Source organism: Miscanthus floridulus, chromosome 14 (assembly GCF_019320115.1).
Source record: "Miscanthus floridulus cultivar M001 chromosome 14, ASM1932011v1, whole genome shotgun sequence".
Classification (NCBI taxonomy): Eukaryota; Viridiplantae; Streptophyta; class Magnoliopsida; order Poales; family Poaceae; genus Miscanthus; species Miscanthus floridulus.
In genome coordinates this window covers 95,209,368-95,281,216 of record NC_089593.1, presented here as the reverse complement: position 1 = coordinate 95,281,216, position 71,849 = coordinate 95,209,368, and the positions used below count along the sequence as shown (strand labels likewise).

Here is a 71,849-nt window from a genome sequence, read left to right as displayed (position 1 = left end):
AGAATATGACCCTCCGGAAGCAGCTCACCAATAACTACCAACATACCATCGAAGGAGGCTCAACTCATGTTGTACTAGGACTTTAACCCCATTAGGCGTCCAATGGCATCTAGTTGAGAAACCGTTGCCTGCTCGTGTAGGAGCTTCTATGCCGAAGACAACATTTGGTAGAACGCCTTTTCGGTTGGCTCTGGCTCCTCCTCCTCATCCTCCTTCTCCTCCTCCTCCGTAGGTCTTTCAGCGAATGTTGCTTCATGAAAGTCACCTAACCATCCTGCTACCCCGCCATCAGCATCAAACGCCTCCAAGCGTGGTCTCACCACCTCCTCTCTAGTATGATGGGCTTCACCATGGAACACCCACCGGGTATAGTTTGGCGTAAATCCATACTTGCAAAGTGGTTCCCCCATGATCTTCCTTGTTTTTCTTTTCTTGTTTCTGCATTCGCTACAGGGACAGAATGTGTCTCTCGCTCCATTAGCTACCTTGCCAAATGCTTGGTTCAAGAAACCCTCAGTCTTGTCCATCCATTCAGGGGTGATTTCAGCCTGACTTGGGTGGCCCGTGTACATCCACTCACGGTTATCCATCCTCTAGCATATACATGAGCGAGTAATATAACCACCAATTGTATTTGAACGGCGTGCCTACTGTCTAATGGGTGAGGATAGGTCCTAATCCCACCCGCAGATGCATAGATGAGGTTAGTTTACATGCTCTACTCTGATCCGAGATAGAATTTCGGCAGCACCTCCCCGCTGTTCTCCCGATACACGTCCTAGAAGGGAGAGTGTGTATCCAGAGAACAATAAGAAGGTGGTGTCGAAACTCTGTCTCAGATCGAAGCAGAACATGGAAACTACCCCATCTACGCATCTGTAGGCTATCCAAAAAAGTGGACAATCTGAAATAGATACGGTCTTAGATATGCGAAGATCCGCATACCTCCAACCGTATCTGTTTCAAACGGGAGACGCCTAACTGGGTTACACCGATCTACGACAACGATAAGGAAGAGAGGTTATTTACACCTAGGGTGGCGGTGGAGTCAGGCTAGCGGGGCAGTGGCGAGGCGACGCTATGTAGGCAGGAACGCAGCGCCGACAAAGACGATCGGGGTCACCTACATACTCCGGGTCCCCTCCGACGGGTCCTGCTCTGCAAAAGAAGAATTATAATACTATAAGTTAAAAATTTCGATAGAACCTCCCCTGTACGGGGAGGTTTCCAAAACCTGCAAGAAAAAAGCTGGCACGATGGCCTACAACATATATACGGCATGAAGGCCCACACATCCATGTACGGCACAAAGGCCCACACATCCACATACGGCACGAAGGCTGTCAATGACATACAAGGCACGAAGGCCGACAACCAGGGGGGCTTTATAGCTTGGGTGGCAGTGGAGTCGGGCGACGTAGTGCCGGGGTCACCTTCGTCTCCAGCGAGGGGCGAGGACGACGGTGGGGACGAACGGCGAGGGACGTGGCCGGCGGCCGAGGCTCCTCCCTTCTCCTTCTCCTCCCTTCTCCTTCTTCCTTCTCCCTTCTCCTCTCCTTCACCTCCCTTCTCTCCTCTACTCCCCTGCTCCTCCTCTCCTCCACTCCAGCGGTTCAGGGGCGGGGGGCAGCCGAGGCAGGGCACCACCGGCAGGTCCGCGTCCAGTGGCGGAGCAGGGTCAGGGCAGGGCCGGCTGTGACGGAGGTTGGGCAGCGGCAGGGCGAGGCCAGGGCGGCGCACCACCGGCCGGGGAGGGCAGACCCGGGCGCGGGCCGGCCACGGTGGAGGTCCGGTGGCGCCGGTGGTCCACGGCGGCGGGGCGGGGCCAGGGCGCGTGGCTATGAGAGGGAGAGTGGGAGCGGGCTAGCCGGCCCGCTAGGGTTTAGTGGGGCGGCCCTTTGCCGAGTGCCGAGATGCGGGCACTCGGCAAAGAAATTCACGGGGGGTTTCTTTTAATCCGAAAGATGAAAAAAAATTCTAAATATTCTTTGCCGAGTGCTGCAAGCCTGGCACTCGGCAAAGAGGTTCCTTTGCCGAGTGCCAATTCCGACACTCGGCAAAGTATTTTGAAAATAAAAAAATTTGCCGAGTGTTAGGCTTGCAGCACTCGGCAAAGACAGCACGTTTGCTGAGTGCTAACGGCCAGCACTCGGCAAAGGATGACGGAGGGGCCACCGGCGTCGCCTGAGGTATTTTGCCGAGGGTTATTCTTTGTCGAGTGCCTGACACTCGGCAAAGAGGGTGTTTGCCGAGTGTCCCTCTTTGCTGAGTGTTTGGCACTCGGCAAAGACGGCCTTTGCCGAGTGTCGGCTTTGCCGAGTGCAGCACTCGGCAAACTGCCTCTTTGCCGAGTGCCCGTGTTTCGACACTCGGCAAAGCGCCGAGCACTCGGCAAAGAGCGCGTCTCCCGTAGTGAATGGAGTTAGTATGCTGATAGCACACTGAGATGTGAGATTCTATTGGAACTGTGTGCTGTACCCTATATATTACTGCTAGAAGCATCATGCTTGTGAATCATCCGTAAAGAATTTCGGCAATGTCACTATCTGAAATGTGTTCACATGTTGTTGTGTGTGCTTCATATCCAACCAGCTTCCTGTATATAATTACACAAGGCATCCCAGTTGTACCCAACTATTGCTTACTGCATAGTACCTTCTGTGCACTTGTTATGGGATAGCTCTCTCTCAACAAAATCTCAGTTTTATGTGTAACATAGTTTTTTGCTTTCCAAACAAAATATGTTCACTTATTGATTCACCATATGCCCTTATCAATGCCATCTTCATCATTTTTTGGTTTGCATTTATCCTATCTGCAATACCTTTGCTTTAATCTACTCTATAACAGGGCTCTGGATGATGGAGAGTTGTCACCTGCTTGCATGTCTGATGCTTTCAGATGTTTGGGTAAGGCAGCCCGTGCTGCTCTCTGTGCAATAGCATGGAACCGCCGCCGCTAGGAGCCCCCTTCGCTTACGTTCAGAGTAATGCACTTGCCCTTTCTTTTTAGTTTATTTTGTTTCTGTAATGCCTTCTTGTTCACATTTCTTTTTTTCTACCAGCTAATCGTTCTTCTTTGATTTCCAGTGCTTTCAGCCATTTGCTTGATGACAACCCATTGCCTCTTGATGAGGTTTTAGCTTCAGTATTGATGGTGTCATTTTCTCATGGACACCCCCAAAGCAGCCAGCCAGGCACCTATGGTGGGCCTCAGGTCATCAATGGCTAAAGTTGATAGAGGTTTTGTTACACTGGTTGCTTCTGACCATCCAGGAATTGAGGTGTGAAGTTGCTCATCATGTAACTCTTTTGTAATCTTTATCCCGAATGGCACAAATAACAAATTTTGTGATATATATGTGATGTTTGTGATATGTATGTGACGTTGGTGATATATATGTGGTGTTGGTGATATATATGTGTTGTTGATGATATATATGTGATGTTGGTGATGTTTGTTATATATATATCTTCTGTTTGTTTGGATGGGATGTAAAAAACAAATAAAAAGACTGTTTTCAGTCACTTCGCCGAGTGCAATGGCCATGACACTCGGCAAAGTGACTACCTAGAACATGCTTTGCCGAGTGCAAAGGCCATTGCACTCGGCAAACATCACAGATTTGCCGAGTGCCTCGAGCCAGGCACTCGGCAAAGGTCGCATGTTTGCCGAGTGTCTTGACAGGACACTCGGCAAATAGGCTACATTTGCCGAGTTTCTTGCTGGTGGCACTCGACACAATGGCCACCTTTGCCGAGTGTCTGAGCCAACGACGCTCAGCAAAGCAGTGACCTTTGCCGAGTGCTTGACCTTGACACTCGGCAAAGCCGTCGTCACGGTGGCGCTCGCCGTCACGGTGACTTTTCTTTGCCGAGTGTCAGATTAGCACTCGGCAAAGGCTTTGTTGAGTGCCCGATAAAGTGCACTCGGCAAAGAGGTCTTTGCCGATAAACTGTTTACCAAGCGCCCTTTGCCGAGTGTAACACTCGGCAAAGGCTTTGCCGAGTGTATATCGGCCTTTGCCGAGTGCCTAAGGCACTCGGCAAAGAAGCTGAATCCAGTAGTGCCCACCGCTCATGGGTGCTGCACCAGGCCCGGCCCACCACAGCGCAAAGCTAGTTTTTTTCTGGGATCCTCTGGTCGAGCCTGTTCGATTGTTGGTTTCAGTCAGGGCTTATCAGCCATGATACATTATTTTCTCTCAAAATAAACAAACATCAGCCGAGCTTATCAGCCTAGAAACCAACCAGTAAACAGACTAGATGACCAAGGACCCACCCCTTCTGTGCGACCATGACACTTTTGTCATCACGTCAACGTGTCCTCCTCTCCTACGACTATGCCCACATATGGATATAGAGGTCATTCCCATAACGGGCCGGGCAAGCTAGGAACACGCCACGCCATGGATTGATTTCTTCTTCAGTTGAAGACGCGTAGCAGCTACCCCTAGTGCCAGTGTTCTCACCATTCAACAGCCACCGTACCATGGATGCATGACTCAACTAAGATCCATTGTTGCAGAGAGTAGAGACATTAGGGTTTAAAGGACAAGCAAATTTACTAGAAAACATATTTCCTAGCAAAGATAGGATAGAATTGTTTCATGCTCCCTCCATCCCAAAATAAGAAGTATATTTCTAGGATGCACCTTTTTTCTAAGGGAAGGGCAAAAGCTTTGCCGCAATTTTATTAGACAAAGAAAAGGAAAACAAGTGTTGGACCCGTTTTTTATTAAGTGGAGACCTAGCCCAAAAAACCACAGACAACTGAGGAGAGTGCATCACTCGTGCCCTACAACTTGGCACACCGATCGAAACGATAACAACTTCACACCACTGCATGCTCTGATGAACTACATCGAGCCAACTTAGTCAAAGCAATCTAACCAGCACCTCAACTTGGTCAAAAAGACCCAACTAGCACCTCGACACAGTTAGAACAACCCAACTACACCAACAACCGACTAACAACTTAAGCTTCAAGGACAGCACTCGATAAGCTGTCGAGCACCACCAAAAGACTGGCTTGTAGCACACACATCACCATGGTCGAGCAAGAGCGAGAAGATAGAGCTAGAGAAGCCTAGTAAAGCCTTCAGGAAGGAGACAACACCAAAGGTGCCGATGACTCTAGCTCAACATGGGAAGGTTTTCATCCACAAACACCAGCAACGCAGGAGAAAAGGCACGAAGAGGACACCTCCAAGGACTTGAACAACCTGCCCACCACGGATCGCTAGGGCTCCCCGCAAAGGATGTCAGTCTCGTATGGTGGCACTGGCGAGGAGCGGGTGTCCCCGTCGATAACAGACGCCACCACGCGCACTGCAGGTGTCCCCGCCGAACGGCGCAACCATAGTAAAACATCCTGAACGCTAGGGAGCAACAACTCTCGACACATCTTGGGGAGCTGCAACCCGACCGCCACCCTAGGCAAAGCCCCAACGCCACCATGAGCACGGACGCTGCAACTCACGCCTACCTAGCGGGCAACCACAGCTCCCTCAACCTTCCATTAGCTCAGCGAGATCGGATCAACATCGCCTCGCCCGACAATGGCCGCCACACGCAGCCCACCCCTACTCCCCCTTCCCCTTCCTCCTATAGTTCTCTCTTTTCTTTTCTACGACCCCATCCTCTTCCCTTGGTCCAGCGCATGCTCTGCTTGGTAGATGACCAGATTCGTTAGTTGATGGACAAATCTAGTTGTGGTCGGCATCGGTGGGCTTCCTACGACGATGGTCCTGTTGACACTAGAATTTGGGATCGGCTGAGTTTCATGAGATCGTCGTTTCAAGAATGAGTTGCGCCAATGGAAGATGTCAGTGGTCAGGAGCAGGAAAGCATGGTGGACTCCATAGAAGGGAAAGATTAGAGTCCAAGTTATTTTAATTTAGAATGTTTGTCTTGCTTTATGAATTTTGTAATCGGTCTTGTTCGACCAGGACTCATAGTCAAGCCTTGAGTATAAATATTGGACCCCGGCTATTGTAATAGACATCTCTTATCGATCAATCAAACCAGTACCTTTACTTTTCGGCTTATGCCACCTTTAGGAGTAGGAGTAGAGTAGATCTTGTCGAGTTCTTTGGGCAAATAGGGCTGCATCGGTTCGGCCGACCTCCGGTTTGTATGTGAGTACCGTCATGACTTATACTTTGTTTATAAGGTTGCTTCGATCCGGCCGACCTCTTGTAAGCTTTGTATAAGTTAGTTATCAACTTTTTAACAGTGATTGTAAGGCTGGATCGGTCAAGCCGACCTCGTACAATCCCTGATTCAAGTCACTTATCGATTCTTATTAAAATTTGTAAGGCCGCATAGGTCCGACCAACCTCGTATAAATTTTAATATGGATTAGTTATCGATCTTGTTATAATTGGTATCTTTACTATTTGTAACAACATCACCCCTTACCCGATTAAGATTGAAACAGATCGACTTTATATCTCATCAGACCATCGTCTCGTTGCTCTATCTTCTTTAGATCTTACTTTGACGATGGTTTCAGCTAAATTAGTCGTTTGGGACCAATCTTGATCGAAGATAGCATGTAGTCAAGGCGTGTTTGATCTTAAGTAAGCTTGTTAGTTGATGAAATCTGGTCTAGAACTGCTATTATGACTGTCATCGATCCGGTCGACCCCCACTGTTAGCACTATAGATCAGAAATTATCAATTGACAAGTTCTACTTATGGTCAAACATTGCCTCTGACTGCATGCTATGTTTGAATGTGCTATTTAGTCGATCACCCCCGCTTTCACAATCATAACATATTTTCATGATTTTATCAAGTATGAATAGACTCATATTCTTTGAAGGTTTAATCTGTTATCTCTATCATGGCTGCCATCGATCCGGTTAAACTCTACTGTTAAAGATAATAGGTTGGATTTAATAGTTTTTATGGATCTATCTGTGCTTAATGGTTGATTGCTTGCATGTTATGAGCTTACTTTTATATACTTCGGTTGTCTAACCGATAGTCTCAGCTTTCACGTGTATGATATGCTTTCATGAATTCTTTTTGTTTAAGTAGACCTATGGATTTGCTAGTCTCTGATCTAGGGTCCTACCGTCAATGCTGCATCAGCTGACTCGACCTATTGGCGGTACAATAGATTGAGTTTAGTCGGTTTGTAGATTTGCTTATACCCGAAGGATGAATGTTGGCATGTTGTACAACTTTATCACTGGAATCGGCTATTTTAGCCAATAGCTCGCTTTATTGAGAACATATTGGTCTTTCATATGATTGTACTTGTTTTTATCCTGGTCAAAAGCCAGTATGATTCTCAATCTGGCCTGTTCGCTTGGAGGAATTCTGGAGGAATTTGGATGGTTTGGAGGAATGCTGGAGGAATTTGTGAGAGAAAAACATTGTTCTGGATGAAAAAAGAAGCGGATCAAGCCGGATTTAAGGCCTCCCGTTCGCGTGCCTTTAAATTCGGCTTGATCCGCTTCTTTTTTCATCCAGAATAGTGTTTTCTCTCACAAATTCCTCCAGCATTCCTCCAAATCATCCAAATTTCTCCAGAATTCCTATGATTAATGCTTTCACATCTACTTGTTATACTTCTACATGCTATCATGATCATCGCTGTTAAGATCATTGAATACTTGATAATTGCCGACATGCTTATTTTATTCGCTTTGCATCATGAACGTGCAGGATATCGACTCTTTAGTCGATAACCTTATCTCATCAGATACTTAGCCGTGCATTTGGAACTGTCTAGAGCAACATCGGCATATTTCTCCTTATCAATTATAGGGTCAAATTGACTAGCACGTCTTAGGTCACGACCATCCGGTCTTGTGTTTCCCTAAGTCCTGGGAGAGCTTGAGATCTGCTCTACGCAATTTCTCTCGGCTTGCTTGGGTGTCCGGACGGCGAGGCGATCGACTGTTTTCGCCGTCTACAGGTCCTCCATGGCCGGGAGGTCTGGTGCTGTGTTGGGGGCTTTTCCGGCGTTGTTCTGGCCCGGATTGGGTCGGCGGTGGCAGATCCTCTGCCCCTTTGGGCTTGGATCTCGGCTGCTGCCGCCCCTGCCGCGGTTGCCCCCGTGTCGCCTCTCCGAGACAACGTCGGGGACAGGGATGCACGACAATAACTTGTCTTCTGCTTAATTGATGAGTTTTTCGGATGCTCCTGGACAAGTACTTACCCAGAAGCATACCATTCCGAGAAACAAACTTTTTTAGGACGTGTAGAATAGGTGTCTTATTTGATATAGTAACATGTCAAAAGGAAGCAAGACGAATTTCGACTTTGACATGCATATTCGACCGAAAGTGAAAATAAGCTATATATGCGTAGTAACTCGATATAAATATAGCGGAAGGGAGCCAAAATGGGTTTTCTTTGGCCACCACTGTGGCTCAGCAGCACCTTTTTTTCACACCCTGTGTCTCGGTGTTTAACGTAGTACTGGAGGCGAGCCCAGCATGCCATTGCCAGGCACGCTCAGGTTTTCCTGTTTCTGGCTGTGTCTGCTATGTGCAACGATGAAGGCCCATGCAGCATGCACCACTCTGCTGCGATGGGGGCCGCCGGGATGGTCCAGGTCAGGCCCAGTGCCCATTTGGCCACCACTGTGGCTCAGCAGCAGCACTTGGCCAGCCGCCAGCTGTGCATGTATAGTACTCCGTACTGACAAGCAGCAGCGCTGAGCACTGACTGCGCCTCATGATTGGACTTGCACACTTATGGCAACAGAGGCCATTCCTCGTTGGTTTCAGCCAGAGGACCCGTCAACAATATTTTTCTTGCACGACAAATCAATATTAATTAAACTTATTAATTCAGAAATCAATCAACGAACAGTCTCAACGGGCGATCGAGGGGCAACAGGGACATTGCCGCCTCTCGTGGATGCCCATGTCTGCTATCTCCGGTCTCCACCATGGCATGTCACTGCCTGATCTCATTTTCCACCCCTGGCTGGCGATGGCCCTGTTCGTTTCACGAAAAGCCCAACTGAAAAGTTTTGGTCGCTGTTTCGTTGGGAAAGAAAAACACTGTGATAAGTTCAAACGAACCGGAACTAAGACTGCCTCTTCGATTCGGCGACACACCGTTAATTAGGGGCTCGCGCTAGGTGACCGACCATATAGGAGAAGGGCGATGTGTTGATTATGCAAAACGTGATAAGTTAACTGCCTCTGCTATTTCATTTCAGTGTTTTCTTATTATATGCAGCTTGGGGCAACGCTTTGCACTCAGTCAGAGAAACCAAGGTTGCTGAAATGATTCAGGCAAGAAATGGAAGCCGGACTATGAAATGGAAATGTTGTGAAGAAGAAATTAGACACATCATCTTGCTTGAGTGCAGAGTACACAGCTGGAAAATGTTGACTTTGTGTGTCAGACGATTCATTTTCTACTTAGGCCCTGTTTAGATCCCACCTAAAATCTAAAATTTTTCAACATTTCCCGTCATATTAAATCTTGCGGTACATGCATGGAGCATTAAATGTAGGTAAAAAGAATAACTAATTGCACAGTTTGCCCGTAATTGACGAGACGAATCTTTTAAGCCTAAATAGTCCATAATTGGATAATTTTTGTCAAATACAAACGAAAATGCTACAGTAGCCAAAAGCCAAAAGATTTCGCATCTAAACATAGCCTTATTTGCTTTTGAGTTTCAAACTTTGCACTGTCATGCATGATTCTGATGCCTACTCCTATATATGAGCTTTCTTGTCAGTAGTGAATAACTAACTGAACTTTCTTGTCAGTGCTCATAGCAAATACTCAGCCTATTCGCTTGCTTGTAAACGATCATAAATTTTCAGCCAGCAACAGTGTTTTTCTCTCACACCAAATCAGCCAGCAGTAAATAATCCACGATCGTTTACGGCCTCCCGAACAAGCCGACTACTACTACGACCGGAGAGTAATTCGGCTTTTATTGCCTTAGGCCCAGTTTAGATACGAATTTTTTTGCAAAATGCAACTGTAGCGTTTTTCGTTGTTATTTGGCAATTAGTGTTCAATCATAGTCTAATTAGGCTTAAAAGATTCGTCTCGTGGATTTCGTCTAAATTGTGTAATTAGTTTTATTTTTTATTTATATTTAATGCTTTATGTATGCGTCCAAAGATTCGATATGAACGGAAATCTGAAACTGCAGTCCTGAAATTGCAAACTAGAAGTGGATGACAGCGCGAGGCCATCTTCCCAGCCTCCCAGTGAGGTGAAGACATGTCGGGAACACGGCTGCAATCTGCATCCACCGTGCGCTGTCCTACAATAACCTGCTTCTTCTACAATTGGCCCTAAAAGGCTTCGCGTTGCGCGCCCAACACTCGTGAATCCGGTTCTGAGTGGAATAAGTAGCCAGCCCATGGAATAAGAACCGCCGGAGGAGATTTTTTTTTTAATTTTAATATTTTTTAAAAACTAATTTTAAATCTAACACCGGCTATTTTTTATTTTCAAAACTAATATTTTTGGCCGCACCTATTATCATGACGCGACCAAATATTTATACCGCGTCATACATGGTGGCGCGGCAATGGACTGACATAGCGACGATCAGAATCGCTCACCGAGGGACAGAGCTTGCCGCGTGGCGCGGCATGATCCTTGGCGCGGCAGCGCCCTGGCCTGCCCGCGCGAGGCTCCATGCGCTGCTCCTCAGAAACCGCGGCGTGTCTCCATCGTCTGGTGGGTAGTGTGCAAGTCATGCTGACGCAGTGTATGCATGCTGCTAGTACTGTACCATCATTAGTACATATACATGCAGTGGTGTAACCCCGGAGAGAATTCATTCGTTGTCATAAAAAATTAGTATTTGCTTCGTTGCCATAAAAATTTCCAAAATTCTCTCGTTGTGATCGATGTCGTAGTAGTACTTGGAGACAGTTTCCCCAGGCTTTGCGTCTTGGCCACACTGACCGAACCGTCACCCTCCAGAGTTCATCGCAACCGGACAAGGGCTACGCAACGAACTGATGTATGAGCAGATGGTGAGAGAAAGACGGTTTCAGAAGGGCAGGACGACGCATGGGAGGCCATCAGTTTCCTTGCGGATGCCAAACTGCCACAGGCGTCCTTGTACCTATACTATGTGCCTGTTTAGTTTTCAAAATTTTGCAAAATTTTTTAAGATTTCCTATCACATCAAATCTTTAAACGCATGCATGAAACATTAAATATAAATAAAAAATAAAACTAATTACACAGTTTAGACAAAATTCACGAGACGAATCTTTTAAGCTTAATTAGACTATGATTGGATACTAATTGTCAAATAACAACGAAAGTGCTATAGTACTATTTCTCAAAAAAAATCGCCAACTAAACAAGGCCTATGTTTAATTTTGGTGTTTCATTCAATTCAGATCAACTGATTTGTTTTTGGAGTTATACTCCAGTCTTAGCAATTGAGTCTGAAACAGCTGATTTTCTCTTATATACTAATACTTTCCAGGGGCAGCTAATCTGGAGTTCTGGACACGGATGATGCCATGGTGGCAAACAGATGTGCCATAGTTGGTCAACTACACAATCCAGTTCTGAACTTTTGAATTGACAGATCATTGAGTGCTTGTTTAGTGTCCAACCAAATTTCCAAAAAGTGCTATAATAGCTATCACATCAAACCTTACGATACGTGCATAGAGCATTAAATGTAGACAAAAAAAAACTAATTGCACGGTTTGGTTGGAAATTACGAGACGAACGTTTTGAACCTAATTAGTTCATGATTGAACACTAATTGTCAAATAAAAACGAAAATACTACGGTAACCAAATTCCCAAAATTCTCGAACTAAGGGCGTGTTTAGATCAAAAAAATTTTTGGGTTAGGGTACTGTAGCAATTTCGTTTTATTTGGTAATTAGTGTCTAATTATAGACTAATTAAGTTTGAAAGTTTCGTCTCGCGATTTCTCCCCTATCTATGTAATTAGTTTTTTTTTCGTCTATATTTAGTACTCCATGCATGTGCCGCAAGATTCGATGTGACGGGTACTGCGCAAAATTTTTTGATTTTTTGGATGCAACTAAGGGCCTGTTTAGAATCCAAAAATTTTTGCACAGTAACCGTCACATCGAATCTTGCGGCACATGCATGGAATATTAAATGTAGACGAAAAAAAACTAATTACACAGTTGGTCGAGAAATCGCGAGACGAAACTTTTAAACCTAATTAGTCCATAATTAGACACTAATTACCAAATACAAACGAAATGCTACATTGAGCTAAAATCCAAAATTTTTTGGATCTAAACGGGGCCTAAACGCGGCCTAAACACAGCATGAGCAGCAAATCTCTGTCATCTGTTGCTGTCATGTGGAATGGCATATTGGCGTGGCTGCCCTTGCCCTAGTGAGGAGTACAGTACAATAGTGGCCCTCCACCTCCGGTGAGATGGTACGGCCTGGACATGCACAGCCAAGCATGCCCTAGCACAGCGGAGGAAAGCAGCATCTACGACGTGCTCCCTGTTTAGTTCACGAAAACTTTTTAAAAAAAAATGCTACAGTAGCTATTGCATAAAATATTATGATACGTGCATAGAGTATTTAATGTAGACGAAAAAAACTAATTATACAGTTGAGTTAGAAATTACGAGATGAACATTTTAAACCTAATTAGTCCACAGTTGAACATTAATTATCAAATAAAAACAAATATACTACCGGACCTAAATTTTCAACTTTCGTCCAACTAAATACACAACAGTGTCGCAACGTGACCGAACCGACAGAGCCCATAGCCCTGTCACCTACTCATACATGACCGAACAGTGCCTGGACTGGACATGCACAGCACAAGCATGAAGCATGGATGGCTATCCTATCACCTACTCATACATGATGACTGATGAGCAAAGGAAGGAATGGCATGCAGAGAACACCAGTGAACTGAAATGCCCTTGCCATCTCAATCTCATACATGGCCCGAATGGTGCAGTACAGCCTTTCTTCATCAAGGCCTCTGCTCTCCTCCTCCTCCTCCTACTCCTCCTGCTGTGTTTAGTTTGAGAAATTTAGAAATTTAGTTACGGTAATACTTTCATTTTTATTTGGTAATTAGTGTTTAATCATAGACTAATTAGGCTCAAAACGTTCATCTCGTGATTTCTAACAAAACTGTGCAACTAGTTTTTTTCGTTTCCATTTAATGCTTCGTACACGTACCACAAGATTCGATGCGATGACTACTGTAGCATTTTTGGGAAAGTTTTTAGGATTCTCATTCATGGCTCATCAATGTGGTTCGGTGGCAGAGGGACGTGTGTGTGGGTGGGTGGGGGTGGGGGGGTGGGGCTCTGCTGCAGCCTTTTTTCGTCAGTGTGTCCTAGGACTAGGAGAGACCTGGGGTACTATACCTTCTTTGACCCTCCCCCGTCCTCTGCTGCTTCCTTTTTATCAAGGCCTCGGACACCACACACCAGATACAGAGTTCAGTATTCCGAAAAATGCAGCGCACCATAAATGAATTCTACAGGATTTTGAAATGAATTCTGCGGGATTTTGAAATGAACCTCCTTGTGTATTCTAACAAGTTGTGAGCTTTCTTGGTGTTTCTTTAGATGGCCATCAGACTCATCGCACTGTGAACCAGATACTGTTTCAGTGAACCTTTTAAGGGATGCATTAATTCTGAATTCTAGAACTGCAAGTTTACAGCAGCAGCTTCACCATGACAATTCGTAGAGAGAAAATCAGATTTTTTTTTTTGTGCATAAGGAATCAACAAGTTAGAGAAGCATATATATATATATATATATATATATATATATATATATATATATATATATATATATATATATATATATATATATATATATATATATATATAAACACTAACTGCAGGCTGCCGGCTGCAGGCTGCAGCGTTGCACACAGCTGAACTCACTCCCAGTATCTTCCTTCGTCGACCATGGCCTTGTTTAGATTGAGGTTAAGAATTAGTATTTGATACTGTAGCACTTTCGTTTGTATTTGATAATTATTGTCCAATCATGGCCTAACTAGACTCAAAAGATTCGTCTTGTAATTTACAATCAAACTGTGTAATTAGTTATTTTTTATCTACATTTAATACTCCATGCATATGTCCAAAGATTTGATGTGATGGAGAAGGAGTGAAAAAACTTGCAATCTTAGGCCCCGTTTAGATGCGAAATTTTTTGGCTTTTGGCTACTGTATCACTTTCGTTTGTATTTGGCAAAAATTATCCAATTATGGACTATTTAAGCTTAAAAGATTCGTCTCGCCAATTACGGGCAAACTGTGCAATTAGTTATTCTTTTTACCTATATTTAATGCTCCATGCATGTACCATAAAATTTGATGTGACGGAGAATCTTGAAAAATTTTGGATTTTGGGTGGCATCTAAACGGGGCCTAAGGGCGCGTTTAGATGCAAATTTTTTTGGGTTTTGACTACCGTAGCACTTTCGTTTGTATTTGATAATTAGTGTCTAATTATGGATTAATTAGGTTCGAAAGTTTCGTCTCGCGATTTCTCACCCAACTGTGCAATTAGTTTTTTTCATCTACATTTAGTACTCCATATATGTACCGTAAGATTCGATGTCATGGGTACTGCGTAAAATTTTTTTGGAACTAAACATGCCCTAAGTCGCGGACGCGTCTCTCGCCTATCTTTGGCGCTGCGGTTTCCGAGGAGCAGCGCATTGAACCTCGCGCGGGCAGGCCAGGGTCAGGTGATCACGACGCGTCGCTCCCGCGCCAAGAAGTAGGCCGCCGCGTCAAGATCGGTGGCGTGGCAAGCTCTACCACGTCACCGGTCAGCGATTTCGGTTGTCGTCACGTCAGCCCGTTGTCGCGCCACCATGTATGACGTGGCACAGGTATTTGGCCGCGCCATGGCAATAGGCGCGGCCAAAAGTGTTAGTTTTAAAAATAAAAAATAGTCAGTGTTAGATTTAGAATTATTTTTTAAAAAGTGTTAAAATTAAAAAAAAAAGTCCAGAGGAGAGCTTGAGCGAGGGTCAGACAGAGGATGTGACAGAAACTCTGACTCCGCGGCCCAGTTGGATCACCCTACTTCGACCCAGTAGGAACTTGGGCCGTCTCGCCCAAACACACCATGGTAACCTCTGGTCTCTGAACTCTCTGGACTTCATTTCATTTCTGGGCCAGACACACACACTGCATGGGCCAACATCAGCATTACTCGCCGGTCCGCTCCCGAGATGCATGCCGCCTTAGGCCAGGCCCAGCTCATGCGACTGTACCCCGCTGGCCCGGCTCCGGGGAAACGCGTCAGCCTGGCGTTTGGTTTAAACCGACGGTTCGGTTTCTTCGTTTTTTTTCAAAATTTCGGTTTCTAGAAAATGACCCTTCATCGGTTTGCTAAAATTAAAAAAACTGACCAATTTCGGTTTGGTTTTTTAATTCATTTTTTCGGTTAAAACCGAATAAACTGATGCAAGAAAACATCAGACAGGATTTAGAACTGACAGCACAGCACAGTACAAACTTGCACAACACAAACTTGCACAACACAGTATATTATTTGAAGACTCAAGACTATTACAAACTTAACAATTTAATGCTCAAATCAAATATTACAAATTTGCAGTTCATTCTTGATAATAAACCACGATACTCCATCAGTTTTGATAAACAATAGGAAAAAAATAGGTTCCAGCCAGCTGGCATCAACAACAGCAAGAGAACAATGCTCCATGGCGCCACCAGGATGTGTCCAGGCGTCCAGCTAACCAACTTACCATTATCAAGATGCAGTAGCAGTAGTGCTATCCTTAGAAATGGCCAGGGCACCAATTTCTACAATAAGTGATTATGTTTTAGTTAGTATTTAGTGTAGTCATGTTACTGCAATAAGCTATCAAGATAAACAATAGAAATGATAACAACTTAGACTTAGCATTAAAAATTATCTTCCTCAAGCTTGGCCAATGCTTCTGTGTCCTCTTCAACAGTGATGTAGTTGTTTCCACGAAGCCAATCATTTGTACAAACGAGCCGCTCAACCATTGTTGGTGTGAGTGATGTCCTAAAATCATAAAGTGTTCTTCCACCTGAACCGAAGGCTGACTCAGAGGCTACTGTTGAGATAGGAATTGCCAGAAGATCACGGGCCATACGAGACATTATGGGAAATCTAGTAGCATTGTTCTTCCACCATTTCATAATGTCAAAACTTTTACTAAGCTCCTCATTATCTTCTGAAAGGTACTTGTCTAGTTCAGACTTCACAGTGGTATTGGCACTCCCCTTATTGCTCATCTGTTGTGCAATTATGGAGCTCATCAATCCAGAACAAAATTCTGGTGTTTCTTGAGTTTCAGTAGGCACCTTGTCACTTGGAGATGGAGCATACAGTTCTCTGTACTCCTCAAACAAAGCACAAAAATAAGTGTTGACTGTTGCCCACAGTTTCTGACCTATTTCATCACCAAACATTACCATAGTTGCCATCTTGACATAGTTAGAAAGTTTGAACCGAGGATCAATACCAACACAGAAAAAATAACAATGTTAAGCAACTGATCCCCCTTGTCTTTCTCTCCTCTCTTCTCTCTATCCCCTGGCCTTTCTCCATACTTCACTCCCCAATATTTGTAATACTTCACTAACATTTTTTGGCCCATTTCCTTACATAATGTATCTTCAGTGTGATACCATTGTCTCAGCAGAACCAAAACATCAGCAATCTCATGAAAGTATATGTGAGATGTTGGGCGACTTGTGGCAGAGACACGAAGGGTCAGCTCATGGAGGACTCTTCTAGCAGATTTTCAAATGAGGAGGCCCACCATTATCTACTACAGGTTTGTGAGGATTCTTCTTGCAGATTTTCAAATGAGCCTTCATGGAGGACGTACCATTTAACTTTGTGTCACAGCGGAGTTGCTTGCCGCAGTACTTGCACTTGGCTCTCTGCCTCTCTCCTCCCCATTATCAAGTTTGATCTTGCTGAAGTGTTCCCAAACATCTGATCTTGGAACCATGGGCTTCCTTTTCTTGCTTTCCTCATCTCCCACTTCCTCTCCATCCTTGGACTGCTGCTGCTCATCCTACTTGTCATTCTCCCCATTTACAACTTCATTCTCATTCACTTGAACATTCAAATGCGCCACTGTTTCTTCAGTGTCCCTCATCTACAAGACATCAAAACAAAAACCAGCCATCTAGGTACTTAGTCAGGGTACAAACTAACTAACTAATCAACTCGCATTGTCACAAAGCAACCAACAGGCATCTAGATCTATTAGGCATTAAGCAAGAACAAAAAGAACTAAAGACTTACATTGGAGGACTGCTCTGTTCTTGCGGCCGTGGTTGAGGAGCTTGACGATGGTCGACGGTGGAGCCGCCGCCGCTGGCCGCCTAGCGCCCTGGCCTACTGGGTTCGCCGCCAGCCACCTGCCATGCTTTCAAAGGGTTAGGGTTAGGAGCGAGAGTGCGAGGCTCTGCGTGCGGACGTGCAGTGCGACTCGATTCGATGCGGGGAAGTGAAGTGGTGTGGGTGCGGGGTGCTGTGGTGGACTAGCGGTGGTGGGCTAGTGGGCAGTGGGCTGGTGCCTGGTGGGCTGGCGCTCAGCGCTCAGCGGCTCAGCGCTCATGGCCTTAGCTTGCCTTACGAGAGTTTCTCGGTTTCTCGGTACTTCGATTTGGTATGGCATAGAAACCAAAGCTGAAGCCAAACACCGAACTTCACAGAACTGGAAACCGAAACCGAACCGAAAAACCAAACTACTGACTATTCAGTTCAGTTTCGGTTCAGTTCGGTTCGGTGTTCGGTTTTCGAAGAAAAAGTGCCCAGGGTGAGAAACGCGAATGAGTTCGGTTTTCCGGTGGCATGGCCTTTGTGGCCGCATTAGGTGTTGTTTGATGCGTAGGTATTCATCTCAATTCACATATATTGAAGTGGATTAGAGTGGAATTAAACTAAATTCTGTTCTATTCCACTCCAACACATGTGGATTGAAGTGGATATACATGCATCCAAACAAACCCTTAGGCAGTACTGATGCATGGGTATACTGACCTTGAAAAGCATCCTAGAAATGCAGATTAGATTGTAACTAATTCCCTGGTGATGACACCTGAATGGTCAAAGTATAATATCATTAGTTTATCAATGCAGATTAGACAACTGGATCACATCTGAAAGGGCATCATTAGAACATGAGTACTTCATCAATGCATATTATAGACTATAGGCGCACAACAATTTGCTGAAAATTCAGTTCACTGTTTTCCCTAAAATAGAAATATAAGCTCTGGTATCCAGCTACATTTGGTGAAGGAAGCCGAGCTTGAAGTAACTTTTAAAAGAGCAGACCAGACATTATACAATCATGGGATGGAATTTGGCAAGCTGGTTATAGATACAAGGAGTGTGTGGTCAAAGTGCCACAAGCATCCACTCACAAAATGTAACACAGTTTCTTTTTGGAGCTTAAATTGACAAGAATCAAAGAATTTTGTTGTTGCTAGGTACCTTGGTGCAGATGCATTGCTTGACCATGAGTGCGCCATTCAACTCTACCATTTGTCGAACATCTTCAGGGCTTAAAAAAGGACGCTTTCCAACATCTTCAGGGAGTACAAATCCATGGCAGAACACAAAGCCTATTGGATTAGCAACCAGTATTGGATTATGAATCAGAAGGGGCTTAGGGAAGGGAGAGAGAAGAACCTATAGGTGGCGGAGCACAAAGATCTAGTGAGGTCATGAGGGCACCACCGCGCAGCACAGGGCGGGCCGGCGAGTGCGTCTCCAAGCAACTTGGCGAGGACCGCTGTCGCGCGGCCTGGGTCAGCGCTTCGAGCTCGACTCTGGGTAGCCTAGCGAGGGCTGCCGTCCTACGGCCTAGGGCAGGGTGTCGAGCGCAGCTCTGCATGGCATGGCGAGGGCCACCACCGTGCGTCCTAGAGCAGGCAGCAAGTTCTGCCGTCCTAGGGCCTAGCGAATCGTACGTCCCGTGAGTCCTGCGGCCCCGCGGTCCTGGCCCCCACATGCCTCTGTGTCTCCACGCGTCCTCGAGCGCCACCGTGGCCCCATCGCCTCCGCGCACGCCTACGTGACCTTGCACCTGTGCGGCCCGTTGAAAGGATCTAATAATGCCTAGAGGGGGGTGAATAGGCATATCTAAAAATTTACTGCAAATGCTAAGTTCAAATCTATCAGCCACTGTCGGAAGTCCTGACGTTTGGGTCGGAACTCCCGACGTTGTCAGAAGTTCCAACGCAAACGTCAGCAGTTTCGGCGCCTACGTGAACTACAAAAGCAGTGCCAAATTTAACTTTGCCGATAAATAATCTTACAACCTCACTTCCTAGTGGTTTGGTGAAGATGTTGGGTCACTCCCTTGACGCCGTAATGCCTCCAAACCGTAGATTGAGTCCAAACCCTAAAATGGAGATTTTGGAGACAAAGAGACAAACACATACAAGTAATCTCAAGCAATCACAATAACAACAAGCACGCGGGACACAAGGATTTATCCCGATGTTCGGCAACCCCATAAAGGAGCTCCTACGTCCTCGTTGTTGAGGTGACCACTAAGATCGGAGTCTTTTCCACCTCCTTGCATCTCTCAAAGCGACCACATAGGTCACTTGAGCTTTCCACTAAGAAATCGAAGGGTGATACAAACTTCCCAAGGCTCTTCCACAAGATAAAAGCTCTTGGGCAACACCTAGCCGGCTAGGGGCAAAACCCCAAGAGTAATAGACGCAAAGACAACCGGCTTGATGAAGAAATCAAGTGCTCAAGCTTTCCAAAGTGATGCTCTCACTTAATCCACTCTCCTTTCACTCAAAAACTAAGGGAATCGAAGATTAGAGCAAAGGAGGAAGGAGATGGGTGCTTTAGTTGCTTGGGAGTTGTTTAGCATGAAGTGAGTCAACTGTGAAATGAGTCCGTAACGGTTAGAAGTGAAGAGAGGAGTATTTATACTCCAAGTAAAAATCAACTGTTCAGATCTACGTCGGGAGTCCCGACGCAGATCTTGGGACTTCCGACAATAACAGAAAAAACTGTTCACAACGGGTCAGAAGTCCGCAGGTGAAAGTCAGTGTTGGAACTCCTGGCAAATGTCGGGACTTTCGATGGTCGGAACTCCCGACGTTCGTCGGGACTTCCGTCGTGCACAGTTGAACAAATAGTCAGCAGCACTGATGCTGGGACTCCCGACTTGGGTCAAGTCAGTGTCGGAACTCCCGACAAACGTCGGGACTTCCGACGGCCAGGACTTTCGACGATCGTCGAGACTCCCGACGAGCACAGACAGCCAGCCAGTCAGAAGCAAGGGTGCCAGGACTCCCGGCTTAGGTCGAGACTTCTGACCATCGGGAGTTCCGACATACGTCGGGACTTCTGACATCGCCAGGCATAGAAAAAATATTCTATGTGCTCGTGAAGTGCTAGAGTGTCCTAATTTTTATTTAATTATTATGCTTGAGCACTCTATCTTCCTCAGACCAAATCACTTTGAATCCCTCTTTATAGTATGGCGGATCCTAAACTCAAAATCAAAATTAAAACCTTTGGAGAGCGTTTGAGTTCATCCGCCTTTATAACTTCAAGAATTGAGGGATACCATTTCATCTTTATCAACTCTTTGATTCTTTCATGGGACTAATAGCTGTGACATATCTCATTTAGATCACATTAGTCCCTAATTTTGGATGTCATCAATACACCAAAACCCACATAGGGGGCAAATGCACTTTCAATCTCCCCCTTTTTGGTAATTGATGACAACCAACTTAAGCTTTTATAAGAATGAAAGAATTTAAAGCTTTTGAACCCCAAAATTTATGAAGAGCTCCCCCTTGATGTATGCATGAATTTGAATATCAACTAGAATCACTTATACATGATTTGCATACCTCAAGACAAAAGCTCCCCCTAAATTTTGTAATCCGTGGGGTGCAACAAGTGTGTGAACAAGTATATAGACATGAAAAGAGATGCAATATGACATGTTGTTTCACACAACAAGTAAGAGATAATATGATGGACAAGATTTCAAAGTAGAAACTTGAAGCAATACATGGCCATACAAAAAGCATTCATCATGACAAGTAGAGATAAGCACAAGCAAATAAGATAGATTAAAACATTACTTATCCTACAATCATCCATCACACACATATAAATAGATAGATGTCCATCATACGGTTGCCACCACACGACATAGTTCATACACGCTAAAGGTTTTAAAGTTCCGAAACATAAGACCAACTAACTTATTACAAGGGAAATCAAAGCCTAACACTCCCCCTTTGTCAACAAGTGCCAAAAGGGGTAGGCCGCGTGAATAAGCAGCTACTCATCATCGGAGTCATCATCCTCATCTTGGTCATCGTTGTCACCATCGCCATCGTCTTCATCATCATCCTCTCCTATGTATTCCTCATCTTCCTCAGTCGCCTTCCCTTTGCCATGCGGGTGAGAAGTCGCATCATCTTTGTACGCCGCACAAGCCTCATCATACAAAGCCAACAGATCATGGGGAGGCACAAACGGCGACGGAGGAGAAGATACAATGCCTGCTTACTGTTCCAACCGATATAGCCTCTCTTGCATATCGTGCTCACGTTGAGCACTAGCACAACACTGTCCAAACATGTATGTCATTAGGAACTTGAACTTGTTGGGCTTCTTTCTAGAGGAGGACAAGGAGAGGGGCTCAGCACTAGAAGAGCGAGCAGCAGCAGTGGAAGCACCACGACGAGAGCGAGAACCTGAGACACCTTTCCCTCTCGCTATGGCTACCTCGACCTTTTCCTTTAATTCTCTTGCAGCAAGGATGGAGGTTTTGTTGGATATCTTGAGGAGCTTTTGCTGAGTGTCATAGGGAAAATGGATGCCAGATACTTGCTCAATGACATGCATAATGTACGGTGCATAGGGAAGATGCTTTACCGGATCCTCAGTAGCATCATGTATCTTGTTCCAAATATAGCAGCTGATGGAAAACTTCTGAAATTCATCGCCAAAGCGCTGAAGCACCTTCTGTGAATCATCACGAAGGTAGGTGGAGTCACCGACCTTCGGATACAAGATCTGTCGCAAGATGTTGTTCAGAACATAATAGTAGGGCTTCAGAAACACTGTTTGTCCATCAGCCCTATGTCCATCAAGATACATGTGCTGGTACTCCTCCATATCAAGATCCTCATACTCAGTCAACTCAGTAGCAATGCGGTCACTGTGACTCAAACCAAGAAGGTGAGAGAAAGTGATGAAGTCCACTTTATAATGCTTGCCTTCAGTTGTCCAATGAATAATGTCAATAGCACCGGTGGGGTCTCTCTCATGATGATAAGAAGCATAAAACTGACAGATTAGCTCGTTGTTCCAATGCTTCCTAAACTCTAACAGGTAAGACAACCCCATTGATTTGATATCCTGAACTAGCTGCTCCAACTCAGGTTCTTTGTACTTGCCAAGAGAGTATGCATCAATGCACTTCATCTGCAGGACCGGTGGCTCCTTCTTCTTCAAGAACTTCCAATAAAGAATGGAATCATAAAAGTCATAATGGAAGGGATGCTAGAAATGATACTCAAGTCGTAGGTCCTTCTCATCCTCAGCATAAAGGTTCCTGTTCCGATGGTACCTGATGTCCTTAACCCAGTGACGATAATCCATTGGAAGAGGAGGAGTCTAGCCACCAGCAGGATTGGGAGCCATGGTGGGCTCCCACATGATCGGCGACACACCGGTGAATGGAACAAGCTGAGACACACCCGCTGGACCGTGAGTCGGTGTGCGAATCGGTGGAGTAGCAATGGTGCGTCCGGCACGATCAAGAGCTTCCTCTACTTCATCTACGATCGGCATATCCCCAACAAAGGCCAGAGTAGGAGGCAGAACGGCAGCAGATGACCCTTGGTCACCACGGCCACGGGCAGCACGGGAAACACCAGCACCACCATGCGAGTAAGACACCTTGGTGCAGCCAGGTGGCTTGGGAACATCGGCATGATCTTGAGTCTTCTTGGAACGCTTTTCCCAATGGCGCGAGGGACTGCTACCACCTTCCATGACTGCGAAGAACACCAAGTGGAACTGAGAAACAATACAAGGAAACATGAATGAGCATCGAGAAGTGAAGAAATAGGAATGGAGTGGTCACTCTAGGGTTAGGAGTCCTGACCAAGGTCAGGACTTTCGATAGCCGAAAGTCCCAGCCCGACGTCGGGAGTTCCGACGGTCATAACCTCCGACGGCCTCTAGGACCTCCGACGCCCAAATTGACGATCCCATTCATGGGGCTTCAAATCACGACACACATCCAAACAAGGGAGATAGAGGAGTAGAGAGGAAGAAAGAATAGAGGCAAAACATAAGGTACATTAGATTTAGGGTTAGAACACCATGGTAGTACCTTGAAACGAGAACGGAAGAGATGAAGAGAAACGAATCGCAGTCGATGATGAACAAATCCACGGGCACAATCTCCACCACCAATTGGTTCTCCACCACACCAATCACAAGGTCACCACGATCCAAAGAAGAATGAGGGCACGGGTGGTGGAAGGGGCGAGGAGGGCGGGAGTGCTAGCAATGCCTCCGGTGGCACAACAAAGAAGAATGGAGAGGCAACCGACGGCACGAGGAGGAGGGAGGGTAGCAAGGAGAGGCAATGGCGGCGGTGCGAGGAGGAGGAGGTAGGGCGGCGGCGCAAGGAGAAGTAGAAGGTGGCACGAGGGAAAGAATAAGGGCGACGGGCCGTAGAGAAGGGACCGGGCCTGTTAAAAGGAAAACGGGCAACCGACCCAGCGCAAACAAAAACCGTAGATTTACGTCGGAACTCCCGGCGAACGTCGGGACTTCTGGCGCAGGCCGGGACTTCCGGCCGTCAGGACTTCTGACGAACGTTGGGACTTCCGACGTAGGGAAACAGAAAAACACCTTAACCTGCACTCACTCTACCATGTGGGGCAAAAATATGATGGACCCTAACATTTTCACAGGTGACTAGATTTCATTCAACCAACACAAAACAATAGTCACTTATGAAAATTACAAAATAGAGTTTGAAAGTAGCACACAATGTTTTCGCAATGCTTTTCTCCTAACTAGATCAAACAAAATGTGTGTGCAAGGGATCAAGCCACGTTTCGAGAATCAATGATATTTAGTTCACTCCTCAAAGCACAAAATCTTGACTCATCTAGGGGCTTTGTGAAGATATCGGCTAATTGTTTTTCGGTGCTCACATGGTGAATGGCGATATCTCCTTTGGCTTCGTGGTCTCTCAAAAAATGATGCCGGATGTCTATGTGCTTTGTTCGAGAGTGGTTTATAGGGTTGTTTGCCAACTTAATGGCACTCTCGTTGTCACACAAAAGTGGAATCTTAGTTAACTCACATCCAAAGTCCTTTAGTGTTTGCTTCATCCAAAGTAGTTGGGCACAGCAGGTGCTGGCCACCACATACTCGGCTTTGGCGGTGGACAAATCAACGGAATTTTGCTTTTTAGAGCTCCAAGACACCAAGGAACGACCAATAAATTGGTAAGTTCCGGTAGTACTCTTTCGGGTTACTTTGCAACCAGCATAATCCGAATCAGAATAGCCAAGTAACTCAAAAGTGGAGCCCTTAGGATACCACAAGCCAAGATTAGGAGTGTGCACTAAATACCTAAAAATTCTCTTAACGGCCATCAAATGACATTCTTTTGGATTAGCTTGAAATCTTGCACACATGCACACGCTAAGCATAATATCGGGCCTAGATGCACAAAGGTAAAGGAGTGATCCAATCATGGAGCGATATACCTTTTGATCGACGTCCTTTCCTCCTTGATCAAGATCAAGATGTCCATTGGTTGGTATGGGTGTCTTGATGGGCTTGGCCTTGTCCAAGTTAAACTTGTTCAACATGTCATTGGTGTACTTGGTTTGACTTATGAACATGCCATCCTTGAGTTGCTTGATTTGAAATCCAAGAAAGAACTTCAACTCTCCCATCATGGACATCTCGAACCTATTTGTCATAATCCTACTAAATTCCTCATAAAAAGCCACATTAGTACTACCAAATATTATGTCATCGACATATATTTGGCAAACAAAGATATCATAATTGACTTTGCGAGTAAATAAAGTAGCATCGGCCTTTCCTATCTCAAAACCTTGTTTGAGTAGGAAATCCTTTAAACAATCATACCAAGCTCTAGGGGCTTGTTTGAGCCCATAGAGCACCTTGTCGAGCTTGTAGACGTGGTTTGGATACTTGGGGTCTTCAAAGCCCGGTGGTTTCTCTACATACACCAACTCGGATAGGGGGCCATTGAGAAATGCACTCTTCATGTCCATTTGATATAACTTGAAATCATGATGGGCGACATAGGCAAGTAGAATGCGAATTGATTCTAGCCTAGCCACCGGTGCATAGGTCTTCCCAAAATCTAAGCCTTCAATTTGAGTGAATCCTTGAGCTACCAACCTTGCCTTGTTCCTTGTTACCACGCCATGCTCATCTTGCTTGTTGTGGAAGACCCACTTGGTTCCAATCATATTTTGCTTGGGTCTTTCCACCAAGGACCAAACTTCATTCCAAGTGAAGTTATTCAACTCCTCTTGCATGGCTATCATCCAATCTGGATCATCAAGTGCCTCTTCCACCCTACGAGGTTCCAAAGGAGAAACAAACGAGTAATATTCACAAAAACTTGCTAAACGGGAACGTGTAGTTACCCCTCATCGAATACTCCCCAATATGTTATCAACGGGATGATCCCATTGAATGGATTGATGCACTCTAGGATGTGGCACTTGAGTTGATCTTTGGATAGGGCCATCATCATCATCATCATGGCCATGATCGATTGGAAGATCACAATCATGAGCTTATGGAGGGTTGACCTCACTACTTTCTTCATTGTTGAGTTGTGGTTGAGCTCGCTCATTGTTGACACCATCTTCATGAGAATGACCTTGTGCTTCTTTTGATCTCCCATCTTGACTATCTCTTGTTGTGGAAGCTTCACCATGTTCATTTGATGAAACATGATGAATGGTTGGATCAAGATCATCATGCACAACATGGTCTTTATCTTCGTCTTCAACGGGCTTTACTTCACCAATAGCAAGCTTCTTGATTGCTTCATGTGGGGCTTCCTCATTACCTACATTCTCAACATTGACTTGCTCTTTTTGAGAGCCGTCGGTTTCATCAAAAGTCACGTCTACCGCGATTTCAATCAAACTGGTGGTTTTATTGAAAACACGATATCCATGTTCGTTAGTACCATAACCAAGCATAAAACCTTCATCAACCTTTGGTGCAAACTTAGAACTTTTGGATTTCTTGTTAAGTATGAAACACTTGGATCCAAAAACTCTAAAGTAGTGCACCTTAGGCTTTTTACCGGTTAGAAGTTCGTAGGCGGTCTTTTCTCTTTTCTTGTGAAGATATAAGCGGTTGATGGCATGACATGCTGTGTTGATCGCTTCTGCCCAATAGTTGGTTGGAGTCTTGTACTCATCCAACATTGCTCTTGCGGCTTCTATGAGCATTCGGTTCTTCCTCTCCACAACACTATTTTGTTGTGGAGTGTATGGAATCGAAAACTCATGCTTGATTTCTTCTTCATCAAGAAACTCTTCAATGTTGGTGTTCTTGAACTCCGTCCTGTTGTCACTTCTAACTCTCTTGATTTTGACATCAAACTCATTTTGGGCTCTTTTTGCAAACTTTTTGAAGATTCTTTGGACTTCACTCTTTCCACGCAAAAAGAATACCCAAGTGAAACGAGAATAATCATCAACAATTACAAAACCATATTTGTTACCACCAATGCTTATATAAGCGATGGGTCCAAATATGTCCATGTGAAGCAACTCCAATGGCCTTTCGGTTGTCACAACATTCTTGACGGGATGTTTAGCTCCAACTTGTTTTCCTACTTGGCATGCGCTACAAATCCTATCTTTCTCAAAAGAAACATTTGTTAGTCCAAGGATGTGTTTGCCTTTTTGAAGTTTGGCCAAGTTCCTCATCCCAACATGGGCAAGTCGACGATGCCATAACCAACCCATGCTAGATTTTGCCATTAAACAAGTCTCAGGATTTACTCTATTTGATGTGAAATCAACTAGATAGAGTTTCCCTTTTAAATGACCCATAAATGCAATAGAGGAATCCTCCCTTCTATAGACTTCCATACCCTTATCCGTAAAGAGACAATTGTAACCCATCTCACAAAGTTGTAAAACGGACAACAAATTGTATCTCAATGAATTCACAAGTAAGACATTGGAAATGGAATTATCATTTGATATTGCAATTTTACCCAAACCGAGTACTTCACCTTTTCCATTGTCACCAAACACAATATTTCCACTTTGATCATGACTTGGTTGGAATGATGTGAACATGTCCTTCTCTCCGGTCATATGATTGGTGCATCCACTTTCCAACACCCAACTTGTTCCACCGGAGGAATATTCCTACAAAAACAAATTAAGCTTTTGTTTTAGGTACCCAAAAAGATTTGGGTCCTAGGGGGTTAGTCACATAAAACTTGGACACCCAAACACTCCTCATAATTTTCTTTCTCTTTTGGGCACCAACATACTTAACCTCAATCTTGCCATCCTTGCCCCAACAACACATATAGTCACTAGCATAGCACCGTGGAAGTGGTGCTTGTGGCTTGAGGACATCGGATTGCTTTGTCTTGATTGTCTTGGTATTTGTAGGTTGGATCTTTGGAATGTAGACCTTGTTGTTGGCCTTGCATATTAGCTCATCAAGAGCAACGCCCTTGTTGAACTTCACACAAGGCACACCATTGATCATGTTCCTTCCATTTGTCTTTCCATCATACCTATTGTAGCCAATGCCTTCCTTGATTGATGGGTGCCTTGATGGCTTGTATATAGTCTTGTTTGATTGCTCTTGACACTTGCACCCATTCTTCAATATCATCTTCAACCTATGAATTTCCTTGTCTTTCTTTTCTAACTCAACAAGGTTAGTTGTATATGCATTCACATCAATTTTATAGCATCTTTTACAACCATCACTAATGGAGACATTAGAATCTTCGGTTGCCTTAGGAGAAGTTGAAGTGCTAGCCCAAAGAGTACTATAGTTTAGCTTAAGATTTTGATATTTTTCTTCCAAGCTTGCGATGCTTTCTTTAGCTATACTCTTTTCATTTTTAAGGCTAGCTATTTGATCATTAACCGAGGAATGTTCCTTAGTCAATTTTCCAATTGAGTCATTGGCTAAAGACAATTCAACGGTTAGCTTCTCAACCTTCATCTTTTCCTCGGTGATAGATGCTTCAAGTGCAAGGTTTTTCTCTCTCTCTCTTGAGTAATTATATCTCCTTACAACTCTAAGCATCTATCCCTCTTCTCTAATTTCTTCATTAGCATTTTTATTTTAGTGAAGGTCTTTTTACCAAATTTCTTTATCATGGTTGCTTCAATTTCTTCTATGTTATCATCACAACTATCATACTTATCACTAGAGGAAACGGGTGTAGTATGTACCTTCTTCCCTTTTGCCATGAGACAAGTTGGGGTGTAGTAGTCGTTGTCGATGAGGTTGGAGAAGAGCCTCGGTGGTGAAGATAGGTTGGAGAAGAGTTTTGGTGGTGAAGTTGAGTCGGTGAAGATCATGGTCGGTGAAGAAGAGTGGTGGATGGCGATGTTTGCGGCTCCCTTCTTCTTCTTCTTCTCATCATCACTTGAGTTACTATCACTTGACTCCCATTCTTCCCCAAGATGAGCTTCACCTCTCTTCTTGCCTTTGTTCTTCTTGTCTTCATCCTTGTCATGCTTGTGCTTCTTTTTCTCATTAGGACAATCGGCTATGAAGTGACCGACTTGACCATATCCATAGCAAAATCTCTTTTTGAACCTTCTCTTACCATCATCATAGGTCTTGCGGTTGCTTTTCTTCTTCATAAACTTTCTAAGATTTCTAATCACAAATGCAACCTCCGCATCGGAATCTTCTTCTCCACTTGAGGAATCATCCTTCACTTTCTTCTTCTTTTCTTGACTTGAACCTTCATGTTGTTGAGTTGCTTTAAGGGCGGCACTCTTGTTGAATCCCATTGCATTAGGATTTTGATTGTGAGCATTGATTGCATCTTCATCTAGACACTCATGATGCTTGAGCTTTGAAAGAACTTCTTGAGGTGTCATCTCATCATAACCGGGCCTTTCCATGATCACGGACGCTAGCATGTTGTTCTTGGCTCTATAGGTTCTCAACATCTTTCTAGCAACTTTGTTGTCATCCCATTCGTTGCTACCAAGAGCTCTTATGCGGTTGACCAATGCCATGAGCCTATCAAACATGGATTGTGTTGTTTCATTTTGCAAGAATACAAATCTTTCCAATTCACCATGAAGTAACTCTATGTTGCCTTTTCTCACACTTTTATCTCCTTCAAATGATACTTTCAAAGTATCCCAAATTTGCTTTTTACTTTCCATTCCATTCACTTTTCTAAACTCATCCGAAGCTAGGCTTGACACAAGCAATGCTACAGCTTGTGTATTTTGATGGAGGTTGTGCACTTCTTCTGGAGTTATCTCTCTATCTTCATCGGTAGGAATCATCACACCAACATCCACAACTTTCCAAAGTCTTGCGGCTATTAGATGCATCTTCATCTTGTAAGACCAATCGGTGTATCTTGTTCCATCAAAGTGAGGTGGCTTGCCAATATTGACGGACGGAGTATGTAGTGTTGAACCTTTCATGATTTGTCCATAGTCAAAGCTCATGTGTGAATATATTCCTTTTCCATGAGCATGCTCACCGGCTCCAATATCACTAGCGGCATCTTTGTTTGCTTCATTCTTGTCACTAGTATCATTCTTGCCACTTATTGCATTATCAACCTTCTTGCTCAATTCGTCCTTCAACTTGCTTATCTCATCTTGCATCTTTTTTATTCATCTTGAAAGAGCTTAGCTTGAGCACTCATCAACTCTTCAGCTATTTTCTTGGCCATTTCGACGGCAATGGCTTGCATATTGTCGGTCTCCGACATTGCTTCTTCTCACGTGGTGAAACGCAAAGAGAAGACCTCTCTCTGATACCAATTGAAAGGATCTAACAATGCCTAGAGGGGGGGGGGGGGTGAATAGGTGTATCTAAAAATTTACTGCAAATGCTAAGTTCAAATCTGTCAGCCACTGTCGGAAGTCCCGATGTTTGGGTCGGAACTCCCGACGTTGTTAGAAGTTTCGACGCAAACGTCAGCAGTTCCGATGCCTACGTGAACTACAAAAGCAGTGCCAAATTTAACTTTGCGGATAAATAATCTTACAACCTCACTTCCTAGTGGTTTGGTGAAGATGTTGGGTCACTCCCTTGACGCCGTAATGCCTCCAAACCGTAGATTGAGTCCAAACCCTAAAATGGAGATTTTGGAGACAAAGAGACAAACACATACAAGTAATCTCAAGCAATCACAACAACAACAAGCACGTGGGACACAAGGATTTATCCAGAGGTTCGGCAACCCCACAAAGGAGCTCCTACGTCCTCGTTGTTGAGGTGACCACTAAGGTCAGAGTCTTTTCCACCTCCTTGCCTCTCTCAAAGCGACCACATAGGTCACTTGAGCTTTCCACTAAGAAATCGAAGGGTGATACAAACTTCCTAAGGCTCTTCCACAAGATGGAAGCTCTTGGGCAACGCCTAGCTGGCTAGGGGCAAAACCCCAAGAGTAATAGACGCAAAGACAATCGGCTTGACGAAGAAATCAAGTGCTCAAGCTTTTCAAAGTGATGCTCTCACTTAATCCACTCCCCTTTCACTCAAAAACTAAGGGAATCGAAGATTAGAGCAAAGGAGGAAGGAGAGGGGTGCTTTAGTTGCTTGGGAGCTGTTCAGCATGAAGTGAGTCAACTGTGAAATGAGTCCGTAACAGTTAGAAGTGAAGAGAGGAGTATTTATACTCCAAGTAAAAATCAACCGTTTAGATCTACGTCGGGAGTCCCGACGCAGATCTTGGGACTTCCGACAATAATAGAAAAAACTATTCACAACAGGTCAGAAGTCCGCAGGTGAAAGTCAGTGTCGGAACTCCCGGCAAACGTCGGGACTTCCGACGGTCGGAACTCCCGATGTTCGTCGGAACTTCCGTCATGCACAGTTGAACAAACAGTCAGCAGCACTGATGCCGGGACTCCCGGCTTGGGTCAAGTCAGTGTCGGAACTCCCGACAAACGTCGGGACTTCCGACGGCTGGGACTTCCGACGATCGTCGGGACTCCCGACGAGCACAGACAACTAGCCAGTCAGAAGCAAGGGTGCCGGGACTCCTGGCTTAGGTCGGGACTTCCAACCGTCGGGACTTCCGACATACGTCGGGAGTTCCGACGTCGCCAGGCATAGAAAAAATATTCTATGTGCTCGTGAAATGCTAGAGTGTCCCAATTTTTATTTAATTATTATGCTTGAGCACTCTATCTTCCTCAGACCAAATCACTTTGCATCCCTCTTTATAGTGCGGTGGATCCTAAACTCAAAATCAAAATTAAAACCTTTGGAAAGCGTTTGAGTTCGTCCGCCTTTATAACTTCAAGAATTGAGGGATACCATTTCATCTTTATCAACTCTTTGATTCTTTCACGGGACTAATAGCTGCGACATATCTCATTTAGATCATATTAGTCCCTAATTTTGGATGTCATCAATACACCAAAACCCACATAGGGGGCAAATGCACTTTCACCCGTGCCTGTACGCGTGGCCCCGTGGCTCTGCGCCCGCCTGCGTGACCAGGCAGCAGCGGCCGGCGGAGGCGTGGCCGGCGGGGCGCACGCTACGGCGGCAGCAGCCTCCCGTGCTGTCGCGGCCGAAGACGACGACGCCTCCCCGGAGGCCGACGGCTGCTCCGCGATGCAGCTTCCTTCTCCCCCTCCACGAAGGGCGTGGGCGCGTACAGGCACCGCGGCTTCCTCCTCCTCTCCACGAAGGGTGTGGGCGTGGGCGCGGGCGATCGGAATGTTTCAACGTCGAACGGCGCGGCGACGGCCTGGAAGGTTTTGAACGCGTTTTTTTATTCGGTGATGATTGGCTTCGAGCGTTAAATCACAGTCATGGCGGGTCGTGGCGTGCGAGAAGGGCGCGGGGGTGAGAAGCCTGGCATTCCACATCTAATCGTGGTCATCGGATTTGGTTTAGGTGTCTTATTAGCCTTTGATTTTAATGCAGATGAATTACTGTGCGTATTTTCCTGGGTACACAATGGTTGGAGACTTTCAGCGGGGGACTTTTTTCTGGAGGGACCTAGTACAATTTTAATTGGTCCATTATAGTAGAGATGAGTCTCTCGCTTAATAGGTAAATTTCTACACATATGTGTTTTAAGACTATCATATAAGATTTATCGATATTTTGTATTCTTCACAGGTTCTCATTTTCTTTTCTCCTTTGAAACACATTTTTGTCTAGCTGAAAGTGCATGATCTGTAAGGTTTTTTTTTCTATTTTTCCAGAGGTATTTGGAGAAATTGCTACCACAGCTAGATGTTTCCGTCATAGTATGTTTGGTGACCACCAGAAGAACCTGGAGAAACTGCTATTCATCCATGAACCAGTGTGCTGCAACGAGTGAGCCTTTCCTTTGTTTTTCTCCTGTGAAACAGGCTAAATAGAAGAACCTGCAGAAGCTGCTACTTTCATCCATGAACCAGTGTGCTGCATTGAGTGAGCTTTTCTGTGTTTTCTCCTGTGTGACTACCGATTCTAAACTTAGAGAAAGATAGGGACTTGAGAGGTCCATGTTAATCATTTTGTACTCCAATGGAAATAGTACTAATGCATGGCTCAAAGACCGTTTTTCTTCCTATTACTAACCCTCTATTAGCAACAAGGCTTCAACAACACCTGCTCTACAAGTGTAGACGACCCTTGGAACTTCCATGCTCCCAGATTACTCAGAGCTCAAGTTTAGAACGCCAATCCCACCCCACCTTTCTACCAAAGCATTGGCATGTATACACTGGCACCACAAATCAAAAGGATTCTCGCAACCCGCTACCCCCCAGTCCTCAGAATGTGAAGCCTGTCAAAGAGCAATCTATATATAGGCTCAGGTGCAGCATATCATGGTCAGATATGGTTACAGGCTTACAACACAAGCAGCAAACAAAATGTGAAGCCTGGCAAAGAGCGATCTATATATAGGCTCAGGTGCAGCATATCATGGTCAGATATGGTTACAGGCTTACAGCACAAGCAGCAAACAAAATATGAATCCTGCCAAGTTCACCAACAAAAGAGTTTCTGTACAGGGCATGTCTCTTCTTACTCCACCCTGCAGGGCAAAAGACACAAGTTGCATGACATGAAAACTTGGTAGGCACTCCCTTTAAATGGTTATCCCAGAACACTAAAAGCATGCTCATGAAAACAACAAAATACACCAATGAGAGATTCAGAACAAACCTTTGGATGCCATCTGGACCAAGCACACCAGAAATCGAACCATCCTACAAGAAAAGAATAAGGCACTTCATGAGACTCTAAGCTCAGGAAAGGGTTTGGGGGAAAAAAACACATTGAACAAAATTATAATTCACCACTTATCTGAACTTTCTTCGAGATTGTGTCACATTGAAAAATAAAAAATGCCATAAAAGTGATACATTGCTGACGAGGAAATAAATTTTAAAAAAGAAGCACCCATGACTTACACAACTTTGAAATGTCTATCACAGGACAGACAGGCATGTTTACTAACCAACCTAGGCAATTTGTTTGTACTTCTACTTCACAAACTGCACAACTTTTGGCTCAACTTAAAGGTGAATCATCATATTTCATAGTATAAATTTATCCTAGTACCTCCATCACATACGGATTAAGGGATCTCTTCTCCGCATCCTAGTTTAATGTATCATGCATTACCTATCTTTTACTGCCTTTTCAGCTAAGATATAAGCATAGTATCTATGTTCTTATACCACAAAGTAGCTAAACTTGAACAACATCACAAATAGAGGGAAAAACAAACCATGCCATAGATAATCTCATGAGTGGCGCAGTCCAAACGGGGTACTATAACCCGACCTGAAACAAAATTTTCATTTCACCATGAGTATGATAAGAAGCAAGCAAAGTCAGACAACCAAAGATATACCTGACCCAGTTCTTCTGAACTCTAGGGCTCTAGATGTGGACCCAAATAGCATTGGCTTAGTACCACAACGCAGGGCCTAATACAAATTCAGGAACATTGCAAAAAATATGCATATAAATACCAATCTCACGCTATTGAGTCAAAATAAATGGGCAAGAGATCACAATAAAAAATTTAACTTCAAATATGGGCTTTGATGTGGAACTACCAATTGATTACAGACTATCTATTTAAACTGATCTAGATGGTTATAATCGTATATTACCTCATAGGAGGTAATAGGAGAAAATTACATTTATGTATTTATTAATTTAGAAAATAGGAACAATAAAAGGCAACAAATTAAATCCTCCAATTAGATCTAACTACCTTCCAGGGATCGGTGGGGATTTTTTTCTTTCTTTTTCTTAGTTATTTTAGTTGATTGTCTAAACTATAAACTATTACCTCATATGTGGTAGCAAAGCCCGCTAAGCAAACAAAATAATAATAATTATATTGGAACCCATTTTCTGATTGTACATGGAACGAAATCTATTGGATTCTCAATACAATTAATTTTTTTTTGAAATAAAAGGCAGGAGCTCTGCCGCTCAATTAAGTAGAGATAAAGAAGTTTATATACAAAAGGCACCCCCTTGCGCCAAACACTACGGTCCTAGGACCAGAACAGGACAAGCAAGTCGCACCGCTAATGGTGTTTACCCATCAAAGGATATAACCCTGCGTCTTTGCATGATATCCTCTTTTGTCAATGAGGCCACCTGCTGGACCATTTTGTGTTCGTTTTCGAAGATCCTCCTATTCCTCTCCTTTCACAAGTTCCATACGATGTAAATGAGGATTCCATTGAACCACCTTCGATCCTACTTTGGCACCTTGCTTGCTGCCTCCTCCCACCATTTGGCAATGCTTGTGGGGTCTTGCTGTGGGAGTTGGACACTGAAGTTTTCCCGGGACAGCACTTGGCCCCAAATGGTTCTTGCGAAAGGGCGTAGTAAAGAGAGGTGCACTCTTGTCTCCAGAGGCCTAGTGCACAAGACACAGTGCTCCTGATGCGGCCATCCTCTCTTCTGTAGATTGTCCGACGTTAGGAGTTTATCATGCATGAGGATCTAGGCGTGGACTTTGCATTTTTTTTTCTGCTTGCACCTTCCAGACGAGGTCATGCTGAAATTTCCGGTGTGAACCTCGGAATTGTATCCTATATGCCGAGCAAGTGGAGTAAATTCCATCAGCCGTCCACTTCCAAGTGATTGAGTCTTGCACATCCTCCTGCAGTTGTACATTTAGCAACCTGATCCACAGGTCGATGAATTCTCGGATTTGTGCAGTTGTTGTGATTCGCGTCCACAGCGATTTGATCCAACTCCCTTTGTGTAATTCCTGGCTGACCGTCCTATTTTTCATGCGTGCCAGCTTGAATAGGTTAGGCGTCAGATATCTAGGCGCTTCACCTTCTAGCCAACCGTGATGCCAGAACCGGGCTTTGTGGCCGTTCCTGATTGTGATCGTGGTGGAGGCGTTGAACAGAAGGCGATCAATGTCCTTACATGGTTCTTCTGTTACCACCCATGGTTTGAAGTCATCTGTCCATTCCTGCCATAGCCAACGGAGGCGCAGGGCTCTCCCAAATCTTTCCAGGTCCGGCACTCCCATGTCCCCCAAGTCCTTGGGCATGCAGACGGTTGGCCAATTGACCAAGCAGTGACCCTCATTAGCATTCTCCTCTCCTTTCCAGAGAAATGATCTTCGTATCTTGTCAATTTTCTTCCTTGCCCAAACCGCTAGCGTGAACACGGTTATACAATAAATCCAGTCTAATTCCACTAAGTGAGAGCGTTATAGATCTACGATCTACATCCCGTCATCGTCAACAAGTTACAACTGCAAAACACTAATGCTTGCAAAATACAACACTAATGCTTGCAATCTACCATCTATTGCACTTACCATTGATCCTGAGCTCCTGGTCACTGGTCTTGTAGAGCCTAATCTCCTGGTCACTGGTCTTGTAGTCCTCGTAGTCCGTCTTTGCTTCTTTGGCGGGCCTACAGGAACACAACATGAATTGAATGAGGGTTGCAGTATGTAGAACAAAAATTCTGTTTCACCCAAATCATACGGAAACAAGCTCAGAACTCACCGGGCAGCAACAGCGGCGGCGGAGGTGGAGCGACTGCGGCCTGGACAGGGGCCGGGGCCGGTGCCGGGGGCGCTGTGACTGTGAGGCTCTCGAATGCGTCCTTTGACAATTGAAAAATGTCATAATAATTCATTCACCACTTATCTGAACATTCTTCGAGATTGTCTCACATTGAAAAATAAAAAATGCTATAACAGTGATACATTGCTGAGACGAGGATTTTTTTTTTTTAAAAAGAAGCATCAAACACAACTTTGAAATGTATATCATAGGACAGATAGGCATGTTTACTAACCAACTTTGACAATTTGTTTGTACTTCTACTTCACCACTTTCGGCTCAACTTAAAGGCGTCGTATAGAAAAAAAGTGAATCGTCATATTTTATATTTGCCACTGGGATAAATTTATCCTAGTACCTCCATCACATACTGAATTAAGGTATCTCCATCAAATATGCATATTAATATCAATCTCATGCTACCGAGTCAAAATAAATGGTTCCAGCAAGAGGTCACAATAAAAATTTTAACTTCAAATATACATAAGAATCTGTACTTGAAACATGAATACTTTTGTAACAGCTCGATCTCAAACAAAACAGTTAGGGCCTATTTGGTTAGCAGAATTGAACATGATCCAGCAAACGGTCTAGCCAAGTAAATCTAGCAGAATTAAACATGGAGCTAGTGGAGAGAAGCCAGGTGAGCCAACACCGGCCAATAGTTATTGCTCCTGTGCCAGCGTGCTCAAGTGCATGCATGATCCTAAATACAATTCATCCAGTCCAATTCCACCAACCAAGCGAGAATGTTATCTATCATCTATATCCCATCGTCATCAAGTTACAACTGTAAAACACTAATGCTTGCAATCAGTGGACTTTTTGAAGTTTATGACCAAAAAAATGAATGAACTATTACACTTACACGCGAAGTTGAGCTCCTGCTCACAATTGAAGATCTAGTTAGCTCCTTTTGCCGGCGTACAAGCTGCTTTCCAGCATCTTGATTCACTGCACATGAACATAACATGAATGAGTATCAAGATAATACAGAGAAAACTCACTATCATCAAACTACACATTGATAGAACATGCGGATTGACTAGGTACAAATCTAGCGGGTGTACATGTCTATTCGGGATAAAATGACCTAGAGTATGAACTGAACCGAGATAAAGGGATAGGGGTAGAAGTGGCTGACCATCAGTGGGCGTGGCGGAGGAGCTGGCCATGGCATCGGTGTTGATGACGCGGGTGTCGGTGTAAGGGCAGCAGTGGAGTCCGGTGGCGGTGTCGAAGTTGGATGCAGTGCAGTGGAGGCACGATCCAGTGGCGGCGGTGAAGGCGGTGGCACTTCCCGTCGCTCACAGCGCTGCCCTCTCGATCAGACTAGGGTTAGGATGTCGATGGGGAGTTGACGGCTACGGTGAACCTCGTACCCTGTGCCCCAGCCCCCCACCTTCCTCTTTATAGCGCTGCGCGATGGGGGCCCACCAACCATGATTGGGTTGGACGCCCCCGATCAGGACCCGGATCAAAGGGCCAAATTGGCCGTTGAGCCAAATTGGTGGAGATCAACCTAACATTCTCCCTCTTAATCTCACCTTATGACTTAAACTTAAAATACTTATCTCTTTTCCCATTCCATCACAGATTAGCGCATAGAGTGTGCGTCATCACAACAGTTAGTACCATTAGATTAACAGCTACAACACACCTCTCTGTTCGGAAATAGATTCTCAACTAGGCTCTTATTATTCAAGAATCATAGGCTTTCCCGTAAACCTATGCTGGCTAAGTGTTCTCTGAACACATTGGGTGGTAAGTCATTTGTAAGCAGATCCGCAAGCATCTTCTTTGTGCTTACATGCTCAAGACTAATAGCATGATCCCAGACTTTGTCTTTCACAACATCGAACTTTATGTCAATGTGTTTGGCAGCATTACTTGACCTATTGTTGTGAGCATAAGGTACTGATGGTTCATTGTCGCAGTATAACTTGAGTGGTCTATGGATGTCGTCAACCACTTTCAACCCAGGCATAAATTTCTTTAGCCAATTCACCTGCCCTGTGGTCTCATAACAAGCTACAAACTCGGCATACATCATGGATGATGCAGTGACGGTATGCTTGGAGCTTTTCCATGATATAGCTCCTCCCGGGAGAGTAAATACATACCATAATGTGGGTTTTCTATCATCTACATCTCCCAAAAAATCTGAATCCAAATACCTCTCTAAATGTAGGGAATTAGATCTTCTGTACGTTAGCACAGGCCTTTTGTGCCCTACACATAATGCAAAGCTTTCTTCACCATTCTCCAGTGTTCTATTCCTGGATTACTCTGATATCTGCCAAGTATCTTGGTAACAAAAGCTAAGTCAGGGCGTGTGCATACTTAAGCATATTGTAACTTTCGACAGCCAAAGTATATGGAACCGCTTTCATTCGATCGATCTCATATTAGTTCCTGGAGCATTGGAATTCTCCAAAACTATCGCCCTTGACTATAGGAGCAGGTGAAGGCTTACACACATGCATACTGTATTTCTTTAGAACCTTTTCTAAGTATGCCTTTTGCGATAATCCTAAAACCGTCTTTCTTCTATCTCGGTGAATCTCTATTTCTAAAACAAATGAAGCTTCACTGAAATCTTTCATGTCAAAATTTGAGGACAAGAACTTCTTCGTCTCTAGTAGTAGATTAACATCACTACTAGCGAGTAGGATATCATCCATATACAGGATAAGAAAAATGAATTTCCTATTCTTGAACTTTGTATAAACGTAATTGTCCTCCACGTTCTCTTTAAACCCAAACTTTCTTATCGTTCCATCAAACTTTAAATACCACTGTCTAGAGGCTTGTTTTAATCCATAAATGAATTTCTTCAAGCGGCATCCCATACGTTCTTCTCGTTTCACGACAAAACCTTTTAGTTGTGCCAAATAAACATTTTTATCTAAATCCCCGTTTAGGTAAGTCGTCTTTACATCCATCTGATGTAATTCTAAATCGTAATGCGCCACTAACGCCATTATGATTCTAAAAGAATCCTTGCATGAGACTGAAAAATGTCTCATTATAATCTATTCCTTCTCTTTGCATAAAACCTTTTGCCACAAGTCACGCTTTAAATCTTTCCACATTTCCTTTGGAGTCATATTTAGTTTTGTAGACCCATTTACAGCCTACTGTCTTGGCCCCTTTAGGAATTCTTTCTAAGTCCCAAACATCGTTTGTGCTCATTGATCTCATTTCATCTTGCATGGCTTCAAGCCACTTTGATGAGTGAGCGTTTCTCATGGCTTCTTCAAATAAGGTGGGATCACCCTCCATTTGAAAATTTTCACATTCATAGAATTCATAGTCATCAGAAATGGCTGATTTTCTGGCTCTTTGAGACCTCCTGGGGGCCTCATTAGTTGGCGCTTGTTCTATATGGGGTTGTTGTTGCTCTTCCTCATGTGCGACAACGGGTTCTATAGGATCCTAAAGGACATGTTCCTCACGTTCATTTATTGTTGCCACGGGAGAACGAACAACAGGTGTTGTCACTACAGTGTCTTGTACTATTGGTGTACCAGCAACAGGTAGAGAGAAAATTGGCTCCTAAACCATCAAAATGGGCACGTATACCCGCTTCTCCTCAAAGTTAATTTCTCGTGCTACCATGCTCATCCTGACCATATCATCCTCCAAGAACACAGCATGTCTTGTTTCTACAAACTTCGTATGTCTGTTAGGACAGTAGAAACGATAACCTTTTGACTTATCTGGATAGCCAATGAAATGGCAACTAACTGTCTTAGAGTCTAGCTTCCCAATGTTTTGGTTAAATACTTTGGCCTCAGCTGGATAGCCCCACACACGTAAGTGGTTAAGTGAGGGTTCCCTACCTATCCACAATTCATATGATGTTTTGGACACTGACTTGCTTGGTACTCGATTGAATATTAATGGCGGGTTTTAACACCTCCATCCATAAACTTATTGGTAAAGTGGAGTAATTTATCATACTTCTCACCATATCTATTAAGGTACGGTTGCATCTTTTAGCTACTTCATTCTGCTGAGGCTCGCCTGGTGTAGAGTACTGGGCAACTATGCTATTTTCCTATAAGAACTTTGCGAAAGGTCCAGAAACTTGGCCATATGGGGTATGTCGATCGTAGTACTCCCCCCACGGTCGGATCTTACTAACTTAATCTTTAAATTGTGTTGATTTTCTACTTCAACCTTAAATATCTTAAATTTATCCAATGCTTCTAATCTTTTTTAATTGGATAAATATAGCCATAACGAGAATAATCATCTGTGAATGTTATAAATGAATCATAATCATCCACATTTTTCACAGGAAAAGGACCACAAATATTTATGTGAATTATTTCTAAAATTCCTGCGCTTCGTTTGACATCTTTCTTTATTTTCTTAACATACTTTCCTTTTATACAATCAATGCATTGTTCTAAATCTTAAAATTCTAATGGCAGAAGAATTGATTTCTTAATCAATCGTTCTATCATTCCCCTCGAAATATGGCCTAAACGACAGTGCCATAATTTCGATGATACATCATGAACTCTCTTTCGCTTATTTCTTGCATTCATAGATGACGAGGCATTCTCATTCTCAGTGCTCACAACATTCACATTCTTAGAAAGTGATAACAAATAAAGCTCGTCTTGTCGGAAGGCAAGACCAACACACTTATGATTAAACATTATCTTACATTTGCCATTACCAAAATAGCAATCAAATCCATCATCGTCTAAACATGAAACACTTATTAAGTTTCTACGCAAAGAGGGTACATAAAGGACATCTGTAAGTTTAAGTACAAAACCATCATTTAATTCTAATGGGAGTTCTCCAATGGCTTTAACTTCAGCTTGGACTCCATTTACCACCTTAATGTATCTTTCTCCTCTTTACAGGGTCCTCCTCGTATGGAATCCCTGTAATGAATTTACGACATGAATAGTTGCATCTGAATCAATCCATCAAGTAGATTTTGCATAACTTAAATACAAGGACTCATCTACGAATGTAATAATATCATTACCTTTTCTCATCAGGTGCTTCAGGAAATCTGGACAATCCCTGATAGTGTCTAGTCTTCTTACAGCATTTGCAGGTGTCCTTATCCACTTGAACATAGTTGGATTTCTAATGGTGATCTTTTTTAGGGTCCTTTCCTTGTGACTTAGAGGAGCTATTGTCCCACTGAGGTTTCTCTTGTGGTTTGTCTTTCTTGTTGTAAAAGCTCCTTTTATATTCCTTCATCTGGTTGGCTGAGTCACCATGTGAGTTTTAAGCCTCTCCTCTTCTTGCACACACATTGCAATGAGCTTCTCAATGTCCCACTTATCTGGCTGTAAGTTCTAGTTCACAACAAAAGTCTCATACTCTTTGGGCAAAGAAGTAAAAATCAAATGAATTAGGAACTCAACCTTGAGTCCCAAGTTCATTGGCTTGAGCTTAGATGCCATGTTGCTCATCTTCAATATGTGCTCTCTAATGCCTCCACCAGAGTATTTCTCATTAACTAACTTCTTAATGAGAGTACTTGCATAGGCCTTTGAAGAGCCAGTAAACTAACTCTCCACCTTCTTGAGATACTCAGTGGCAGTGGTACATTATGGGAATGATCCCCTTATTGGATCATCAATGGAGCCTTTAATCACCATCAAACACTTGCGTTTTGAACTGTCACACTTCGCACGATCAAGATCGTACTGCATGGTCATGCTGCCGAGTAGCGAAAGCTGCATTGGTCTCATTTTCTGCCCTCACCGGGTCCACAGGCTCTGTGGGACACGGAGAGATAAGTTCTAGATCATTATCTGAGTGCGCAAGTGCTATCTCAAACTTCTCTCGCCATGTGTTATAATTGCTCCCATTGAGAGGCGGAATGGACAAGATAAATGACATTGGGTTATAACATGAAAACAACATTAGAGAAAGTGAGAAACAGTTGACATAATAATTGCTTGTCTTAATTTAATGTTGGTCAATATTAAAACATACAACATTCTTCTACACTAATTCTACATCACCGTTGGGCAGAAATAGAATTAATGTATGAAAAAACTCATAAATAAATTTATAATATTGTTATCATCAACGTCGGTCAGAAAAATAACAATACCATAATTCAACTTAAACATATATAACTACCCGTCTAATTAAATTTTCCCGTTGGTTCCAATTTAATTAGAGGACGAAACATTAACATAGTAGCAGAAATATTAAATGAATTTATTCTACTTATTCAGAGGCATTTCATGGTCCTCATCTACTCTCTGGAAATATTTAACACGTTGGTGCAAATTTTTCTTGAGATTTAAACTCATACTTTGACTGAAATTCATCAAATAAATCGAAAATGCTTCTGAAAAAAACATAAAACTCAGATCTACTGTGCATTTGGCCCAGCTCGAAAAATGGTCTGCGGCCCAGTCGCGCGCACCACTCCCCGCACCCAGGCCACAACCTGGGCCTAGGCCGGAAAACCTCTTCACTACCTCGGCCAAAAGCTGGCCCATCAATGCCGACCGTCGGATCTGATCTGACGGTTGTCCACACGTCTTGGCGTAACAAAAACCCACCGCGGTCGTCCCTCCCCTAACCCTAGCTTCATTCTCCTCCTCCCTTTTCTCACTTAGCGCCGCACCCGTGTGAAAGAACGATGGCGGTGGTGTGATGACAGTGCATGACGGTCAGAGAAAGAGTCGGCGCCGCCATGAGCCCTCTCGCCGGCGCGCGCGCTCCCCAGAGGGAGAGTGCACCGCCATCGAGCAGCCCCGTGTCGGCACCTTGAACTCGCACCTGCGCGTCGGTGTCTCGGCGACGAGCGGCGGCTTGGGCCTCTCCTTCCCGCGCGACGGCGGTGGCCCTCATGCCGACGAGGAGTTGTCAAGCGGCGGCTCGAGGGCAGGTAAGCCCCCTGTCTACTTCTCATCTCGGGTTAGGGTTAGGGTTAGGGTTTTGATCCGAATCAAAATCCGTTCATCTCCTTCTACTTTCTACCCCGATCTAGATCTACACACTGGGTAAGTCTCAACTAATACCAATGATAGAACATGCGGATCGACTAGGTACAGATCTAGCGGGTGTACATGTCTATTCGGGATAAAATGACCTAGAGTATGAATTGAAGCGAGATAAAGGTATATGGGTAGAAGTGGCTGACCATCAGTGGGCTTGGTGGAGGAGCTGGCCATGGCGTTGATGACACGGGTGTCGGTGTAGGGGCAGCAGTGGAGTCCGGCGGCGGTGTCGAAGTCGGATGCAGTGCAGTGGAGGCACGATCCAGTGGCGGCGGCGAAGGCGGTGGCGCTTCCCATCACTCAGCGCTGCCCTCTCGATCGGACTAGGGTTAGGGTGTCGGTGGGGAGTTGATGGCTGTGGTGAACTTCATACCTTGTGCCCCAGCCCCCTACCTTCCTCTTTATAGCGCTGCGCGACGGGGCCCACCAACCATGATTGGGTTGGGCGCCCCCATCAGGGCGCGTATCAAAGGCCCAAATTAGCCGTTGGACCAACTTGGTGGAGGTCAACCTAACACACATAAAAGTAAATTTCAGTATGTAGACATGGAATGAACACATGCAGAATAAACATGACGAGCCAAAAGTTAATCAAGGCAAAGTTGAACTTGACCTGTGCTCCATTCTAGGGAACATTGTACTTAGTTCATATTACCTATCAGTGGCATAACATCGATCAACTGGAGGGGCTTCAGGTAGGGTTGCCAACACCATGACCGTGTGGAGGTGCAAATTACCTTTCGAGATCATTTTTTTTTCTCTGGCAGATGAGTAACAACAAACTCCAAGCTGCCCAGATTTTCAAAAGAAGAGGCTGGAAAGGAGATGGAAAATGCATCATTTGTGGAGTCCCAGAATCCATAGACCACATCAGTCACACTTCTCATTTTGCATGGTGCATCTTTAGGCTATCTCCAACAACACCACCTAAAATACAAGACCCATTCGTACTTTGGGTAGCGTTACAGCCAAAAGGTTTAATACCTATTCGGCATCTTCTCCAACAACAAGACCCAAAAGAGAATCTTTTCTGCAAATGGGTTTCCAGGAGAGAGGATACTCATATTTGGATTGTGTCTCTCAGGCAACTCAAAATAGGTCTTCCATATAGGTACTCTGTTGGAGGCTGATTTTGGATCTCTCACTACCCATTTTGGGTTTGGATCTCCTTATTGGAGACAGTGAGAGGCATTTGGATGGTCCAGTGTCCCTCGATCTAGAAAAGGCCTGTTTGAGAACTGGATTCCAAACAAGTTACCTTTTTGCCAACAATTATGCATTTTCATTTTTGCAGGCCTAGCCTGGGCGATTTGGAAAAACAGGAACAAGAAGATGGCCATCAAGAAGTTCCCTAGTAATCCTACTGACATCATGTACATTGCAATGCCAATTTTGCAGTAGTGGCGCCCTCTGCTTAAGGAGAAGGACCAGGCCAAGGTGCCTGACGTCAATGACAGGATCATTCGATGGCTTAAGGACTTTGACCCGGCTTCTACTCTGCTAACAGACGTCTATGAAATTTAAAAACTCTTTAATAGGATAGCTGGTTCTGCTCTTTTTCTGTTCTGTGCAAAGGCTGCCCTCTTCCTGTTTGGTTTGTTTTGGCGCTGGTAATCCCAGCTGAACTTGAAAAGCAGATAAAAAAACATGTTTTCAAAAAAACTTGAAAAGCGGATATTTTTCTCCATTCAAAAAAAACATTTAAGGGAAAATATGATATAAAATCTTTTATGGGATTTAGAACATCAAATTTAAAGGTAGATAGTAGCAGCACAAGTAGACTTCATATTTGTGATTGGTTTCCTTTGGAAGAAAAGAATGCTAAAAGACTTGATATATGGAAAGGGAGCTCCATGTCTGTGGCTGGAAAAACAACCTTGATTAATCCTAGACTCACTAACACACCTATCTATCATATATATGCCCATTTACTTTCACAAAACTGTGGCTAAGAACATGGACAAAGTTAGGAGGACTTTTTTTTCTGGCAAGGTGGTATAAGACCAATACCACTTACACGCCGTTTGGATGTAGATATTGGGCCTCTAGATTTGGTATTTGTATTGTGAACCTACCAATTTCACTGTTTGGATGGCTAAGAATTTGGAATTGGAATTCCAACCCAATACCAATTGGTATTGGCTATACCTGCGCCTCATCATCTCCAATACCGAGCCCGAGGCCTTCGTATTGTGCGGCATTCAGAAACACCCCGACGCGCGGACCACGGAGGCCACCGACTCTTTCCCCGGCGCCTGCTGACGCATGGGGCCCGACGCGGAGGGCGCCCCCGCTACGCCGCTACTTCCCCGGCGCCCCGACGCACGCGACCTCGACGCCAGCGACCCCGATGTGTAGGCTGCTCCCCGATGCACCGCTTCTTCCCCGACGCCGGCGCATCCCTTCTTCTCCATGGCTGGCGCTGCCTCTTCTAGTCCATGGCCGGCTGGGCCCTTCTTCTCCATGGCCGGCGTGCGCCTTCTTCTCCATGGCCGGCGTGCCTCTTCTTCTCCTTGCCGTGGCCCACCGAGATCCACCCCCATGGCCGGGGTCGAGCTCCCCCATGGCCGCGGCTGCCGAGATCTGGTCGCTTGGCTGGGATCGAGCTCCCCCATGGCCGCGGCTGCCGAGCCTGAGATCCGCCCGCCATGGCCGTGGTCGAGCTCGTCCTGCCGTGGCCCGCCGTGGTGGCCGCTGCCAACCTCTGACCACCATGGCCAGTATCAAGATACCCAGTGTTTCAATTCCATGCTTTTGCATCCAAACAGAACGGATTTGAGCTACTTGCTAGGATTCCAAAACCCAATTCAATGGTCATCTAAACAATAATATTCGAATTGTGGCCATTTCAATACTATAGCTGCTTTGGTATTGAACCCAATTAAATTCCAGCCCCTCCAATATCTACGTCCAAGCGGACCCTTAGTGAAATGGACTAAGATATGCAAATGCAAAAATAGTGGGCCCTTGGCATTAAAGACATGAAAAAGCTGAACATTGTAAATGGTGGTGGAGACATGAAACTGAAGAGGGACTTTGGCAAGCCATAGTGAAGCATAATGAATCCCCAATTTGGGCAGATCTGCTGAAAGAAAGATACATTTATCTGCAAGGCAGAAAAAGTATTTGCAAGAAGGGAAAATTTGAAGACTGTTGTTTCAAATTTCAAGCTGCAGTATGTAGGACAAAAATCCTATTACACTCCAAAAGTCCAAATCGTTGGGAGACAAGCTCACAACTTACCGTGCGGCGACGGCGGCGGCGGTGGTGGAGGCGGAGCGACCTGGGGCTTGACAGAGGCCGTGGCCGGGAGCGCGTTGAGGCTGTCGAACGCGACCTTTGCCGCCAGGTGGTAGGCCTGCTTCAGCTTCGTCATCCCTGTACCTGGGGAGCTGAATCTGACGCCATTGACGTCCACAGTGGCATGGAAGTGAGGCGCGTGATCAGGGCCCTCACGGGTGTGCCTGTACTCCGGACGCGACCACCGCCGCTTCTGGCACAGCTCCATCAGCAGCGACTTGTCTGATTTCACGCCACACCTGTAGCAGGTAGGTACGTGAAGAACCAAGTTAGTTTAGAAGAAGACTAGTACTCTGAGGCGTTCTTTGGAGACAAAGTTAGTTTAGAAGAAGACTAGTACTCACCGGGCGGCGGCGGCGGCGGAAGCGCTGCAGCGACCGGGTCCGGATCCGGGGCTGCACTGAGCTCCTTGTACGCGGCCTTCGCGGCGAGGATGTTTGCCTCCTTGAGAGACGTGGCCCCTCCATCAGGCGAGACGAAGCTGGTGCCATGGACGACGACGGTGGCGTGGACGAGGGGCATAAGACTAGGGCCCTCGCGCGCGTGTGTACACTCCATCAGCGGACACCGCCGCTGCTGGCACAGCTGCACAGCAGCAGCGACCTGTCCATTTTGCTGGAGTTAATCAATTACTTAATTTTTTTAGTACTAATGATGCATTGAAATCATTTAATAGTATATATAAATAACTTTTAGTACTATTGTATATATAAATAACTTTTACTATTAATTTAAATTATTAATGATACATAAAGATTAAATTAATTTTAGATTTTTTATTTAGTTTAAATCTAATATATTTTATGTTGTAAATTATTTATTTTTTTAGTTTATTTATTTATTTATGTCAATTATTTTATATAACTTATAATTTCATGATAAATATTCATATAAATATTATATTTATTGATTAATTGATATATTTGAGTTTTAGAATATTTATTGGTAACTATATTATTTCAGTGATCTATCCTTGTCTAATTTATATACATAAATACTTTAATCTCTACTTGCGTAACAATTTTGTTAAAAAGTACTCATAAAGCAAAATCACTATTTGTTGTCTATCATTTTTATTTGAATTTCTTCACTTGACCTATTATTTTATTAAATATTATCTATTATAATTTAGTTTACTTCGATAATGGAGATTATTAGAAGTGTACTTTCATTTAGTTCACTTTGGTTAACGATAAAATAGTGCAGCTGAATAATTCTACGTGTATAATAAATAAATACGGGACCGAAGCTGAATGAATACGGGACCGTACGACGACTTATAATTTGGGAAAAGTGAACAGGGTCAGAACGACCTACAAATTGGGATGGAGGGAGTACATTATATGCTCGCGATTTCGCTACCAGTTGGGGACGCCCCGAGTGCTGTTTGCAGGTTGCATTCTACTCCAGCTGATTGATGAGGAGGCCTCGCATCGCATGCATTCGAATCCTGGCCAAATCGGACGCCAGGCGAGGCAACTCTTTGAGGCCGCATGCGTCAGCCATCCATTCCATCCCATTGGTTCCCATATCCCATGCCGCCATCCCCAAAAAAGTCCCATGCGACACCGTCGCACAGCCCATACGTGTTTTTTTCTCTCGATCGGACCTTCATTAAGAGGAACGAGGAATACCAACGTTTACAAGGCCAAACAGTAACGGTGGCGAGGAGCCATCAGAAGCTGCTAACCAGAACCCCTAGCTACTGGAATTTAGTACTGGATATATTACATTTGAGACAAATTTCGCGACCAAAAGGGGCACAACACCGCTAGGGTAGAGAATCCTGCATCAATCCAGTCTGTGGATTCGTGAGTGACCGCGGCAGCAAGCTCCTCAATCCCCACCGCAGAATGCCGGAAAGTTTCTGTTGTTTCTCTCCTTCCATGCGCACCAGGAAACAAGCAACATCAATGAATCAAACGATGGCCTAGGGTCTCCCTGGAGCCGTTTCCTTTGCCGTAGCCACCAGGTTGCCAAATGGTCATCCCCATCCGGTGCTAGCGCCGCAAGGCCAACCGGCGCTAGCAGCCTATATATACCAGAGCTGCCTTGCCATCAAGTGATTAGCAGACTCCGGCCGGCTCTTGACCACACATGATGCAGTCGTCAGTATCCTGCAGACCATGCCTTTTACGACGTTCGGTAGTCCAAAGCCTACCATGAAGGGCCAACCAGAAGAAGAATTTCACTTTGGGCGGCGCCTTCGTCTTCCAAAGCTCCTTGGCTCCCAATAGCGACGTCGAGCCAGCAAAAGAAGGCTCGATATGCTGACGACGCCGAGTATCTGCCGTCCGCCGACCACTTCCACACAACGCTGGCAGCTTGGAGCGGATTCAGCTGCACCGAGCGCAATAGTTGCCAGACAACCAGGTACTGGCAAAGCACCTGCGTTGTCGGCGCGCCGACGATGTTCTGAAACAGGCCGTGGTCGCGACGGGCCCGCGAATTCAGGCCGCGAACAATCCAAATAAAGACTCTGACCTAACATGGGTAACCGGTTGGAGCGACTCAGATAGATAGCTTAGACAGCTTAGGGGGTGTTTGGTTTCATGGATTAAATTTTAGTCCATATTACATCGGACGTTCGGATGCTATTTAGAAGAACTAAATATGAGTTAATTATAAAACTAATTACATAGATGGAGACTAATTTACGAGACGAATTTATTAAGCCTAATCAATCCGCCATTAGCATATATTTACTGTAGCACCACATTGTCAAATCATGGACTAATTAGGCTTAAAAAATTCGTCTCGCAAATTAGCCACAATCTGTGCAATTAGTTATTTTTTTCATCTATATTTAATACTTCATGCATGTGTCCAAACATCCGATGGGACAGGACTAAAAATTTCCTGCACCCCCAGCTCAGTTCGACTGTTGGGTAATGCTGAAAACGCTTGCGTTAGTTCTGGTTCCACTTCACGGGCTGGCTACATTCCCCTTTCCACTTCCACGAAATCCCAAATTTATCGAGCCTGTTTAAATTAAATTAAACGAACCCCAGTATTTCGGATGAGTTAACCACTCTACGTACCTCAGCACTAAACGAACCCCGCCCGATATGTGTCGCCAATTCGCCAAAACGTACGCCATTCTCTGCTCGGCACAAATCTGGAGTACTAGTTTATCATGACTTTATAGGTGAAGGATTTGTGTTTACGGCCCTGCTTCAAGGATTACTAGTGATTTTGCTCCCTTTTTTTTTTTAATCCAGTGGTTTTGACTCTGCCTTTTTGCAGTTGATGATTATTTCATCAAGAAACTAGTTTCACAGTGTCAATTCAACGGTAAATATAATGGCAAGTTTACATTTATTTCAAAGGTCTACGTATGTATTTTTATCCCAATATTTTGACTTGAGTGTGATACACATCATTTTGACAACAATAATTGACAAAATCTCCGTATACGTATTCTAAATCTGACGACCAAACCAAACGTTGAGAAGAAAAACATTGACAACGGTGCATGTATAGATGTGTACTCGTATGTTGCATTCTAGGACAGGGGACATGTTCTAGTTCTGCTGCTAATACAAACACGAGGCATTGCTAGACGGTGGATTGCACGTAGTTGTAACTACCTAACTATAAGACACCCGTTTTGCGACGTTGGAAGAAGTTGAACACCGACGCTAGCGGTCCGCAGCGGCGATCACCGGCGACAGGCTGGAGTAACCAGCGGTAACCCAGCTGCTTGCTTCCTCAATGATAGCACGTATGAGCTCTTGCGGCGTTCTTGAGACCTTGTCAAACGTTCTCCGGTTGCGTTGCGTTCCTTCCATAAGTTGTAAGATGTGAGCAACACCGCCGAGTCGAAGCCCAATCTAGCAGCTTTAGTCACCGCTTTTCTAGTTGTCAGCCACCAATCCACCAAGGTAGCATCAGCCTGAGGCGCAAAGGCTTGCATACCCGCCAAGTGAAGGAAACGGTACCAAGTCTCTCTTGCGTAGACGCACGATGTACGCCAGGAGGTGGTGGCGCCAGCGCCGCTCAGCGGTCCAAAGACGACCATGAAGGGCAATCCAGAAGAAGAACTTGACCTTCGCCGGAACCTTGACCTTCCACTTTGCACCGATCAGCGACGACATGCATGCCATTGAAGAACGATCGGTAGGCCAAGGAAGCTGAGTACTTGCCGCCCGGAGTCCAACGCCAGATGAATCTATCTGGTACTGCTGCCTGCAAATGCACATTCTCGAGCTTCTCCCAGAGTGCGACATATAGTCACAGAGGACGACGGGAGCAGTGGGCGCCGGCCCCCACGATGTCCCGAACCCGGCCAGGTTCGCTGCAGCATTGCTTCCTTGACTGTTTGATCTCGTCGACGTCGGTCAATAGCATTGAAAAGGCTTCCCTAATGCAGTGCACGGCTGCTGTGGGGAAAAAAAATGCAGTGCATGCCCACGGCTACCGTAGAAAAAAAATGGAGTGCACGTACAGGTAACAAACGCAGTACACGGCTCGCGTAGAAAAAAAAGCAGCAGCAAAGTTGCATGCACGGACGTCGAATGCTCCCGTCCACTCATTCCATTTTCGATGACACCCGCGCACGAGCGGGCTGATAAGCCGGCTAAAGCTGTTTTGTTGTAAAAAAAAATACTGTATATTTTAGCTGATAAGACGACCGATAAGTGTTAGATTGATCTCTCAGCCAATAAGCCCAATGGTCTATTGGGCCTTGGTCACGCGCCCTGATCGGGGGCGCCCAACCCTACATGGTTGGTGGGCCCCGTCGCACTGCGCTATATAAAGTGGTGGGGGCCGGCGGCTCAAGGTACGAGGTTCACCGTGAGCCAATCCGCCCCACCAACAAACCCTAAGTTTGATCTAGCAAGGGTGCGCAGCCAGCGACGGGAAGACGCCACCGTCATCACCGTCGACTTCACTGCACCGCACCCCATCGCCGGACTTCACCGACTCTTCCTCGACCGTCGCTGCCCGTGCGCAGCCTACGACAGCGAACCCGATGGAGGCTTCTGGATCTACCCCTTCCGCGGTGTCAGGTCCTAAGATCTCAACTACCCCTCTCTGTTTTTCCTTTGGTAGTACTAGAACTCGTTCTAGGTTTTTGATCTATCATGCACCCCGGCTAGATCCCTACCTAGACGATCCGAATAGTTTAACACTAGTACCAGAGCATGTTTTCTAGGGTTTTGATCTAGAACGGGTGAATCAATTAGAAAAGGGAAAAGATGATTAGAAATCCAGTGCGGTTTTAGAAAGTAGAAAGGGGCTTCGGCCGACAAAGGGTTCGGTTGGACCCTAACTTCGATCCTTTCGGATCTGAGAAAAGTTTTTGATTCGGATGAATGAAACTCTAACCCTAACCCTAGCTCGGGTTCGGGAAAAGTGAAGAACAGATACAACCAAACCCTAGATCGGGTTTTGGGACAGAGATGATTACATGGTTTCATCCGGAAACCGAACATCAAACCCGTGAAGAAATCAAATCGGGGAAAAAGAAAAACAGTGGTCATCCCAAACCCTAACCCTAACCCTAATCGGAAAATCGGATGAAATCCGAACAAATGAATCAAAAGAAAGGGGAAGAAAGGGAAGGGGGTGGCCTACCTCGCCATTGCGCGACACTGCAGTCACGCCGGCGCACGGGGAAGAGAAAGGTCGGCTCGGGGCACTCCTTGCCGGAACAGGCCACAACGGCGCCGCGGTCAGGCCACTCGATGGCGGCGCGCTCACCCGTTGGGGAGCGCGCACACCAGCGAGGGGGCCGGCGACGGCGCCTGGGCTCGCTGCTTGCTCTCGCCGTGGATTGCTCGCTCGCTCGGTGACTGACTGAGGAAAGAAGAGAGGCGAAGAGAGAGAGAGAGAGAGAGAGAGAGAGAGAGAGAGAGAGCGAATGTAGAAATGATTTAGGGTTTTCGCTCGGAGGCGCGTGGCGTCGGGTTTTATTCCGAGCGAAACGCGCGCGCGACCGTCCGATGCTGGATGAACGGCCGAGAGAGAATGGGCCAAGTCGCGGCCCAGGCGGGTGCGCGGACGGGCGGACTTTGCCGGCCCAGGCCCAGGTTGCGGCCTGGGTGCGGCCTGTTCGCGTGAAAAGAAAAGGGCTGAGCCATTTTCTGCGGTTTTGGGCCAAAACAAAGAAGATTGAGTCCGGTTTTGCATTTTTCTTTTTCCAGAAAATTAAAAAAATGGAAATTGGCTCAAAAGAAAATTTTTCCCTGTGGGCAAAATTCATCAAATTGAATGTTTTTCCGCTGCGTATTTAAAGATGCAATTTTCATTATTAAATTCGAACCAACGGGAGAATTTAATTTTGAAAATGGATATGTTTTAATTGATTCTAATATTGTTATTATTCTGACCAACGTTGATTAATGGCAATATTATAATGTTTTTGTCTTGCATTAATTCTATTTCTGTCCAACGGTGATGTAGAATTAGTGTAGAGAACAATTGTATATTTTAATTTTGACCAACGTTGAACTAAGGCATGCAATTGTTGTTGTTATTATTTGTGTTCTCACACTATTTGAATTGTGTTTTCAGGCGGATACAACTTGATCCCCACTCTAAAAGGGATAACTACATTGAATGGAAGAAAAAGATCGAGTTGGCCTTCATATTGGCTGAGGTGGACTGGGTAGTCACCACACCGTGTCCCAAAGAACCTGTGGCACTGGTGAGGGAGACAGATGAGACTGATGCTGCATGGCAGAACAGAGAGCGGGACTTTGCTCCCATAAAGATGTCTTTTGACCTTAAAAATAGAAAGTGGGTCACAGCCAATAAGAAATGTTTGGCTGTGATAAAGAATATAATTGAGCCTGCAATAGTGGGCTCAATTCTAGACTGTGACACGGTCACAGAGTACCTAGAAAGAATAAAGAGTCAGTTCACCGGCTCTTCAAAGACATATGCAACCCAGCTGATCAAGCAGCTGGTCACATAAAGGTACTCTGGTGGCGGTAGTGGCATTAGAGAGCACATACTGAGAATGAGCAATTTGGCATCTAAGCTCAAACAAATGGATTTGGCACTCAAGGATGAGTTTCTTATTCATTTGATTTTTGCTTCTTTACCAAAAGAATTTGACACCTTTGTTGTTAATTACAACATACAGCCCGAGAAATGGGATTTAGAAAAGCTCATAGCCATGTGTGTGCAGGAGGATGAAAGAATAAAAGTTTCACAGGGTGGTACTGTCAACTACCTAAAAGATAAGAAAAAGAACTATAATAACAGCTCTTCCTCCAAGTCATCTGGAAAGGGTCCCATGCAACAGTCTCAGAGCAAGCAATTTCCAGTGGATAAAGACCAGTGTCTCTACTGTAAGAAGACAGGACATTATAAAAATAATTGTCCCGATTTCCTAAAGATGATTATGAAAAATAAATGTGAGAACATTATTACGTTCGTAAATGAATCCTTGTATGTCAAGTTTTCAAAATCTACTTGGTGGATTGATTCAGGTGCAACTATTTATATTGCTAATTCATTACAGGGATTCCGTTCGATGAGAACTTTGCAAAGAAGCAAAAGTTTTATTAAAGTCACAAATGGAGTACAAGCGGATGTTGAGGCCGTTGGCGATCTTCCGCTAGAGCTTGCTGATGGCTTCATACTTTTTCTTAGAGATGTTTTTTATGTACCTTCTTTGCAAAGAAACTTGATTAGTGTATCAAAATTGGACCATGATGGTTATGATTGCCATTTTGGAAATGGCAAATGTCAGATATTGTTTAATAATAGATGTATTAGTCTTGCCTTCCGACAAGACGAGCTTTATTTGTTATCACTTCGTGAAAATGTGAATTCCATATGTGATGTGAATGAGAATGTATCCTCATCGAACAATGCAAACAGAAAACGAAAGAGAGCTCACGATGCGTTGTCGAAATTATAACACTGTCGTTTAGGCCATATTTCGAGGGGGAGAATAGAAAGACTAGTTAAGAATGATATTCTTCCTCCATTAGAGCTCTCAGATTTAGAACAATGTAGAGATTGCATGAAAGGAAAGTATGTAAAGAAAATTAAAAATGATGACAAATGAAGCACATGAATTTTAGAGATAATTCACACAGACATATGTGGTCCTTTTCCTGTGAAAAGTGTGGATGGTTATGATTCATTCATAACATTCACAGACGATTATTCTCGTTTTGGCTATATTTATCCAATTAAAGAAAGAATAGAAGCGTTGGATAAAATCAAAATATTTAAAGCAGAAGTTAAAAATCAGCATGATTTAAAGATTAAGATAGTCAGGTCTGACCGTGGGGGAGAGTACTACGGTCGGCATACCCCATATGCTTTTCCAACTTTGTTCAGTCAACTAATTAGTAGCATTCCAACTTTGAAGGAATGTGATTTTACATCATTTAACATGTTTTTTTACGTAATGCAGCACAATATGCTTTAGGATGATACTTTTAAACAACCTTTCAGCAAAGAAAATTTGTCACCACTAAGGCACTAACATTCACCTATCATGGGTGGGCATTCCATAGCATCCAGAGAGAAAATCATCTCTTGGCACTGTAAATCCAGTGTGTTTGAAGAAGACATTTTAAACAACAACATGGAGAAAACATAACCCAAGTATAGGATGATTCCAGAAACATAATCCATTATGCTTGGTTCATTTATTTGTTTGTTTGTTTGCTGGAGATAAGTTTTGCATTCTTGAAATTCAAATGTTAAGGTATTTCATGCCTTGCAATGCCAAGTGAAGTTTCACTTACAAAACCTTGTCCTCCCCCACACATATATGCACATGCACTCTGTTCAGTAAGTTATAAAATCAAGTTTGGAAAATAACAGGCTATCGATAGAGGCAGTTAAATTGGTTACACAGGCACAGGCAGAGTCCAAATGCTGCATGTTCCTAGATGGCATTTCAAAATCAAGGTTGCTGTAACCTTGAAATTTAATTGAAACTATCATTATACATTAACCCTAAACAAATGGAAAGAAGAATTGAAAATATGATATATACGGTGACAGATTATGAAGGCAGCAGACCTGGCAAGGTGAAGGTCACCTGGGACATCAAGCGAGACAAAGCATAGCTTTTCCTTTGCATCATCAATGAGGAGAGTTTCATCCATGACATTAAGGGAACGATATGAGACAAGCTCCTTGAGATAGTTTGTAAGGGCCTTGCCACCAAGGTCCATACGCTGAACGCCATAATTCAGAGTAAAGTTCTGAAGCACAGGGGACGCGTGGGTGAAAGAGAAGCCACAGTCAACAACAAGGCTGCACTGGGCACGAAAGAGCATTGGTTGGCGGCTAGCCTCATAAAGGTGGACAAGGGAAGGACCATCTGCAACACAAAGAGAGTTGAAACCAAACTCCTCGAACACCAGCTCGTCAGTTGCATGTTGCAGCGCTGGAGGGTTAAACAATGGCTCCACGAGTAACAGGGATGAGTTGGTAGGATCAACCAGGAGAAGATTGCATAAAACCCGTTCCCACACCTCCTTCTGCACCTCGGTATTGATAAGATAGCCACGATCAATAGGACGCTTCAGTGTCATGCCAGTCACATCGACATCTTCTGCCTGCAGCTGATCAGCAACCAGCCATTTTTTGGAATTAGCATTACCACCAGGGGGTTTGGCCATACAGTTGGGGACAACAGCAATTGGATCATTGTCTCCGCCAAAGCCAGCCTTGAGAAGGCCACCCCCATTGTCTATCACCACCACACGTGATCCAACAGTCATTGTATGGCCCTGTTTGGCATGACTCCAACTCTGGGTGGAGCTGCTCCACTCCAGAACTTCAGGTGGAGCCAGCTCTGGGTGAAGTTAGAGCTGTCTGATGAGGGTGTTTGGCTGGGAGGATGTCCCCAGCTCCAGAAAAGATGAGTTTGAGGATAGATTGCCATTCTTGCCCCTGGTTCGACTTGAACTACTTCTCACAAATATGAAATGAAAGTACATGCAGTGGAGTCCAAAATAATAATAAATTACATGTCATTTGCCTAGAACCGAAATTACGAAATAAGTTCATAGTTCCAAAATAAGGTTGTTACAATAATCATTGCACTAATTCCATGCTAGGGCGATGGATATAGCCATATTATCACGAAAGGTATCCATAGTCACAAAGCTTGATTCCGAAGTTGATCCATCGGAGGCATGTTGAGACACGGCATACTTGTTGTACCTTTCCGGAATAGTAGGCATGTAGGTAGGATCTCTATCAAAATTAGCAAAGTCCACATCAACACTGAGGTCGTCGAAGGAGGCTTTGATAACAGTAGAAGAAGGAAACAATAACGATGGTGAACTTGCCGTGGCGATGCCCTTGACCATGGAAACATCAGGCTCACTAGGCACCCCCCAAACGCTTGCACCTGCTCCATATCGCCAAATGGACTAAAAACCTGACGAAGCACATGTTCTGTTACAGGATAGCAACCTCGTGAATGGTGACCTTCAGGACGCGATTTGGGGGCGTCCAGCTCTGAGAACCACAAGTAGGCAATCCATCGATCACCTGGTGGGCGTCCACCTCATGGGTGCTGCCCTTGGAAACATCAGGCTCGCCGAGCACACCATACTGGATATTAAGCTAACAACAACTATCATATATATTGCGGCCATGCAACTCTCCGAAAGCTTCAACAGCGTCATATTTGGATCACAAAACAACCAGAGCAGACACATGGCCTAACCCCCCAAACACTTGCACCTGCTCCATATCGCCAAATGGACTAAAAACCTGACGAAGCACATGTTCTGTTACATATCGGCACCTGCTCCTTGTGGATGGTGACCTCCAGGACGCGATTTGGGGGCGTCCAGCTCTGAGAACCGCAAGTAGGCATTTCGTCGAACACCTGAAGGGCAAGGTGAAGTTGCCGCCCCTGAGTGCTCCCGAACAGCTCCCAAGTCGACCGCTGCCTACGCCGTCACACACCCAAGCCGAGGATCGACCTTCTCTGATACCAGCAGTAATACCGCTGGCCATTGGCATCCGGCGAGGAGCCAGAGATGCGAGCTCGCAACCAGGGTGGGGGATGACGGGGAGTTGGGAGCAGTGGCGGATGGTGGAGTGAGAATAGGCCGGCTGGCACGCACGACGGTGGTGGCATCGCATGGGACAGCACAGGCTGCGGCACAGACGGGGAAGGTGGGGTGGCGGTGGGGATGCGCCCTCCAGCCGTCGGGGGAGTGTGAATGGCGGCAGGTCGACAGTGGCGGGATGAGGCATGGGTTGCGTCGGGAAGGAGACGGAGAATAGAAAGAACGAACCGTTTTCTGTGTAACCAGTGGCATTGGTGGATAATTACCCACCAACTCCACGAGGAGGTTCATATTGGGTGGTTTTGGAGCTGCAAAAGAGGTGCTCCAAAACTCCACCCCCATTTGCACTACAGCTCCATGGAGTTGGCAGCTTCATGGAGTTTTAGAGTTGGGGTGTTTGGCTAGAAAATTGGCTGGAGTTGCTGGAGTTCAGCTCCAGAGCCATGCCAAACACGCCCTATATCCCAGCCTCAGCTTCTTCTCAGGGAAAGGAGTCCCTACGTGACAGTCAAATTTAAGAGGGGACCTATACACATTTAAGAGGGGGCCTATAGCCCTATACACACATGAAAAAGATGCAAATAAACACGATGGAAATAGCAGGTTGCACAAAATTGCAGAAAGGTCTGCAATACACAACTTAGCAACAGACATACTAAAGACACAAATACAGCTAGGGTGATAGTTGGTCTGAATTAGATTGAAAAGTAATGTTACACATGAAACATTGGATCTAGAAGCTAGATTTGACAGCTATAATAATAAGTGAACATGTGACAACAATAGTACAACATATAGTAGGTGGCAGGCCCAGGATTCTGAGGTTGGGTATTCAAATTTTTTTGTACCTGAAGCCCTACTTGGCATGTTATAATACCACATAGTAGTAGCTGTATAATATACAAGGATATAACACATTATTGAGCACGATTTCATATATTCATAGAAATGAGCATAACTTGAAATTATTTAACATATATAAATACCAATTGTTCAACATAATGACATATTGAATTGGCAACATCTGAAATATATAGAGGGTATAAAACATATGAAAGTGTAAACATCTGAAATATATAGAGGACAAGATATGAAACAACAAAATGATAAACATTGGTGAAACAGTAAAGACGCAAAGTACTCTAAGCAAATTTCACTGCCTTAGACACTGTCTCAGTTTCAATTTTTCATAAATAATGGTATGCGATCGATAATGCATTGAAATGGTAAGCCAGTTGACCAAATTAACTTACAATTTGAATTAACGGTTGCCGGTTAGTCCTCTACTCAAATCAGCAGACAGCAGATGGCACCCGGCTGCCGGCCTCCCAGTCACGGGCTCACAGCAGTTGGCCTGCTGCCGGCCACTGCCGCCCTGCTGTGGCCTCCACCCTCCGCTCGGTGCCTCAGCAAGGGCCAGGAGCAGCCGCCGCCCCACCCAGCCGCCCAACGGCTAGCCACTCTGCTGCCGCGGTGCGCATGCCGCCTCACCGCTGCAAGTGCTCGGCGCCTTGCGGCTCGCTCGCACGCCGTGACGGCAACGTTACCTCGACCGTCCGTTTCGACTAAAAAAAGTTCAAAACTTAATTGACTATAAATCCAAAAACTGCGATAAAATCAAAAAAAAAAAGTTCAGTATACATGACTATAAATTAACCAAATTGCGATAAAACATTTAAAAGGTTAAAAACTTACATAAATAGGTCCGAAACTTACACAAATAGTCACTTATAGTATAAATTAACCATGCTTTCTTACCCTATCTATATCTAAATTAAATGGTATAAAAGTACAACTATGTCACTTAGTACCAACAATACAATTGCCTAGAGTGTTTTCAGTGGTCTACTCCAACACGTTAAGCATGCTCTCCAACAAGCTACATCATTGATATTCAGCTTCGTCGGCCATTATTCAACTGAAAAATCACCACTGATTCCCGCGGCAACGCGGGAAGTTCAACTAGTTTCACTCAGCTCACAAATCCACAACCCCTAAGCCCGATTTACAGTACAATCTCCAAACCCTAAGCTGAGAAGTCAGAAGCACTCACTAGGCAAGTCAATAGGCCACCAGGGGGAAGGGGCCAGGCGGCGCACGCAGGCTGGACGCCTGGACGGCCTCCTGCTGGCCCGGCAAGCTGCTTGGCGGCTTCGGCGAGCCCGGCGCCGGCCGCCGGAGGACCTGCCGGCGGAGCCGCGGAGCGCGCGGCCGCGCAGGGGTGGGTCGGGCGGGCGGCGGCCGCCGGCCGGCGGTGGCAGCGATGGTGGGGCGGGCAGCCGGCGCGGAGGCTCCCGGCGGCTGACGGCCGGCAGGGGAGGGGCGGGGTCGATGGTCGCGGTCGATGTCCTGCCTCTGCCTGGGCGTTTTTTTTAGAGAAAACCTCTGCCTGGGCGTTGGGCGAGATGAAAAAAATTCCTGGGCCAAAATTGTCTTGGGCTGCAGACAAGTAAAAAATTTTTGGGCCAGATTGCAGGGTAGTTCTGGACCTACCTGACTACCCGCTGGGCCCGCCCAGTGGCGCTTTATTCATTTCCGGCAATACCGTCTTCGCTGTCATTTGACATTTCCGTAAGAAAATATAAAAATGATAATGATAATTTAGGCCTCTTCCGATCGTTTTCTGACCGTTCTGATGCCGAACGTGATGGCGTGGATAAAAACTAACTGTATCTCGTCATAACAGCCGAATCCTTCTAGATCCATGTCATAATATGCTCTGACACCAGATATTCTTCAGATCACAGGTTTCGGTCTCTTCTGCATTCATCGCCACGTTTGGTTCACAAGAACGAAGGCAGATGATTTGCTTCTGATGGATAGAATACATTTTTCATCCAACCAAAATCTGATTCTGATCGAAGTTACAAAAAGATTGCCTTGCTGCTGCAGCCAGCCAGCCACTGCTAGTCCGCACAGTCGCACACTCGCACGGCTCACTGTACGCTTGTGAACAGCTTGAGCCATCTTGTTTGGTCTAAAACATGACATGTTGCCTAGATAAGCAACATGTGTTAGTACATGTGTTTTAGCAATATACCAGGTTTGATCTACATGAAGATGAAGACGAGCGCAAGGCTCAAGCTGCACCGGAAATGGGAGAATTAAAATCTGAGTGCAGAAGATACAATGCCCGAATGAGTTTTAAGTTTTTTCAGAGAACTAGAACTAGACGAATAAATAAAACATCGAAGATGCAACCAACAAATTCAAGTGCAGGAGTGAACCTAATGGGACCGAGTCTCTGCATCAGCAATTCATCATCATGCTGATAGGATATTAGGATGTCACACTCCAATACCCAATAGATTATCATATAAATAAATAGAAGAACCAACACGGCGCTGCTACAAACCAATGCTGAAACCTAATAGTGATGTACAAGAACAAACAAAGGGCATCCAACTCTGCACAGTGAACAAACGACCCAGGCCACAAAAGGCATTCGTATGAGTATGGCTTCTGCGTTGCAAAATAGAATACATGTCTACGGCACAATGGCAGTCACTATGTGACAACGAAACAAAACACAGTAATCTGAATCCACAAATCAGGTAACTCAACAAAGCCGGTTATTGGCAGATCTGCTCGACAGCGGCCACGATCTGCGCAGGCTGCACCACGGTGGCATCCTCCAGCGTCGCGGCGTACGGGGTCGGCACGTCCTGCGATGACAGGCACATGATGGGGGCGTCCAGGTAGTCCCAGAAGTTGTCGATGATGGCCGACCTCAGGCTGGCGCCTATGCCACCCGTCCGCATGCACTCCTCCACGATCAGCACACGGTGGGTCTTCTTGATCGAGTTCCCGATGGTGTGCAGATCGAACGGCTTCAGCGACCTGATGTCGATGACCTCGGGGTCGTACCCTTTGTTCACCAGGGTCTTGGCGGCCTGCATCACATGGTACCTCATGCGGGAGTACGTGAGGATGGTCACATGCTCACCTGGGCGCACCATCTCCGCCTCCTCCAGGCAACAGATGTATTCCTCGTCAGGGATTTTCTCCTTCAGGTTGTATAGGAGGACGTGCTCAAACAGCACCACAGGGTTCTCGCTCCTTATGGCTGCCTTCATCAGGCCCTTGGCATTGTATGGAGTGGAGCAAGCAACCATTTGAAGGCCAGGGATTGACTGGAAGTATGACTCCAGACGCTGTGAGTGCTCAGCACCAAGCTGTCGACCAACACCACCAGGGCCTCGGATCACAATCGGGATCTTGAACTGACCGCCTGAGGTGTAGTGAAGCATACCACAGTTGTTTGAGATCTGGTTGTAGGCAAGGAGAAGGAAACCCATGTTCATGCCTTCCACAACAGGCCTCAGCCCCTTCATTGCTGCTCCAACTCCCATGCCGGTGAAGGAGTTCTCAGCGATAGGGGTATCAAGAACCCGAAGATCTCCGAACATCTCAGCCAACCCTTTGGTCACCTTGTATGAACCTCCATAGTGACCAACATCTTCACCCATGACGCACACTGTTGGATCCAAATTCATCTCTTCTATCAAGGCTTCACGAAGGGCCTCAAACATCAGCAACTCATGGCTGAACAGAAGAAAAGGTCAACATAGTCAGGCATATGTAGATAACCATAAATAATAGAAATCAAATACTTACTCATAGAATAAACAGCAGCCATCAAATAACAACATGTGTGTACAAGGGAACAGTACTTATATGTTCATTTATGATTTAAACTAGGGGACAATGGCATATATTGTTGTCAGAACAGAGCTTTACAAAGTACAGGTTTCTGATTGCAAGTGGTAACCAAATAGTTACTACTGACAACAGTGGTACACTGATTTGTTCAAAGACTGATGTAGGTTGTTGTTAACCAGTGGGCCAATAGCATATTTCATTGCTGTGACATAGCTTAACAAAATACAGGTTTCTGATTGTCAGTGGTACTCAGTCGGTTACTGATGACAACTCCGGTGCATTGATTGGATCAAAAAACTTGTATGCTGTTATTTGCCAGTGTCCCAAATCCCAACGTTCATGGCTGAGTTAAGTTTATGATTAGCAGGTTTAAAGTTTTAAACACATACATTTAGATGTCAAGAACCGGTCTACTTCTAGTCAATCAAAATTGTCAACATGGCCACATGAAAAATAAGAGAACATGAATTGTCAACATCCCTTATTACTCATAGTACAACAGCAGCCATCATATAACAAAAATTCCATATAAGAGAACAAGACTTTTATGTTCATTTATGATTTCAACTAGTGGGCCGATAGCATATTTTGTTGCCGGAACAAAGCTTAAAAAAGTACAGCAGGTCTCTGAATGCCAGTGGTAACCAATTAGTTACTGCTGACAACAGTGGTACACTGATTGGTCCAAAAATTAATGCAAGCTGTTGTTTACCAGTGGGCCAATAGCACATTTTATTGCCGTGACATAGCTTAACAAAGTACAGGTTTCTGATTGTCAGTGGTAACCAATTGGTTACTGCTGACAACTTCGGTGCATTGATTGGGTCAAAAACTGGTATATGTTATTCTTTACCAGTGCCCCAATGTTCAAGCCTGAGAATTAAGTTTATAATTCTAGCAAGTCCAGGGTTTTGAACCAATACATCGAGATGTCAATAACCAATCTACCTCGAGTCAACCTGGCTTGCTTGAAAAAAAAGGCACTTTCAGTTTTAATAAAAAAAACATTTGGTGCTGCCAAATACAGACCAGGTTATAGACCCTAGTCGCCTTGAAGAGTTTCCTTACTATTCCCACATTCATGTCTATAACTTGTCAACATAGTTTGCTTGAAGGAATGCTGAAACAGGAACTTATGTTTCTAACCAATCACTTTTATCTACTTCAATCATGCCAATTCTGAACGCAAGTTCATTTGCACTGCTAAACAGAAGGACACAATAGTTCCTTTCAGTGCCCAGCTTTTCAGTGCCCAGCATAGACTATGTAGCCCTCAGGCATCAACAGTGTTTGAACTATTTTGGATTAACCTCCAATACATGTACTGCAAATCATGGCGAGGTACCAAATCTGCTGAGACCAGATTTGCAGCATAGAATTTGAGCTCTATTAAGAATGCTCTAGTTGACCAGTAATCCAGTATAATGCAAAATGCAATAGAACACCTCATTAAAATTCTACTTTTCTAACACAAGGATTAAAAGCACAGTTTTACATTCCAACTTAGATAGACAGAAATCACCAATCGTTTACCTCCCGTTCTCTGGACATTTTTTAAGGTAGAAGGCAGTATTCAATAAGAATATATCATAAAGCTGCTACTGTTATTTTTAGTACCAATACCAACATCAAATGTGCATGTGTGCAAACCAGAGTTTGCTTAAAAGAGTGTTGAACATGATCGCTAGAGTAGGTGAGCATAGCTCCCTGGTGGAGCTTGAACTCTAATATTTGTACCCAATTCCATGTGTGTTACTCCTACTTGCCAAAACATTAAATTAAGGAATAAGACAACCCTTGCCAAAACATTAAATTAAGGAATAAGACAACCTTGCTTGCTCCACTGACCTCTCCCGAACCCCAGTTAACATAATTCAACATCTAAACCGCGCAGATCCAATCTTACATCCACTGGCAAGGACCTTGTGAGGTAGCCGAATTTAAGGAGTAAAGTTACAGCCTAACAGACAGCTAACATCTGTTTCAGCTGCAAAAGACAGGACAACAAGTCCTGGGCGAGTCTATTATAGATAATAACCCGCTGGACAGTCACGCATGGTAATTCAGTCGCATCCAGGGCTAAATCTCATGGTGACATCTAAACCAACACGAATTGTTTGCACAGACCAAATTATGCCAGAATTTGAATTCAGGTTGGCAGCAAGTCATCTCAGTATGTCATTCTTACCCGCCTGACTTGGATCCCGCCGCCGCGGCCGCCTCATCCGCCTTGGCCTGCGCACGCACAACAATCCCCCAGGGGCAAACAGATCAGCACGACGCAGAGAGCGGGAGCGCATCAGGTAGAGGGGCGAGAGCACATCAGGAGGCAGCACGTAACTGCAACGGCGCTGCGAGTAACCAGCCTGCCTCTCCCCGAAGAGCCCGGTCCTCCCTTGGCCGCCGCGGCCACGCTTACGCTCCTCCTCCTCGCCACCGCTGCACAGGCGACGCAGATCGGTCAAGTCAGTCAACCGCCGGTTGTGGCGCGGCGCGGTGGAGGCGACAAGGTGAGGAGGTTAGCTTTCGGGGGAAGGTACAAGTACCTGGGGCGGCGGATCTGGGCTTGGCGGAGGCGACGGCGCCGACGGCGTGCAGCGCGGAGGACGCAGCGGCCGCCATTGGTCTCGTCGAGGAGTGGAGTGGAGAGGCGGTGGCGACGATGCGGACGCGCGCGGAGGGGGTAGCGCTTTATACGCCCTCGCTGTCGCCTCGACGAAGGGAGGGCGGAGGAGGATGCGAGGCGGGGGAGGCGGAGAGCACGAGGCGACGCGACCAGCTGCTGCTTCTCGGCGACGAGGTGGAAGGACTGGGCGGAGGGGAGGCAGGCCGTCCGTGCGCGGGGTCTATGCGCCGAGGAGGTCTGGGTCCCGCTTGTACGGCAGTGGCGGCGGCCACACCAGGTGACGGGCCCACGCGACGCGCTCAGCTGCCCACAGCGGCGCTAGTGAACCGGGTGCAGGTGCGGCGGTGCGAGCCTCGGTTCCATCGACGACGGACGGCCTCCGCCCGCCCTCTTGTTTGGATGGACCTGATCCTCTCGCGCGGGCTGGCCCAGTAACGTCACGCGTGCAAGAAAGGCTTTGGTTGTTCTTTACGGCCCAGTGGAGAGGGGAGAATTGGCCGGTAGTGAGGATTCAGCCCAAACAAGAGGAGGTTGAAATAATTTATCCTTTTCGGATTAGTAAGGAGATCCAACTATATAACAGAACCAAAATCAGACTAACTATAACAGATCCAAAATCAGACTAAGAAATCGCAAAAAAAATGAATTTTTACAGCATTAGTAAAGTGCGGTTGGACAAAAGCAACTCTTGGGATAAATACCTACATGCAAACGACTCTTTGTAAAGGGTTTGAACATTTTTTTAACTCAAAACACACCCTCTGTTCCTTAGAAAAATAGTGTCGGTGTTTCGGAACCGGGGGTCCCTCAACCAACGAGTGAATTTGTGCTGCGTGCCCCTAATCCCGGATGGTGATGCAAAGAGACACAAGGTTTATACTGGTTCGGGCAATCGAGGCCCTACGTCCAGTCTGAGAGATCGATCTTGTATTCCTTGCACCGGAGTGCTCGTAGTAGGGGGTTACAAGCTAGGTGAGAGAGGGGGTTAGCCCCAGGTCTCGGCGAGGGTGGTGCGGGCTGTTTGAGATGTTGTCCTCAAACGGCGTAGAAGTGTGTAGTTCTATCGGTGTGCCCCTCTTTTTCTTCCCTTTCAAAATGGCACCGGCTACCTCCTTTTATAGCCTTAAGGAGGAAGCCAGAAGTACATGAGAAGTTTACTATTCGCTGATGTGTTCTGCTCCCCGGAGCAGCGCGGCGTCGTGGGAGTTCCCGTCGGTGTCTAGTCGGTATGGCCTCCAGGCTGGCGACCTGCTGCGCCCCTGTACATTTGTTGACTTGGTGGAGTGCCGAGGCCTGGGGTCTCCTGTGGTCGGTTGTGCCGAGGCCGAGGCCTGCTGCGCCGAGGCCTTTGTAGACGGTAAGGCGGGGTCTTGGCGACCATCGTTGTAGTTGACTTAAGCGGAATCAGCGCGGAACGTGCATCTACTGGATATGGTACCCTGTATTGCCAGCAAGGGATGGTAAAAAGGTGATTTGACCGTTGTCCCGTCGCTCCTGTCGCGGTGCGCTGTGACTTACGTAGTGGGCGCGGTTGGACGCATTGATTGGATGCGACAGCTTGCCAGAGCGGCTTTTGAGGCGGAGGCGACGAGGTTGCGGGACGAGCCCAGCCTCGGACGAGGCGGAGCGTGGCCAGCTCGCCTGAGGCCCTATCGGGAGTCTCGGGCGAGGCGGAACTCGGTCAGTTTGCTGGTCCCGAGGTCCCAGGAACCCAGTTCTGACTTCCCATGTTGTGTTCGTCCTTGGTGCAGGAGTTTAGGCAGCACAGTAGCCGGTAACCCCTGCACAGTCCCATCGTGGGTGGCAGGGTGCTGACGTGCTGGTCTGTCACTTCGCCGTACTGTGCCGTCGTGTGGCTCCAGTATGGCGTGATGCAGGACATGGCGGGCGACGTGCTGGTCACCGTGTAATGACGTCGTAGGGAACAGCGGCTCTGCAGATGCCGAGGCCGAGCCATCGTGGGGGGCTCGCACAGTAGCCCAGACGTGGCTCCCCATGCTGCGAGTTGTTCTCGGAGCGGGAGTTGGCAGCACAGTGAGGTACGGGCGTCAAGCATGTGCATGGTGGTTAGCATAGTGGCGGGTAACCCCTGCCCAGTCCTGCCTCCTGTCCCGTCAGTCGTTCTGCTGTACTGTGCCGAGCATGCGGCTGATGTCAGGGGTAGCAGTTGGCTGAGTTAATGCGACACGACGTTTTGTCAGAGGGACGGGAGGAGGAAGAGGCAGCGGAGTGCTCCCGTGCCCGCCTCGCGCGAGACGGAGGATCGGTGGCCCAGCCGAGGCCTGCGACGAGAGAAGGGGTCGGCCGAGGCCTTCGGTGGGGGGTCGCCCGAGGCCAGCGGCGAGGGGGCCTCGGGCGAGTCGGAGAATTGCAGACCTCGGCGAGGAGGCCTCGGGCGAATCGGAGATTTTTGGCTGAGACCCCGGGTACCCCTTTTTACGGTATCCGACAGTAGCCCCCGAGCCGAGGGGGGAGTGGAGGCACTCCCCCTGAGGTTCTGACGAGAATCGGCCCTTGATAGTTCCTGTGGGGATGGTGTTTTCGTACTCGAGGTTTCGGTGGGTGCGCGCGAGCGCACCCGCCGGGTGTAGCCCCCGAGGCCCTGGAGGAGTGATTTCACTTCTCCAGGGGCTTTTTTCTCTTTCGAGTGAGGAGTTTACATTGTGTTTGCCGGGCCCGTGGGTGCGAGTTCGGATCGCAGGGCCTCGACGACGCTGCGGGAAGAGCCCCTTAGCCTCCGCCTGGACCGAGAGGGCCGTCAGGGGTTCACCCGGCTTTTTGTACGACCCTCGCGCTTCCTTTTCGCTCGGAAGGAGGTTTTGTATTGCCGAGCCCCCTCGTGTGCGAGCCCAAGTCGCTGGGCCTCGGTAATGTTTTGCAGGAAGAGTCCCTTAGCCTCTGCGCGGAGCAAGAGGGCCGTCAAGGATTCTCCTGACTTTTTGTTCGACCCTCGCGCTTCCTTTTCGCTCGGAAGGAGGGGTGGAAGATGCCACGCTACCCTCGGTGGGCGCGAGCGACGGCATTTCCGGTGAGCTGTTATCGGGTAAGTCCGAGTGGAGGCCCGTACCCCGTTCGCTGGGGGTCGGCTAGCGGTCCGGAGACGCGCTCCAAGAGTACCGGAGGGTTTCTCTAGTGGGTGCCGAGGCCGTTCGCTGGGCCTCGGTGGCTCGGTGCCTCCCTACGGTGGGATCCCATTCAGAGACCTCCCTGCCGGTCTCGGACACGACACAGGGCGTCCCAAGCGTTTCGCTTGCTTGGGACTCGGCCTCGTATAGGCTCGCCCGTAGTCGTCCCTGACTCTTTTGCCCTGGGGCGGCTGTCGAAACCCCTGGGGGCCCAGCCTTCGAACCCCTGGACCGTAACGGGCTTGGTTCGCTTGTCTTTATCTCGGGTGCAGGAAGAGCCCCCGAGCCTCCGCACGGAGCGAGAGGGCGGTCAGGGGTCTTCCCGGCTTTTTTGTCCGTCTCCCTCACGTCCTTTTCGTTCGGACAGGGGCTGTTTGCCGAGCCCACTCGTGTGCGAGCCTGAGCCGCTGGGTCTCGGCAAAGTTGCAGGAGGAGCCCCCGAGTCTCTCGCACGGAGCGAGGGAGCGGTCAGAGGTCCCCCTGGCTTTTGGTTCGCCCCTCGCGCGTGAGGGTCTGTCGGCCGAGGCCCCCTCGGGTGCGATCCTAGGTCGCGGGGTCCCGGCGTCTTTTGCGGAAGGAGCTCCCTATCCTCTGCACGGAGCGAGAGGACCGTCAGGAGTTCTTCCGGCTTTTTGAACGACCCTCGCGCTTCCTTTTCGTTCGGAAGGAGGGTTTGTACTGCCGAGCCCCCTTGTGTGCGAGCCCAAGTCGCTGGGCCTCGGCAATGTTTTGCAGGAAGAGTCCCTTAGCCTCTGCGCGGAGCAAGAGGGCCGTCAGGGATTCTCCTGACTTTTTGTTCGACCCTCGCGCTTCCTTTTCGCTCGGAAGGAGGGGTGGAAGATGCCACGCTACCCTCGGTGGGCGCGAGCGACGGCATTTCCGGTGAGCTGTTATCGGGTAAGTCCGAGTGGAGGCCCGTACCCCGTTCGCTGGGGGTCGGCTAGCGGTCCGGAGACGCGCTCCAAGAGTACCGGAGGGTTTCTCTAGTGGGTGCCGAGGCCGTTCGCTGGGCCTCGGTGGCTCGGTGCCTCCCTACGGTGGGATCCCATTCAGAGACCTCCCTGCCGGTCTCGGACACGACACAGGGCGTCCCAAGCGTTTCGCTTGCTTGGGCCTCGGCCTCGTATAGGCTCGCCCGTAGTCGTCCCTGACTCTTTTGCCGTGGGGCGGCTGTCGAAACCCCTGGGGGCCCAGCCTTCGAACCCCTGGACCGTAACGGGCTTGGTGCCCAGTTCCTTTGCCTGAAAGGAATCGGGTGGAGGTTACCTCTCTCCCTGTGGTTAGCAACGGCAGGCGCGCCTTTTGAGGCAGCTTTTTCGGGGAGGTGAAACGGCGCCTGCTGCTGCTGCGTTTGGGCGCGACGTGGCGTCAGTCGACGGGACGTAACTGCACGCGCAATTAATGAGGAGGGAGTGGGCGGTAAGACCGGATCTGGATAACCGCGCCGGATTTTCTGGGGGAAACTTCCCCGATTTCGTCGCCCGGCGGTTTCGACTCGTCCCTGCATAAATACGCAAACAGCCTCGCCCTCTCCCTCCTTACCTTTTCCGCGTTCGCTTTTGCTGCCTCCGTGCCGTTGCTGAGAGCATAGAGCGCCGGGGAAGAGAAGGGCGAGGGCGAGAGATCGAAAGAGAGAGGGAGAGAGATTACCGCCGTAGCAGCGTCCTCCGCCACGCAATGGCTGGTGGTCCCGTCATCCTCCCGGCGGATCCCTGGGAGCGGTCCGACGTCACCGAGGAGAAGCTGCAGTCGCTCGTGGAGGCCGGTCTTCTTCGCCCGATCACCGACCCCGACGAGCCGGAGTGGATTGCTCCGGGGGACGAGTCGGAGCCGAGGCCACGCGACGGTTACGTGGTGAGCTTCGTCGTCTTCCATGAGCGAGGCTTCGGGTCGCCGGCGGATAGCTTCATGCGGGCACTCCCGCACTACTATGGCGTGGAGCTGCACAATTTCAGCCCCAACTCCATCGCGCAGGCGGCCATCTTCGTCGCCGTCTGTGAGGGGTACCTGGGGATCGCTCCCCACTGGGAGTTGTGGCTCCATTTGTTCCGAGCGACGTTCACCTCCAAGCCGGGGGGGACGAGGGGGGCTCGGAAGGCGCAGAGGGCCGGCGGTTGCACCCTTCACGTGCGCCAAGACCGGCAGTCCCTCTACATCCCGGCCCAGCTGTCAACGTCCAACCGTCGTTGGTATGACGGCTGGTTCTACCTCCGCAACGACGGCGGAGGACTTCCCCCTTATACCGGGCGGGTTGTAGAGAGTCAACCAGGAAAAATGGGGATACGGCGTCGTCAAGGTCGATCAGCCTAGGCTGGAACCGCTCTTGAGGGCCTTGGGAAAGCTGCGTGACCACGGCCTTTCGGCGGCCGTGGTTGTGGCGGCTTTTCACCGCCGGAGGGTGTTGCCTCTGATGGCCCGGCGGCGGCGGCTGTTCGAGATGACCCCGGGTGATTCGATCGCCGGTGTCAAGATGTCCGCCTTCGCTCTTACCGACGACGAGACCCTACGTCGGGTGAGAGAAGCGGTGGACGGGAAGCCGAAGATCGACGATTTGATGCCGTTCCCGATGCGCCCGTCGCGGGGGTATGTCTCGCTGGTAAGTTGGATGTTGTCGAGGCTTTCGCGGCCTTCTTGTTTTTCGCCTTTTTGGTCTGTTGCCTTACTTCGTCATTCTCACAGGGGATAAGAGACGTGCGAGGCTCCCCGCCGCCCGTTCCCGAGGACGCCCGGCGGCGATCCGCGAACAGGGCGCGTGCCGAGGAGGAGAAGAAGAAGAAAGATGCCCAGGAGGCGAAGCGCACGAAGAAGATCCTTGCGCGCGAAAAGCTGGACGCCCGTCGCCGGCGCCAGAGGCTCGACGGTCTCCCTTTGGAGCCGTCTCCCTCGTCGTCGGTGTCGGATTCTTCGAGCGACGGCGGCGGGCGCGAGGTGGGGACGGCCTGCCTGGACCACCTCCCCGACATCAGGGAGATGGTTCCCGGGGCGCCGGCAAGGAGCCTGACGCCCCTAGGAGGAGGAGGAGGCGTCCCGGGGCCAGTGGCGGCCCGTCCTGGGGCCGAGGCCGACACACCCGAGGCGCGGGCATCGGAGGAGCGTGCCGTCGGCCCGATGGGTTCGACGGTGGAGGTGGAGCGGGTGACGGTGGGGGCGACCCCATTATCTCCGCGAAGGGTCGAGGAGGTGCCGGGGTCGGACGGAGGCCAGCTGGCGCTGGTGGACACCGAGGCCGCGCTGCTGCCACCACCGCCGCCGTTGCAGAGGAGGCAGGCGGTGTCGAAGCGGTTGCATCCCCGTTCGCGGTAAGCGTCTTTTCTGGCGGAGTCCGTAGTACTTCTTGTTCGCCCCTTGGTTGCATGCTGACGTTGGGAGTGTCCTTTCTTCCAGCCAGACGCTTCTGGTGGAAGATCCTCCCTTGGCGCCCCGTAAGGCGCTCAAGGTGAACGTTAGCTCCTCCGCCCATCAGTCAGCGGAGGCGCAGGCTGGCGTGCGACGCGGCGTGGCGTCGGGCGAGGCCGTTTCGGAGGAGGCGGCTGCCCAGGAAAAGGGGGCCGAGGTGGCCGCGGAGCGAGTGGAGGAGGAGGAGCCCATGCCTCGCGATGTTGTGGGTCTTGGGGCGAAGGAGCCTGGGGCGTCTGCTATTGCCGAGGCCACTGAGGGTGAGGCCGGAGCCCCCAGGGCGGTGGACGCCGGGGCCCTCGAGGTAGAGATGGCGGAGGTCAGAGCCCCCGGGTCCGTCGAGACCGAGGCGATGGTGGTGGAGACGGGGCAAATTTTGGCGCCGCCCCTGGTTCAGA

The 71,849-nt window shown here is 46.6% G+C and overlaps 3 protein-coding genes and 1 long non-coding RNA gene across 5 annotated transcripts; all 4 read right to left on the bottom strand.

Moving 5' to 3' along the window:
• Positions 1-43,718: 43,718 nt before the first annotated feature.
• On the bottom strand, positions 43,719-47,074 carry LOC136504812 (double-stranded RNA-binding protein 1-like). The gene is made up of 3 exons (XM_066499837.1): positions 46,975-47,074; positions 46,574-46,869; positions 43,719-43,841 (listed from the first exon to the last, which is right to left on the bottom strand). Exons 2-3 carry the CDS (start codon positions 46,836-46,838, stop codon positions 43,837-43,839), a joined length of 270 nt encoding a protein of 89 aa, XP_066355934.1. The 5' UTR covers positions 46,839-46,869; positions 46,975-47,074; the 3' UTR covers positions 43,719-43,836.
• An 8,474-nt stretch (positions 47,075-55,548) lies between these two features.
• On the bottom strand, positions 55,549-56,338 carry LOC136504050 (actin-related protein 6-like). Its single transcript, XM_066498932.1, has one exon. The coding sequence runs from the start codon at positions 56,332-56,334 to the stop codon at positions 55,549-55,551; it is 786 nt and encodes a 261-aa protein (XP_066355029.1). The 5' UTR covers positions 56,335-56,338.
• Positions 56,339-56,485: 147 nt separating this feature from the next.
• Positions 56,486-59,989, bottom strand: LOC136505171 (uncharacterized). 2 transcript variants are annotated; one of them, XR_010771118.1, is made up of 4 exons: positions 59,696-59,989; positions 58,896-59,207; positions 56,908-56,999; positions 56,486-56,812 (listed from the first exon to the last, which is right to left on the bottom strand). It is a non-coding gene; the product is annotated as an uncharacterized lncRNA (long non-coding RNA). The 2 variants fall into 2 exon arrangements; XR_010771117.1 differs by lacking the exons at positions 56,486-56,812; positions 56,908-56,999 and adding an exon at positions 57,183-58,139.
• A 1,068-nt stretch (positions 59,990-61,057) lies between these two features.
• Positions 61,058-65,192, bottom strand: LOC136504383 (pyruvate dehydrogenase E1 component subunit beta-3, chloroplastic-like). The gene is made up of 4 exons (XM_066499301.1): positions 64,851-65,192; positions 64,646-64,743; positions 64,493-64,539; positions 61,058-62,187 (listed from the first exon to the last, which is right to left on the bottom strand). The coding sequence occupies exons 1-4, from the start codon at positions 64,924-64,926 to the stop codon at positions 61,215-61,217; spliced, it is 1,194 nt and encodes a 397-aa protein (XP_066355398.1). The 5' UTR covers positions 64,927-65,192; the 3' UTR covers positions 61,058-61,214.
• Between the last annotated feature and the right edge of the window lie 6,657 nt (positions 65,193-71,849).

Excerpts from the sequence above, each read along its gene's own strand:
- LOC136504050 (XM_066498932.1), bottom strand. The coding sequence starts at position 56,334 with ATGACTGTTGGATCACGTGTGGTGGTGATAGACAATGGGGGTGGCCTT.
- LOC136504812 (XM_066499837.1), bottom strand. The coding sequence starts at position 46,838 with ATGGAGCTGTGCCAGAAGCGGCGGTGGTCGCGTCCGGAGTACAGGCAC.
- LOC136504383 (XM_066499301.1), bottom strand. The coding sequence starts at position 64,926 with ATGGCGGCCGCTGCGTCCTCCGCGCTGCACGCCGTCGGCGCCGTCGCC. Across the intron at positions 64,744-64,850 it reads GCCCAGATCCGCCGCCCCAG|CGGTGGCGAGGAGGAGGAGC; the intron begins GTACTTGTACCT and ends TCGCCTGTGCAG. Across the intron at positions 62,188-64,492 it reads GCGGGATCCAAGTCAGGCGG|CCATGAGTTGCTGATGTTTG; the intron begins GTAAGAATGACA and ends TCTTCTGTTCAG.